The sequence below is a fragment of the Aethalodelphis obliquidens genome, unplaced genomic scaffold (genome assembly GCF_003676395.1).
Source record: "Aethalodelphis obliquidens isolate GAN/ISIS:26980383/991018 unplaced genomic scaffold, ASM367639v1 scaffold8, whole genome shotgun sequence".
Lineage (NCBI taxonomy): Eukaryota > Metazoa > Chordata > Mammalia > Artiodactyla > Delphinidae > Aethalodelphis > Aethalodelphis obliquidens.
Window position 1 is genome coordinate 13,285,059 of NW_020837952.1, and position 58,959 is coordinate 13,344,017.

The following is a 58,959-nucleotide window of genomic DNA, read 5'->3' on the forward strand; positions in this document are numbered from 1 at the left end:
ATGCTTTTTTTTTTTTTTTTTGGTAAAGTTTTGTTGGAACATAGCCATGCATATTCATTTGTGTTGTCTATGGCTACTTTTGTACTGACGCAGAATTAAGTAGCTGTGCTAGAGACATAGCCTGCAAACCTAAAATATTAACTATCCCTTTAAGTAAAAGTGTGTCAACTCCAGTGGGACTTACTTCTCATTTAGGGCAGTGGATCACATGACTGAACATCAAGGCAAGGCACCTTTGACGGTGAGCTTCGTTTATCTAATTTAAAGCTGGTCAAGGTAAGTTTTTTTTCCTCTCTGAACTATAAATGCATAAAGATTTATCAGTAAGGATTTTCTACATGGTGCTCATTCAGGGATACTGGGCAGCAGGGACCACACATATACACGAACGAGGTTTCCAGGTAGGGACTATGGTACCCAATGCAGAACAGTCCATCTCCAGTACTAGGTGAGTGATTAAAACATTAAACAGTATACAGCAAAGAAGATTTTGTTAAAATTACTACTTGTGGACTAAAACAAAGGACACATTCCCACTAGAACAGAAATAAATTTTAATTCATTGAAAAGTGCAGCAGTGAACAGGGTCCTTCAAAGGGCACTTCCTTAGTCAAATGACTGAGATGACACAGAGCCAGGGCAGAATAACTTCTAAGAACAGATGACGCAAACACATGAGTTCACAAATTCACTTGGACCTAAGCGGTGGTGAAACAAAAGACCCAAATATTCCCACCTAGTTCCACTGGTGGATCAGTTCAAATACCCTTTGCTTTCTCTTAATAAGGATCCTGGGACAATTTTATCTTCATTAAAACGCTAGTCCTTAGACACAAAAATATAACCTTCCATGGCTATCATTACTATGTTGTACAAAAACCCTACTGTTGTCAATTAAAATGTATTTTGCAACAGCACCATTGGTCAAATTCAAAGATACTGAAAAGGCATGCCCTACTTTGTAGTTGTAGGGAATGTAATTTTACTTGCGGGAGAGCTTTGTAATAGGAAATCTTGTAAGGCAAAATCTCTATTCTTCCCCAAGACCTCTGTTCGTTCCTAATGGTTACAGTTTTCTATTACCAATACATACGGACCTGGTCTTCTTAAAAGGGAAAATAATCAAAATTCAAATCAGTACAATTAAGAGAGAAACAAGGCAAGCCTCTTGCAGTGGGGCCCTTGTACATATCATTCTGAAAACTTCCAGTGCATTTTGTGGTCTGCTAGTCTAGAAACTGAGCTCTCTTTATGAGAGATGATTTTAGTGTAGATCCAGAATGCAACCAGTCCACGAGAAAAAGTCAAATTAGAGGCCATTCAAAAACCAGGGGTACAAAAATAAAAGGGCTTCACTGGCCCTGCCTGCCCCCCAGACAAAAGTCTGATGCATGTAAGAGCAGTGGGACAGGACTACTATCAGCGGCTGATTTGTGTCACTCTTACTACGTCATCTGCTTTCAGGAACGAGCATCACAAAACTGAATAATATGACATCACAGTAGAAGACCTGGTAAGAGTTGTTTTCTCTTTATTCAGGAATAACCATGGTCAACTTCCATTAAGGTGGAAGCTGACTGATGAATGTGAGGACTCAAAAGTGCAGAATAAAGCCAATGCCCATACTCAACATTGTAGTTTGCTTTTAGTTACAAAATTGTTAGAATTTCTTTTCCTAAAATGGTCACAGCAGAGGTATTCGTTTCACTTGCCCATTTCACCTCTAAATACCACCACAGTTACTGGGATTGTATGAGGTAAAGGAATAAACCCAATGGCTGTTAACCCAACACGGCTATCTGGAATTGTGATAGAAAAGTTACTTATGGCCACGTCTTACAAAGTGCTTAAAGCTCAACCTAGGACCTTACATAAAGCTAAAACCACCACTGCCTGAGTTGAACAGGTTATAAACCACGGTTCCTCTTCCTCCCCTGCTGCCACATCACCAATTAACCTTCTTGTGAAGAAAACACAAGAAATGGGATTGGTCTTCGAGCCAAGAGACAGAAATGCAGGTGTTCTAAACAGTGAGGAAATCTCAAGAAGATCGGGTTTCGACGGAGGAATAGTGAATTAGGCCCAAGTTACACAAGACTCCAAAAACTCAAGAAGAAGTTTTGCTGAAAGGGAAGAAGGTAAGTAGTTGGTACTCTGCATCAACTCTAAGGAATTCTTGCATCTTATAACAAATGAACAGAATGTCAGCAATAGGCAGAGGGAGTCTCACAACTTCACACATGGGACTAGAACCCAGGCTCCCTGCCGGACAGGCACTTATTACACCCTGATTTATAGCCCTTCAACCTGTTAACCAGAGAGCCCTACCTACAGAAGGCCCTCAGAAAACACAACCTTCACCAACCCTTGGAAGTTCTTCTCTGCTGAAATACTTAACCCACCTTATATTTCAGATCTGAGAAAGGGAAGTACCAAGAGGAGAGACATTCCCCAGACACCCCTGGTGTTCACTGGCACTCCATGTGATTAGCAGCCACTGGAAAGTAGATGTCCATCACCTTCGGTAACTACCTGCAATTAGCCTTTACCAAAAGCTTGCTACTGTTCTATTTCAATGTAGCACCAGCCCAGAACTGCCAAAAAATGAACAGAGCTTCACTGGTGCGTTTTGAATTTGTGATCCATTGTGATGGACGTTATAAACAGTGTATTTCTACTGATCTAAAAACAATGGTATTGGTTCTTAATCAGAGGGTTCAGCTCTGATGGTTATGCTTCAAGCCATGTGATGTTAGTATTTTTGATAGTGACGTGTTCAATCTCGAATGCTATGCAGGTCCTCTGATTTTAGGTCAAGCTGTATACCAAAAACCTTGCCCCCCTAAAGCATTGCCATTTATCTGAATGGATTTACAAATCTAGACTTTGACCACATGGGGAATAATCAAGAACTGTGGCCCCAGGACAGAAAGGGTTTGGTGAGAACAAAGACCTCAGGCGTATCATCATCAGTTGAATAAAGGGACCAGGGACAGCCACTCCTGACACACAGGCAGAGTTCACAGTTTAACACACTGCACAAGGAAGTCAGCTGATTGGGTTGCTTTTTCAAACAGGACTTAAAGCCAGTCCAGAAACCCTTCCAGGCATGGTCTTGAAGACTAGCTACAGACACACCTACTACAATCACTTCATCAGAAAGAGGCGTGCAAGGGATCCAACCGCAGAGGCGCTACAGATGTTTTGAAAACCTTCGAGTCCTGACACTGCCATGATTGTTGAACATGAGACGAGGGTCAAACCTATATCTGGGCAGAGAAAAAGAAAGAAACAATGTCACATTAACTACAATTAGCCATTGAGTACTTCATTCAGAATATTAACTGGAAAGAATGGCAGGAAGGGATACAAAAGGAAAAATTAAGTCACCAGAAGGGGATCTAGTGGGAAAGTCTGTAGCACAAAGCAAGAGTACTTAGTAATTAAGAGCATTTCCATCGTAAGTCAGCAAGCACAAAATAATATAGTGGAAGTGGAGAGGAGAAACAGAAGTAAGGCTAATCCTGAAAGGGGTTAGGAGGAAAGGTTTGAGCTTACTTTTTTGGGGAGGGGGCGGGGGCGATCCCTCAACTATAAAGCAGCCTGGGGAAGAGTCTAGTCCTTCCTGAAAGCCCTTCCAACATTTTCAAAGCCATCTTCTTTCTCAGTTTAGATACACAGACTGTGGTGGGTAAGAACGCAGGTCTGCACCTGACGGGAGCTTGAATCTGGCTCATCATGAACTTAGGTAAGTCATCGTCTCCTCTGGCCACCAGCAAAACAGGAAGGCAACTCATGTAAAATATATGGCACATAAAATCACTTACTTCCCACCCGTGGGGAAGTAAGAATGAATGCCAATGGTAACTTGAGTTGAGACCTGGCAGACATGAAGAACACAGACTGGGGATTTCTCTGGTGGTCCAGTGGTTAAGACGCCGAGCTTCCACTGCAGGGGACACGGGTTCCATCCCTGGCTGAGGAACAAAGATCCCGTGTGCCTCAGGGCGTGGCCAAAAAAAACCCCCACAGGCTGGCTGGACTTTGTGTGATCTGGAAATAACACTGTATTTTACTTTGATCTGCTACCTTTGGTAACAGATACTAACTCTTAGTATTATTTTATAGCAGGGGTTGGCCAAGTTTCTCTGTAAAGGGCCAGATAATATTTTAGAGCTTGTGGGCCACACAGTCTCTGTCCCAACTACTCAACTTTGTTGCTGAAGTGCAAAAGCAGCCCCAGGCAATACATAAATATCTGTGTGCACTGTATTCCAACTGGTGGCGTCTGGAGTGGGCCTGTGATATCTAGTCTGCTGGCACCCACTCTAGAAGATTCTATTGGCCAGCATCTAGAATCTTAGTGATAAGCTTCCAGAATGTGTGCAAGACAGTTAGTTATGGTTAAAAAAACAAAGGAATTTCATGGAAGAAGTCTCGAAAGAGTAAGGTGTTGTTGAGACCATTTGGACTGGGTATGTGACTTAGCCCCATGAAAGCCTCTATATAAACCTCAAGATTCTGCCAGGTGGGTGCGGAGATGTACTCATCTTTCAGCTGCCCAAGACAAGCCTCTCATGCAAGGACACTGAGGCTTGTTCACTTAAGATAACGCACCAAAGATCAACAGCTGTTTTGAGGACGGAGCTAAGGTGGCGGAGAAGAGGGATGTGAGCTCACCTCTTCTCATGAAAACACCAAATTCACAACCAACTGCTGAGCAACCATCGACAAAAAAAACCCTGGAACTTACCAAAAAGATATCCTACATCCAAAAACAAAGAAGCCACAGTGAGACAACAGGAGGGGTGCAATCGCGATAAAATGAAACCCCATACCTGCTGGGTGGGTGACCCACAAACTGGAAAATAATTATATCTCAGAGGTTCTCCCACAGGAGTGAAAGTTATGAGCCTTGCATCAGGCTCCCCAGCCTGGGGATATGGCATCGGGAGGAGGAGCCCCCAGGGCATTTGGCTTTGAAGGCCAGCGGGGTTAGACTGGGGGCAAAGAGAAACTCCACTCTTGGAGGGTGCACACAAGGTCTCGTGCACACCAGGACCCAGGAGAAAAAGCAGTGACCTCACAAGAGTCTGGGCTTAACCCACCTGCTGGTATTGGAGGGTCTCCTCTGGAGGTGGGGGGAAGGGGGTGGCTGTGGCTCACTACAGGGACAAAGACACTGGTGGCGGTAGTTCTGGGTAGCTCACACTTATTGGTGTGAGCCCTTCAGGAGGCCGCCATTTTCTCACCAAGACCTGGCCTCACCCAACAGCCTATAGGCTCCAGTGCTGGGATGCCTCAGGCCAAACAACCAACTGGGTGGGAATACAACCCCTCCCCATCAGCAGACAGGCTGCCTAAAGTCTTCCTAAGCCCACAACTGCTGGCTAAACACACCCCTTGACATGGCCCTGCCCACCAGAGGGACAAGACCCAGCTCCACCCACTGGGCAGGCACCAGTCCCCACCCCCCACCCCTCCCAAACAGGAAGCCTGCACAAGCCTCTGAGACTGGCCTCATCCACCAGGGGGCAGCAGCAGAAGCAAGACAAACTACAACCCTGCAGCCTACAGAATGGAAACCACAACCACAAAAAGTTAGACAAAATGAGACAGCAGAGGGAATATGTCCTACATGAGGGAACAAGATAAAACCCCAGAAGAACTAAGTGAAATGGAGATAGGTGATCTACCCAAAAAACAATTCAGAGTAATGATAGTAAAGATGACCCAAGATCTTGGAAAAAGAATGGAGGCACAGATGGAGAAGGCAGAAGAAATGTTTAATAAAGAGCTAGAAGATCTAAAGAACAAACAGAGATGAAGAATACAAAAACTGAAATGAATAATACACTAGAAAGAATCAGTAACAGTAAATGAGGCAGAACAACAGATAAGTGAGCTGGAAGACAAAATGGTGTAAATCACTGCCACAGAACAGAAAAAAGAATGGAAAGAAATGAGGACAGTCTAAGAGACCTCTGGGACAACATTAAATGCACTGCATTATAGGGGTCCCAGAAGGAGAAGAGCGAAAGGGCCTGATAAAATATCTGAAGAGATACTAGCTGAAAACTTCCCTAAAATGAGAACGGAAACAATCACCCAAGTCCAGGGAGTGCAGAGAGTCCCAGGCAGGATAAACCCAAGGAGGAACACACCGAGACACATATTAGTCAAATTGACAAAAATTAAAGACAATGAAAAAATACTAAAAGCAGCAAGAGAAAAGCAACACAGAACATGCAACGGAATCCCCATAAGGTCATCAGCTGATTTCTCAGCAGAAACTCTGCAGGCCAGAAGGGAGTGGCACAATATATTAAAGTGATGAAAGGGAAGAACGTACGACCAAGATTACTCTACCCACCAAGGCTCTCATTCAGGGTTGACAGAGAAATCAAAAGCTTTACAGACAAGCAAAAGCTAAGAGAATTCAGCATCACCACACCAGCTTTGCAACCAATGTTAAAGGAACTTCTCTAGGCAGGGAAAAAAAAAAAGGCCACAACTAGAAAATTAAGAATGAGAAAGCTCACTGGTAAAGGCAAACATACAGTAAAGGCAGGAAATCATCCACACACAAATATGATATCAAAACCAGCAACTGTGAGAAGAAAAGAGTACAAATCCAGGATACTAGAAATGCATTTGAAATTAAAAGACCAGCAAATTAAAATAATCTTGTATATATATACAGACTGCTATATCAAAACCTCATGGTAAATACAGACTGAAAATCTATAGCAGATACACACACACAAAAAAGAAAAAGGAATCCAAACACAACAATAAAAAGTTGGGCATCAAATCAGAAGAGAACAAAAGAGGAAGGGGAGAGAAAAGACCTACAAAAGCAAATCCAAAACAATTAGGAAAATGGCAATAAGAACATACATATTGATAATTACCTGAAATGAAAACAAATTAAACGCTCCAACCAAAAGACGCAGAACGGCTGAATGGCTACGAAAACAAGACCCATATTATATGCTGTCTACAAAAGACCCACTTCAGACCTAGAGACACATACAGACAAAGTAAGGGGATGGGAAAAGGTATTCCATACAAATGGGAATCAGAAGAAAGCTGGAGTGGCAATACTCATATCAGACAAAACAGACTTTAAAATAACACCCCACTTTCATCAATGGACAGATCATCCAGACAGAAAAATCAATAAGGAAACACAGGCCTTAAATGACACATTAGACCAGATGCACTTAATTGATATTTATGGAGCATTCCATCCAAAAGCAGCACAATATACACTCTTTTCAAGTGCACATGGAACATTCTCCAGCACCTATCACATGCTGGGCCACAAAGAGAGCTTCAATAAATTTAAGAAAATTGAAATCATATCAAGCATCTTTTCCATCCACAACACTATGAGATTGGAAATCAACTACAAGAAAAAAACTGTAAAAAGCACGAACACGTGGAGGCTAAACAAAATGCTACTAAACATCCAATGGATCAGTGAAGAAATCAAAGAGGAAATCAAAAAATACCTAGAGACAAATGAAAACGAAAACACAACGATCCAAAACCTATGGCATGCAGCAGAAGGAGTTCTAAGAGGGAGTTCATAGCAATACAAGCTTACCTAAGGAAACAAGAAAAATCTCAAACATCTTAACCTTACACCTAAAGCAACTAGAGAAAGAAAAACAAACAAAACCCAAAGTTAGTAGAAAGAAATCACAAAGATCAGAGCAGAAATAAATGATACAGAGATGAAGAAAACAATAGAAAAGATCAATGAAACTAAAATCTGGTTCTTTGAAATGATAAACAAAACTGCTAAACCTATAGCCAGACTCATCAAGAAAAAAAGGGAGAGGGCTCCAATTAATAAAATTAGAAATGAAAAAGGAGAAGTTGCAACTGACACCACAGAAATACAAAGGATGATAGGAGACTACTACAAGCAACTATATGCCAATAAAATGAACAACCTGCAAGAAATGGACAAATTCTTAGAAAGGTACAATCTCCCAAGACTGAACCAGGAAGAAACAGAAAATATGAACAGACCAATCACAAGTACTGAAATTGAAAGTGTGATTAAAAAATTCCCAATGAACAAAAATGTCCAGGACTAGATTACTTCACAGGCAAATTCTATCAAATATTTAGAGAAGAGTTATCAGCTATCCTTCTGAAACTATTCCATTGAAACTATTCTCCAAAACTGCAGAGGAAGGAACACTCCCAAACTTAATCTATGAGGCCACCATTACCTTCATACAAAAATCAGACAAAGATACCACAAAAAATGAAAATTATAGGCCAATGTCAGTGATGAACACAGATGCAAAATCCTCAACAAAATACTAGCAAACCGAACCCAAAAATACATTAAAAGGATCATACACCATGATCAAGTAGGATTTATCTCAGGGATGCAAGGATTTTTCAATATCTGCAAATCAATCAGTGTGATGATACACCACATTAACAAATTGAAGAATAAAAATCATATTTTCATCTCAATAGATACAGAAAAGCTTCTGACAAAATTCAATACCCATTTATAATAAAAACTCTCCAGAAAGTGGGCCTAGAGGGAACCTACCTCAACAATGTAGGCATTGGCCTTTATTATGTTAGGCCTACACCTAACATCATACTCAATGGTGAAAAGCTGAAAGCATTTCCTCTAAGATCAGGAACAAGACAAGGATGTCCACTTTCTCAATTTTTATTCAACATAGTTTTGAAAGTCCTAGCCACAGCAATCAGAGAAGAAAAACAAAAGGAATCCAAATGGGAAAAGAAGAAATATGTCACTGTTTGCAGATGACATGACACTATACATAGAAAATCCTAGAGATGCTACCAGTAAATGACTAGAGCTCATCAATGAATTTGGTAAAGCTGCAAGATACAAAATTAATACGCAGAAATCTGTTGCATTTCTATACACTAACAATGAAAGATCACAAAGAGAAATTAAAGAAACAATCCCATTTACCATCACATCAAAAGGAATAAACCTACCTAAGGAGTCAAAAGACCTGTACTCTAAAAACTATAAGATGCTGATGAAAGAAATCAAAGATGACATAAACAGATGGAAAGATATACCATGTTCTTGGATTGGAAGAATCCATACTGTCAAATGACTATACTACCCAAAGCGATGTACAGATTCAATGCAATCCCTATCAAATTACCAATGGCATTTTTCACAGAACCAGAACAAAAAAAATTTTAATTTGTATGGAGACACAAAAGACCCTGAATAGCCAAAGCCATCCTGAGAAAGAAAAACAGAGCTGGAGGAATCAGGCTCCCTGACTTCAGACTATACTACAAAGCTGTCATCAAAACAATATGGTACTGGCACAAAAACAGAAATATAGACCAATGGAACAGGATAGAAAACCCAGAGATAAACCCACGCACATATGGTCACCTTATCTTTGATAAAGGAGGCAAAAATATACAATGGAGAAAAGACAGTCTCTTCAATAAGTGGTGCTGAGAAAACTGGACAGCTACATATAAAAGAATGAAATTAGAACACTCCCTAACACCATACACAAAAATAAACTCAAAATGGATTAAAGACCTAAATGTAAGGCCAGACACTATCAAACTCTTAGAGGAAAACATAGGCAGAACACTCTTTGACATAAATCACAGCAACATCTTTTTTGATCCATCTCCTAGAGTCATGGAAATAAAAACAAATGTGAACCAAGGAAACCATAAACAAAACGAAAAGATAACTCACAGAATGAGAGAAAATATTTGAAAAACAATGTGACTGACAAGGGATTAATCTCCAAAATTTACAAACAGCTCAAGCGGCTCAATATTAAAAAAACAACCCAATCCCAAAACGGGCAAATCTAAATAGACATTTCTCCAAAGAAGACATAAAGATGGCCAAAAAGCACATCAAAACATGCTCAACATCACTAATTATCAGAGAAATGCAAATCAAAACTAAAATGAGGTATCAACCTCACACCAGTCAGAATGGCCGTTATCAAAAAGTCTACAAACAATAAGTGCTTGGAGAGCCTGTGGAGAAAAGGGAACCCTCCTAAACTGTTGGTGAGAATGTAAATTGGTACAACCACTATGGGGAACAGTATGGAAGTTCCTTAAAAAACTAAAAATAGAGGTACCATATACTCCTGCAATCCCACTCCTGGGCATATATCTGAGAAAACCATAATTTGAAAAGATACATGCACCCCAATGTTCACTGCAGCACTACTTAACAATAGCCAAGACATGGAAGCAACCTAAGTGTGCATCAACAGATGAATGGATAAAGATGTGGTATATATGTGTGTGTGTGTGTGTGTGTACAATGGAATATTACTCAACCATGAAAAAGAATGAAATAATACCATCTGTAGCAACATGGATGGACCTGGAGATTATCATACTAAGTGAAGTAAGTCAGACAGAGAAAGACAAGTATCATGATATTGCTTATATATGTGGAATCTAAAATAAAAAAAGGTACAAGTGAACTTATTTACAAAACAGAAATAGACTCACAGACTTAGAAAACAAACTTATGGTTATCAAAGGGAAAGGTGGGGTGAGGGATAAATTGGGAGTTTGGGATTGACATATACACATTACTATATTTAAAATACATAACTAACAAGGACCTACTTACACAGGGAACTCTACTAAATATTCTGTACTAACCTAAATGGGAAAAGAATTCGAAAAAGACAGATATGTATATATAGCTGAGTCACTTTGCTGTACACCTGAAACTAACAAAACACTGTAAGTCAGCTATACTCCAATATAAAATAAAAATTAAAAACAAAAAACAAAAAAACCAAACCTTGCCTGGAAGTCAAGAGATCTTGCTAAATCAGTTCCGAACGGTTGACCTTGGGGCAAATCACAAGTCCAAGCACTATTTCCTCATGTGAAATTTACCTGTTTGGGCTCTAAGGGCTACAGGGGAATTCTATGGTTGAGTCCTTCTAACACTTAACGGGGCTGCTGCATCTGACCTTCTGTGGCCCAACATTACAGTCCAAGATGTCCAAGTCTCATGACCCTCTATGCAAGATTTAGTTAGACGCTGCCTTTAAATTCCTAGAGTCAGTCAGCGACTGCTATAGACATCTAACTATTTAGTTTGGTAAAACATTCTGAGCAAAGTAGCTGTTAGAAACTGCAAGATCAGCATGTGTCAGTTAGAAGTCTAGTGCTTCTATCTTAGAGAATGAACTTCCTATTTCAAGGAACTGCCACCAAATGAGGATCCATTTCACTAACTTGGAGGAAAGATTAAAGCTGGGTGGTCAGAATGCTTGGTCAGTTACTAATTACACATTAACAAGAGTATCCATGTAAAAGTTAATTAGCTTAAATGATATAAAATTATGATAAGTACTACATTTCTTTAGTAAATAGTCTGCAATCCCCTTTCTCTCCTCATTCACATACATTCCTCACTGATTGGGACTGAAGATACCACTTCACGTGAAGGTCGCTAAATAATGTACTAGTTTCCCTCGGCTTAGGACGTCATTCTTCCCTCTCTCCTACAATCAGAGTATAAGAACTGAAATAATCCTTTCCCAATGAAAGTCTGATTTTGAATTTTATAATCTTCAAGCAAAAAATGACAGGCTTCTTGCCACACACAGCTCAAATGCATGGTGTGCTGACAGCCATGTTACTGATGAAAAGTTACTGGTTAAGAGGAATGAGAGTAGGAGGAACAGAGCTGACTTAGTAGGTGAGCGTTAAATATCTTTCCAACCCTCACGTGTTACAGCGGGCTTATTTATTTCGACACTTGAGAGTTCATACTTTCTATTTCATTGTGTGTATTTAATATATTAAATTTACTGGCAAGTATTCAAGTTTCTGTAATTGGGGCTTCTGAGAAAGGACATGAAAGCATGTGCTCTCAGAAGCACTAGGGAACAGGGTAGCCCTGGGTCAGCTTACACTAAAGCAACCCCACATGTCACCAGTGCAGTCAAGTGGTACCATGACAAGAATCGCAGGGAGGAAGAAGAGCCCCGCGTGGTACGGGCAGGGCTGCGCCTCTACCTATAGCACCAACTGGCTGTGGAGAGCAGCTCGTTTCCCCAGCACAACTGGCTGCTGCGCTGGGACGCAGTATTCCCCTTGTAATGCAGAACAGAGAGAAACAGCTCAGCTCGGAGCAAGGAGGACCCATCAGGCTCCCTGTGCCTTTAAGAATGGCAGGACTGCTGGAGACCACGGAACAGTTTCTGAGGACGATGCAAACTTACCCGGGGTCAAAGATCCCTGGAGTGCGGCAGGTTGGTCCAGAACAGGACTGTAACATCATTAGCCGATAGTTCATCTTTCCTAAAAGCTCTGGGTCTATACTTTTAGCAATGTTATTGATTTGGTGTGGGTCTGCAGTCAGGTTATAGACTTCTACAAACACCTACAGGAAATGCAAAGATGGAGGCAAGAAAAAAGCAAGGGTTACATTTGAAGAAATACTCCTGTGAGTTACTTCTAAATGGGAATGAAGGAGGCAGATTAAAGACCAAGGCCCAGGAGAATATCATCCGGTCTCAAGGTTCTCAAAAAGCCCAACGGTATAGAGGAGACAATGGAGCATCTGTTCTGAGGGTTGAACTGCTTTGGGTCTGTGGACCACATGCTGGAAAGGGGCCTCCAGGATCCCTGTGCCTTCAGGCAGTCAGGAGGGGAAAGAGGAAGAAGCTTATTACCTTCTGTAATTAAAGGAGAGAACCGAAGGCAGGACCCTCAAATGGCAAGGGCTCAGAAACTATACTTAGTAATGAGGTTACTGAGTGAGAGCTGACATTTGAAGTTTATCTTTGCCTTACAATTGTGAAGATTCAAATGAGAACAGATACGAAAGTCCTCTTAAGTTTTCCTATTTTAAAAAGCAGTTTTGGATAAATAACACCAATTGAGGAAAGATACAATATTATTTCTAAAATCAGACACGTCTAATATCACTATTTCCCCCTAATCTGTACTTTGTTCTCCAAACTGGAGTTAGTGATAGGCTAAGAAGATGTACTGTAGATAAATTTTGCCTATAAAGGCTTCAAGTAGCTGCCCTCGGACTATCACTTTTAAAGCAGAAGGAACCGAGTTTGAGGGAAGCTCTCTTGCTTGTTGTCCGAAGTGCTCAGAAGCTACAAATAGTGAGCGAGTCAATTTCTGAGAAACACGATGAGCACCGGCTCCATATGGCAAGATGTGGGCTGCCAGATGGGGTAGGTGCGCACTCGCTGATAAACAGTAAGAAACCACACGGGACGGCAGTCAGTGTGATCCTTCAGATAATCCAGGCTGATCCCGGCTGGCTAAAAGCCACCTTCCTCCAAGGATGCTGCCTTTAACCTGCTAATCTATTTGATCAGCACTGGACTACACTGTGGTGGTGACAGAAGGGTCTGAACCAAGCTGGCTGCCAAGAAACTTTCTAAGAGAGGCCCCAACTCCTTTCATCTCCATAGAAGTTGAGGCATCTTACCTTCACCCCAAACTATCAGGGAAGCAAACAGACCAGGCATGTGGCATCCTAAAAAAGTGAACTGCGTGCATTTAAAGCGTACGTGTGGGTGACGGTGGGAGTGGAGAAAACCCCACCCAGCAAGGTGAGTTAGAGAAGTCAAGTACGGCCTTGTGCAATCCTATTTCCTTAACTGATGGGAACCCAAGGTCAAGTACAGATAAGAAACCCATCCTCCCCAGGAAGCATCCTTGGAATTGTTCTTCTGCCACGAAGTTCAGCCAACAGAGCCCTGGCAGTAGACACAAGGGGTCGGGGAGGCAGCAGGCCCTCTTACCTCCTGGTCATCGAACTCGCAATACTGTAAATTCCACATTTCTGACATGGTCCTCACACAGGCATACGTGTTGTTATATGCATCTTCACACACACAGTCTGGGAAACATTGCTGTAGGGACATTTAAAAAGTTAACTGAAGAGCATTCACCTATAGTAATGAATGCGACTTGCTTTACCACGGGGCCCGGATGGCTCAAGCCAGACATACAACTGGACAGAAATGAGGAAACCTTTCACAGAGAAGTAAATCAAAAGTAGATATGAGGCTTTGTTCCTTACTGAGGGCTGACTGGATTAAGGAACATGGGGTGTGGCTGTTTTGTTTGTAGACTGTTGCCATCCCTGCCTGCTATTCTCCTGACAAGAATTAGCTGTAATGAACACCTGTAAAACGTATGGGTTGGTAAGGAGAAGAAATCAATACACGGATGAGTCAGTACGAAGGTACATTAGGATCTTTCATCCTAAAGGGTTGGAGAAAAAGGCTAAAATGAGCTTTGTGGAAAGATCTGTAAGTAAGTTGTTTATCTTATCACCAAATAGGACTTAGCCTTGTTTTTTTTTGTTTTTTTTTTTTGCAGTACTCGGGCCTCTCACTGTTGTGGCCTCTCCCGTTGCGGAGCACAGGCTCCGGACACACAGGCTCAGCGGCCATGGCTCACGAGCCTAGCCGCTCCGCGGCATGTGGGATCTTCCCAGACCGGGGCACGAACCCGTGTCCCCTGCATCGGCAGGCGGACCCTCAACCACTGCGCCACCAGGGAAGCCCTAGGACTTAGCTCTTATTCCATCCTATCTTCCACACTATCTTTTGGTTGGTTCTTCACTATATTGTAACACTCTGGTGTTCGGCTTCCATTTGGAGTTGACTCTCCTGTTTCCCATTCTCTAAGGAGGGGCTAATGTCACCGTTACCACCTGAGCGACCAGCCTGGCTGCCGCCAAATCAAGACGCTTGCCGTGGCCTGGTTACAGGTGGGAACCCCGTCTCTCTGGTGGATGCACTGATAACATCCCCAAGGAAACATGGGACCGTGACTGGGAAGGGAGGAAAAAGAGGAGGGGGTACTGATAAGGTAAGAAGATAAGCAGATATGTGAACTTGTTCCGAAAACTGGAAGAATTCGAAGTGCGCCTTCTGACAACAGGCGGGAAGCATCATTTTTCAGGATTATTTTTACCTCTATCTCCTGATCTCCCAGAGTCAAGTAACAAAGTGACAGGAGGAGGACTCAGATGAAGAGTTTCAGCACTTGGCACATCTAAACCAATGCCATACTGTGCTGTCAGTGAGAAAGCTTCTAAGCCAACCCGGGCTACACTCACGGACACTCCAGGACTCAGGGAAGGACACGTTGGGTCAGTGACGTTACGGCCTTCTCCTTGATATTCCACCAGGACATCCGATCGCCAAGTCAGATTACTAGCTCCTTTCTAGAAGGAAGAGCAAAAGTGGTTTCTGTGAGGCATGTAGACTGTGATAAAGATGTCATTCATTAATAATGTTATTCATTCTACTGCTACAGGGGACTTGGGAGTCAAAACAGATTGGACTGTTCGTTCAGTAACTGAAGGGAATGACTAAAACAGAGACATTTGAAGGCTACCGAATATCATGTTTGGTATTTATAGAGTCCTCACAAGTGATGTGAATTGCTTTGAGCATTTAATAGTTATCTCCCAAGACTACTTCTGTGAAGCAGGTCAGGAGCTAAACAAGAATCAAAGTCACAGGGCAAGGTGCTGAAGGTTCAGATCAGAATAAACAATACTGTCTGCAAACCCTGTAAGAGCTCTTCTAAGCTCATACTGAGAAATTCAACAGGGATGGTGTGCTAAGGACTGTATTAGGGTTGAAGTACTTCTTGATGGTCAGAATGAAGATACCATACATGTATAAACTCATTTACTTTTTGCTGCACGTCAGTGGAGCAGAAGGAAAGAAGCAGCAGCATTTGCAATGGGAAGGTTTAAGACAGGTACACAGATGGTGAAAGGAGGAAGGATCTAGGAGTAAGGGAGTTTGGGATCAAAAGAACAACGTGAGCACAGGATGGAAGCAGAACACCTGGTGGTACGGGTTCCTGATATCCAGCTTTCAGACAAGGAAGCAGGTGGAGAGGCAGGCTGGTACCAAACAGAAAAAGGTCCTGATAGCAGGCTGCCCACTTGTTCTACAAAGAACAGCAGGTGACGGGAAGCTACGGGAAGGAGGGGTGGGGAAGGGGGTTTGAGCAGGAAGTAACACAGTTAAGGCTGTGCTTTATAAAAGTCAGCCCAGCAGCTGCAGAATCTGGAGATGGAGGGAAGACAGGCATGGGGAGGCCAGGTTAGAAGGGGCTCTTAAAATGGTCTACAGCCTTAGTAGTCAAAGTCTGGTTTGTGGTGTATCAGCAACACCTGGGGGCTTGTTAGAAATGCACCATCTTAGGCCCTACTTTAGCCTTAAGGAGCCAGTCTGCATTTTAATAAAATCCTCTGGTGACTCACATGCACTGTGAAATTCGAGAAGCACTGCTCCAAAACAACGGTGCTCAAAATGTGCCCCCAGCAGGATCAGCGTCTGCTGGGAATGTGTTACAAACACAAATTCTTAATTGCCCCTGGGGGTGGGGAGTAATCTGCGTTTGAACCAGCCCCACAGGCACTGCTGATGAATGCCAGTTTGAGCACCACTGTTCTAAGGACCCGAGTGGACCTATTTAGCCTGGTGACCACAGTGGGGAATGGGTGATGGCCCGCACAAGGCCGTAGAAGAACCTATTTCCTAATCACTATTCTACGATGAAACCCGAGTAATCCTGTGCCGATGAAGGTCTCAGAAACCGTAAGTCACAGGAGGCTTCAGAGGCTGCCACTCCCCTGTAAGGAACCATTCTGCCAACCCCGAGCCACAGAAGCTGGGAGTCAAGGGAAAAGCTTATCTGTCAGATCTGAGTGGACCTCAAAACCCCACACTTAAATGTCAAAGTATGTAGGGGTAAAAAGAGTGCCTGGGAGGTCTAGAGCAGAGGCCTCTAACTGGGCTGCAAATTAAAACCACTGGGGGAGACGTGAAAATCCCAAGGGCCAGGTCACATCTTGGGCCAATTAATCAAGCTCACTGGGGCTGGGACCCAGGTGTTAGTATTTTAGTTTCCCAGGTGACACTAATGTGCCGCCAAGTTTAAGACTGATGGTCAGGAGGGGTCAGGTCTGTGGCTTTATAGTCTCTGTTGCAACTATTCAATTCCACTGTTGTAGCAGGAAAGTAGGCCAATCAATACATACATGGAGGAGCATGGCTGTGTTCTGATACACCTTCATCTACAAAAACTGGGGGTGGGCTCGACTTGGCCCACAGGGGTTTGCCAATCCCCTGGTCTATAGCAGCCCTATCCAGCAGAACTTTCTGACTGAAATGTTCTATAACTGTCGCCCAATACAATGGCTTCTGAGCAACTGATACATGGTTAGTGCCACTGAGCAACTGAAGTTTTCATTTTATTCTAGTTAATTTAAATAGTCTCACGTGGCTAGTAGCTGCCGTATTAGGGCAGAGCTAGAGGTATAACAGCCACAAACTGCTCTGCAGTCCTAATACATCAGAGGTTTCACTGGACCAACGTCCAAAACAAAACAAGGCAAAGAGCCATTTCCAAAACTTTGCAGAGAAATTAACTATGAAATAACATAATGATTTCAGCCCTGTAGTGAAGGCTTTTTTTTCCTAATTAGAAATAAATAAGGTATACAGGTTAAGATTTGTATGGGAAGAGTTAAGAAATGTAAATTTCCCTCTATCTGATCTATAGATTCATTGTAATTCCAGCCGAAGCCCAAAATGATTTTCTAGGCCATCTGAAAAGCTGTTTTTTTTTTTTTTTTTTTTTTTTTGAAAAGCTGTTTTTAAAGTTTATAGGGAAGAGAGGGAACCGCCTCTTAGGATACCCCTGAGAACAATGAGACAGGTGTGCCCACGCAAAGATTTAATTATACAGCTTTATAACAAGATAAAAAGATACTGGTTCAGGGAGAGACAGATCTGTAGAATAGAAAAGACAGCTGAGTATTTACAGAGAAAAAAATGAAACTGGATCCCTGACTCCTACCACGGAAGAAAACCAATTCTAGATACATCAAGGACTTGAATGTAGAGGCAGAACTACAAACCTTTCAGAAGAGAATTTGGGAGCATTGTTTTCTGACCTCAAGGTTCAGAAGCATTTTTATAAACAAGACACAAAGAACACTAACCATAAACTGAGATGATTTACACATTCAACTCCTGTGTTCTCATACCTTAATGTAGGGAAAAGACAACAACAGCAAGAATATAATGGGCAAAAAGAGGCATTTCACAAGGAAAGAAACACAAAAGGCATAATGAAAGATGATTCACTGATCAAAAACCCAATTTCAAAAAATGGGTAAAGGATGTGAATAGACCTGTCTCCAAAGAAGACATACAAATGTCCAATAAACATATGACAAGATATTCCACATGATTAGTCATTAGGGAAATGTAAATCAGAACCACAGTGAGTACCACTCACACCCACTAAGACATAATAGAAAGACTGGAACAGCAAGTGCTGGCAAGGACGTGGAGAAACTGGAACCCTTTTACACTGCTGGTGGGAATATATAAAACGGTGCAATCACTTTAGAAACAAGCCTGGCAGTTCCTCCAAAGGTTAAACACAAAATCATCACGTGACCTAGCAATCCTACTCTAGGGATACACTCAGGAGAATGGAAAACATTCGTTTGCCCCCAAATTTATACACAAATGTTCACAGCAGTATTATTCATTATAGTCAAAAACGGGAAACAACCCAAATGTCTGTCAACTGATGGGTGGATAAATGTGACACATCCACACAATGGAATATTATTCAGTAATAAAAAGAAAAGTACTGATACATGTTACAATGGGGATGATCCTTTTCAGCCAATCACAAGAGACCACATACTGTGTGATTCTATTTCTAGAAAATGTCCACAATAGACAAATCTATAGAGACAGAAAGTAGATTAGTGCCTGCCCGGTGCTGGGGGAGGGAGCAATGGGGGAGTGACTGCTAATGTATTTGGGGGTTTCTTTTTGGGGTGATGAAAATGTTCTAAAATTAAGATTATGGTGTGGCTGTACAACTCTGAATAACTGTAAATTTTAAACTTCTGAATTGTATAGTAAGTGAATTAAGCTGTTAAAAAAATGATTCACCTCATTAATAAAGAAATGCACAGTAGAACCAAATATAATTTTGATCTTTTTCACCCCCTAGATTGGCAAAAATTAAGTAGTTGGACAGTTTCATATAGAGCAAAGGGAATTCTCATAAGTTACTGGTGGGAATGTAAACTGATAACGATTTTGTACAATAACTCGGTAATATTTGTAGGAATGAACGTGTGAGGTTCCTGTAACCTTGGTGCATATACACATGCTCACTGGGAAACATGTATGAGAATGCTATAGAAGCAATGTTCCTAGAACAAAACTGGGAACATCACAAATGTACACTGACAAAAAAACATGATTAAGTAGTGATGCATTCCTTCTCACAATGGAATATTAGGCATCTGTGAACAATATGGATCAATTTGCAAACAATGATGAATTGAAAAAAGTCCTGATTACAACTGGTAGAGTATCACTTTTACAGTGCAAAACAAGACAGGTATTTTTCCCCCCAAGACAGGTATGTTGTTTAGGGACACATCCACGATAATTACTAAAAAATAAAAGCCAGAGATTAACAACCATAAAATTCAGAAAAGCGCTCATTTGTATGGGCAGGTAAGGGGTGGAATGGGGAGGAGCCCATAGGAAGATGCATCAGTATGGGGAATATTTCAGTTCTTAAATGGGGTGATGGGTTCATGGGTATTTCTTGTGTTTCATAACTTATGTGAGTTATGGGTATTCTCTTGTATGAATCATATATTACCTAATAATAAATTGTGATAGACTCAGACAAATCAATGAGGAAGAGTCATCTATAATGAGTATTGATCCTTCAAACTTCTCTATGCTTAAACATATTTACCTACATATTTAATGAGAAAGATGCTGTTTTGAAACTTTTTCTCCCTATAGAATGTGGTGGGCATCTTTCCAAGTCAATGTATACATACCTACATCATTTAGTGTTGGTTTAATAGTCTATTGTTTAATTGTGCCACAATTTGATCAATTCCCTACTGTATATTTAGGTTTTCAATATTCTTCTATTAATACATGTAATTTTTTTTTTTTGCGGTACACGGGCCTGTCACTGTTGTGGCCTCTCCCGTTGCGGAGCACAGGCTCCGGACGCACAGGCTCAGCGGCCATGGCTCACGGGCCCAGCCGCTCCGCGGCATGTGGGATCTTCCCAGACCGGGGCACAAACCCGTGTCCCCTGCATCGGCAGGCGGACTCTCAACCACTGCGCCACCAGGGAAGCCCCAATACATGTAATTTTTATACTTAGCTCTGGGCAGTGCTAGGCACTACATACTCAAATATTTCCTTTTTTAAAATTTCTTTTTATTTATTTTTGGCTGCATTGGGTCTTCGTTGCTGCACACAGGCTTTCTCTAGTTGCAGCAAGCAAGGGCTACTCTTCATGGTGGTGCACGGGTTTCTCATTGCATTGGCTTCTCTTGCTGCAGAGCATGGGCTCTAGGCACATGGGCTCAGTAGTTGTGGCTCATGGGCTCTAGAGTGCAGGCTCAGTAGCTGTGGTGCATGGGCTTAGTTGCTCCGTGGCATGTGGGATCTTCCTGGACTAGGGCTTGAACCCGTGTCCCCTGCACTGGCAGGCGGATTCTTAACCACTAAGCCACCAGGGAAGCCCCCTCAAATATTTCTTGAATGAATTTTGTTTTCTTAAAATAAATTCTCAGATGGGACTGCTTGACGTGTATTTTGCAGTGATGGGTCTTGTTAAATTAGCCTACTGATAGCTTATACTGATTACACTTCAATGAACAGAGTCTGAGTAGCTTTCATTTTCTCAAACTTCTGTAAATACAGGGTATTAATCTTTTTAATCTTTGCCAGTTCTACAGGAGATAGAGGCCTCCTTTAGTTAAGCATTTCTTTGATCAGCACTGAAGCAATTTTTTGTCACTGACTTTGGCCATTTTTAATTCCTCTGGGAGTTGACTATTCACTTCTTTTGCCCATTTTTATACTGGGATATTAATCTTTGCTTTTAAGAACTCATCTATTAAAACTAATTACCCTTTTTCACATATGTTGCAAATATTTTCCCAATTTGTCACCTGTTTTAATTTTATGATGGGGCTTTTGGGGGAGAAGGGAAAAAGGGAGGATATAGAACTCTGTTCATGTGTGTCCCGTCTTTTTTTAAGAAAACTCCTTCCCACTACAGATAAGAGAAAAAGTCTATCCTCTGCTCCCCTAATTTAACAGCTTTAAGATGTAAATTTTAAGTCTACTTATATAACCTGGAATTTATTTCAGAATCTTGGCTCAGGCCTGATTTAGGGCTTTATACTCACCAAAATGGGCAAGAAAGACATCCCATCCATCTGTGTCTTATTCAGATTGTAGCCAGCGATGTCCAAAATAGTAGGACCCAAGTCAATGTTGGCAACGAGCAGCTATGAGAAAAAGGAAGAAACAGTCAGTTGATCTAGAACACAGTTTGTCCCATTTTCCTTTTCTATCTATAATAGAGTTCTCTTCCCCGCAACCCACCTGTGAGACAAACAGCACTTACTATTATCTTTTGTACAACCCATACTTCCTCTTGCATATATTCAAATATAACTGTAATAATTTAAAATACAAAACATAAAGCCTTATAAAGTTTATAATACATGCTCCTGGGAAGTTAATGTTTATTCTACCCATACTGTTACCATCGATAAAAACATTTTTCAAGATTCCTTTAGGATTGCCTTGAGTCTGTTATGAACGCTGAGAAAAATGTCGGGCTATTTTATACAAAGTGTTTTCCAACTTGATTATTCTTATTAGTTCACTAAACTTGACTTCAAATTGACTCCTGACGTTTTTTAAAGGCTCAAAGGTTGAATGCTTGTCACCAATGAGGATGTTAGCCTTTTTTTTGAAGTGACAACACTGGTAAGGAATGTTTGCAGTAGTTTTTGAAGACTGCAGGAAACTCATCCCAACAATGCATCAGTAAGTTTCCTTAAAGAGCACAAAACTTGGATGTTTTTATTTTTTTAATTTATTTTCCTTTTTTCTTTCTTTTTTTTTTGCGGTACACAGGCCTCTCACTGTTGTGGCCTCTCCCGTTGCGGAGCACAGGCTCCGGACGCGCAGGCTCAGCGGCCATGGCTCACGGTCCCAGCCTCTCTGCAGCATGTGGGATCTTCCCGGACCGGGGCACAAACCCGTGTTCCCTGCATCAGCAGGCGGACTCTCAACCACTGCGCCACCAGGGAAGCCATTATTTTCCTTTTTTTAAAATAAATTTATTTTATTTATTTATTTTTGGCTGCGTTGGATCTTCGTTGCTACACATGGGCTTTTCTCTAGTTGCGGAGGGGGCTACTCTTTGTTGCAATGCACAGGCTTCTCATTGTGGTGGCTTCTCTTGTTGCAGAGCATGGGCTCTAGGCGCACGGGCTTCAGTAATTGTGGCACACGGGCTTCAGTAGTTGTGGCTCACGGGCTCTAGAGCACAGGCTCAGTAGTTGTTGCACATGGGCTTAGTTGCTCCGCGGCATGTGGGATCTTCCTGGACCAGGGCTTGAACCTGTGTCCCCTGCATTGGCAGGCGGATTCTTAACTACTGCACCACCAGGGAAGTCCCAAAACTTGGATGTTTTTAAACAAAGGTTCTAGAAATTAAAGACACTGTCCAGCATTTATACCTTGCCATATCTCCTTGATTTATTGGACTATTTTTCTTCTGTATACAATACCGCTACCAGGCCTAAACCAGCATAGTCCAAAGTCCAATAGGGATAGAACAGGAGTCATACGTGTAATTTAAAATTGTCTAGTGACCACATTAAAGTAAAAAAAAAAAAAAAAAAGAGGTGAAATTCACTGTAAATATTTAAATATTACTATTTCAACATGTAAGCAATACAAAAAAGTGATGAGATTTTACTTTAAAAAAATTTTTGAACCAAGTGTTTGAAATCTGGTATTTTACAATTATAACATCTCAATCTGGACTATCCCATATATGTTCTGGCTCAAGAACCACATGAACTTTTGTAGCAGAGTCTAGAAGTCACGTGGTCACAGGCTAGAAAAAGCCTTGGAGTGATGGAGACAATCCACCAGGGAAACGAAGGGAACTAGTGTTCACTGAGCACCTATTCTGGGCCAGTGCTTAATGCTTATCCTCATTTAATCCTCCCCACAGTCCTAGAAAGCAGTATTTTCCGCATTTTACAGATGAGGAAATGAAAGAGAAGTAACTGACACAAAGTCAGCAGGCTGTAACTGGAAAAGCTGTTGTTTACTGGAAATAAATAACAGTCTTCAAAACGGTTGAGAGGGACTCCGCTGGTGGTGCAGCGGTTAAGAATCCACCTGCCAATGTAGAGGACACGGGTTCAAGCCCCAGTCCGGGAAGATCCCACATGCGATGGAGCAACTAAGCCCGTGGGCCACAACTACTGAAGCCTGCTTGCCTAGAACCCATGCTCCGCAACAAAGATAAGCCACCACAATGAGAAGCATGCACACCACAACGAAGACCCAATGCAGCCAAAAAAAAAAAAACAAAAACTGTTGAGAAAACTCAGATCATCTCAGGAGAAGCCAAATGGGGATTAGAAAAAAAAATCTAATCCTATTACTTTTAATTTAAAAACAAAACCAAAGTACAGACATGAAAGGCAAGAAGCACTGTTCAGAGCACTGTTCAGTAGCAGCCAGGTTTCCTGGACGGCTCCTGGAGGGCAGAGTGATACACATATCCTGGCTCTGAACCAATCAGTGTAACTCTGCAGCTGTTGGAAATTACCCTTCAGTGGCAGGCAACTCACGGGAAAAGCAATCCATATGTTGCTGAGGATAAAAAACACAAAAACTATGTCTCTAGGGATTACACAAGACCCGGTGTTAGAGATACCTTTCCCGGTTCCAAGTACCCCAGGCAGACTCTCGAGCGGCTTAGAATACAGCAAACAAGAGTGAGTATGAATACAGAAGAGACCATAGCAGGAAAGGAGAGACAAGCAGAGACACCACCTCCAGAATCAGATAAAGGCAACAAGACTCCAAAATGTGACTGACAGATCTCCAGTGATGTCCAGAACATGAATGAAGTCAAGTCAGTCCCACAGGTATTATTAACATGTCCAAGGCACCAAAATAATAAAACCCACAGAGATAAAACAGTGACTGCCAGTCTCAGCAGGAATTGCCTCGAGCCATCAGCAATGGGTGGGAGCGCCCTCTAGTGGCAGTTTGCTCTGTGGGGGGAGGGGAGGAGAAAGGTCTGCAAGATTCAGGACAAGTCAAGTCGCTAGTTCGGCACAAGTACCATAAACGCCACCACCAGGACTCTTTCTTCCCAGGTATCTACAATGATCACATCCTCCCTAAAAATGATGGACAAATTCTCTCCCTACTGGGTTTTGTTTGACTAAGACGTAGAGTCTCAAAATTAGCATACAATGTCAGGAGATGGGAGACTTCTAGTAGATACCAAGTATGAGTGAAGAATTCAAGAGAGAATTATACCTCTCTCTGGTTTTTATACAGCCAAGGATTAGAATGGATACTATGAGCCCATCGCCCTAATGACATCTAGAAACATTAGCATTTCGAGTTCCTAAAATGGTATTATTGCTTTTATCACTGACTATAAAGATGCATTTAAGGACTGGAACAGAAAACGCTCTGACAAGACCAAGTAAATTATTTCATGAATCACAGCCTCACCGTTTGTTTGGGAATATTCTTAGGATTAAAGTATATATACATTTTGATCAAATATAAGGCCCTAAAAAACTCTGTGGGGCATGAGATCGAGGGATATCATGCCTTGAACCTGCTTATTTTTTTAGCTCTGGAAGAAGGACAGTACTGCAGAATTACCCAAAAGAATAAGGGCTCCCAGCAGGGTATATCAGGTTTTCAAACAGACTTTTAAGCCCTGATGTTAAAGAATTCACGTAAGGCTTTCAAAAAAAAGACTCAAAGCACACCAGAGAGCACCCCAAATCCATCTATTGAAGAGATATGGAGATAAGTGTATATGTATAACTGATTCACTTTGTTATAAAGCAGAAACTAACACACCACTGTAAAGCAATTATACTCCAATAAAGATGTTTAAAAAAAAAGAAAAGCACTGAAAGCAGAGAACTCTACACATCTTGGGCTGCTTCATCTGGATTTGCCCCTCATGCCCCACTTCCCTAACAAGGAGTAAGCCAGGGCATCACCTAGTTACACTTGAGAATTTGCCCTTAGCATCCTCCCAGTTTCACATGGGGAAACCAAGGCTTAGTCTGTCCAAAGTCTTAAAAGCCAGTAGGTGGTCTTCCTGACTCCCAGTTCGGTTTTATTTCCCCTGGATCATGCTATGTCATTTCCATTTTCGTACTAACCTTTTCCTTCCTTAAAGCCCGTTTGAAGAAATTCTACCACCAAATCTAAAGCTAGATTAATTTATAGCCAGAGGAGAAGACCTCAGCAGCCAATGTTTGGCATCGACCCATACCACCTGCCCCTGGCTCAACCCAGTAGCCAACACAAAGCCAGATCCACTGGTCAAACATGTCCTATTTTGGCTACTAGGCTGTTGCCAGCACAGCTCATTATGCTCAACTCACCACCCTGTGGCCCTCACACAGAACCTGCACCAAGAAAAGTCTGCTGCCAGCACACGATGAATCACCCACCAGCTCTGACACACTGTGTTAGATGGAAGCAGGGCACTTCATACTTCTCAAACCACGTATGTCAGCACAGAGTGTCAAACACCATGGTTGTTTGTTGTTTTTTTTTTTGGCCACGCCGCTGTGGGATCTTAGTTCCCCAACTAGGGATTGAACCCAGGCCCTCAGCAGTGAGAGTGCAGAGTCCTAACCACTGGACCACCAGGGAATTCCCAAAAAAACATGGATTTTGAGAATAGACGGTTAATTTTCAGACCTGGTTTTGCCACTTACTGTGTGACCTTGGTAATATATCCATTCACACAACTTGGATGTCACCCATTGTATGTTAAGGGCTGGGTATTCTTTTTTTTTTTAAATTACAGTTGATTTACAATGTGTTAATTTCTGCTGTAGAGCAAAGTGATTCAGTTATACACATATAGAGATACATTCTTTTTTTTAAATATGCTTTTCCATTATGGTTTATCATAGGATATTGAGTATAGTTCCCTAGGCTATATAATAGGACCTTTAAAAAAATTTTTCTTTTATATTGGAGCATAGTTGATTAACAATGTTGTGTTAGTTTCAGGTGTACAGCAAAGTGATTCAGTTATATGTGTATCTATTCTTTTTCAAATTATTTTCCCATTTAGGTTATTACAGAATACTGAGCAGAGTTCCCTGTGCTATACAGTAAAAGGAACTTGTTGTTTATCCATTGTATATATAATAGCTTTACATGTGCTAACTCCAAACTCCCACTAAAAGCTGGGTATTCTAAGTTCAGGTAATACCTCTCAACTAAGGACTCCTAGAGTTAAAAAGACAAACTCAGTCGGGTGTGGTAAGTGTGAGGCCAGCTGGGAAAGGCACCCACTCCATGTGGGGCAGGGGTCTACAGTGACGTTCATTTAGGGGAGCCCTAAACTGAAGCCCCGAAGGACAATGAACTTAGCCAGGGGAAAGGGGCATGAGGTGGGCATTCCCACAGAAGGCGCAGCCAGCTGTACAAAGGCAAGGAGGTGAGAGAGATGATCCAAGTAGGAAGTAGAAGTAGTTCAGGACAACTGCCACCTTCTGTCCCTTGAACAGGCCAAGCTCATTCTCCTATCTGTGCCCTTCACATGCACTGTTCTGCCGCTCAGGATACCCTCCCACAGATCTTTGCACGACTCAATCCTTCTTGACACCCGGGTCTCTGCCCAAATGCCTCAGAGACTTTCACTGACAACGGAAGCTCAGGTATCTGGCTCCCCCAACACAGGGAGTTAAGAACTGATCTCTGACTGCTCTTGCTGTGGCCCCAAGGCTCCTGGTATACTGCGCTGGCACAGGAAGATACTTAAGAAATACTGTTGTCTGAGCTGTAGTGTAATGGTTGAGTGTACAGGCTCTGGTGTATAGCAGCCAGACTGCCCGAGTTCAAGTGCAGGGCTCTGATATTCTTTGGCTACATCATCTTGGGTAAATCGCTGAACTTGTATACCTCAGTTTCCTCATCTGTAAAATGGGGATAACAGTATTCATATCTCATAAGGCTGTGAAGGTTAACTGAGTTGATACAGGTAATACACTTGGAACAGCACCTGTCACATCCTAAGCATTCAGTAACGGTTATTATTGTTGAAATGGCTTCCTAGGACCTGGTTTCACTTAGATGGCTTAGAGAAAGTGAAGTTTCTGATTGTAACATTTAGTGCCACTGTTAACTTGAAGGAAAAAGGAACAGTCTGTTCCATGGGCAGCTGGCTGACACGTCATTCTGTTCTCATCAGCCGCCTTCCCCACACCGGTTAGACGTGGCCCTGCTCTTCAGAAATGCACACAGGTGCAGACGTGCTCTCCTCAACCAGCTCCCAACACCAAGATCAAGAAAACACTTTTAAGACTGAATGGTCTTCCAAACTTGCCTACCTCCGTTGACAGAAGAGGCCTGTTTAGAGGGTAATGAATTTGTAGTGGAAGGTGACTGCCTTTAGGAATGTGGGTCTTAAAAGAAAAAGAAAATTCAAAAGGCACTTATGAAGGCCCTTTTAAGTTTCCGAGAGAATTTCAACAGAATTCCATCAAGAGCATTGTGAAAGGAAATAAGTGAATGACAGACGTTTAAACAGAGTAAACATTACACCCCCAAGTTAAACTCAAGCACGCACCAGTATACCCAGAAATTCTAACCTATTTTTCCAATTTTAGCTTAAAGAATCCATTTGCTGGGCTTCCCAGGTGGCACAGTGGTTGAGAGTCCGCCTGCCGATGCAGGGGACATGGGTTCGTGCTCCGGTCCGGGAAGATCCCACATGCCGCGGAGTGGCTGGGCCCGTGAGCCATGGCCGTTGAGCCTGCGCGTCTGGAGCCTGCGCTCCGCGACGGGAGAGGCCACAACAGTGAGAGGCCCGCGTACCACAAAAAAAAAAAAAAAAAAAAAAGAATCCATTTGCTCATTTTCTTTTGTCTCACAGAGCTGGGACTGAAACTGTGGTATTAGGGAAGAGAAAACAACTGGTAGAGCCTATCAATTCTTATCTCCCAACATTGGACCAGTGTTTTGGATCAAGGTGCCCATGAACTCTAGGAACAAAGTACCTCAGTATTAGGAACTCAGTTTGAAACCAAATGGAAATGGTAACAAAAGAACGTGGTACTTTATGACAGTACTAGGAGACAGAATCAGTAAAGTAGAAAGGCATTAGTGAGGAAGAGTCCCACAGGGAGGGGGACTAAATTCTCAGACAACACCCTTTCTGTAGCCTTATACTCAGAGGGAGGTCAGACCGGCAGCAGACATCACCTGGGAACACCTGGGAGCAGGCTGGAATGCAGAATCAGAATCTGCATTTCAACAAGGCCCCCAGGGGATGTGCACACACAACAAAGCCTGAAGAGCTTTGCTCTCCCGGGCTATGGGCCCCAAACTGGGCTGCCTCTCAGAATCATTGTGAACTTAAGAAAAAAAGCAGAGGCAGGGATTCTATTCCAGTTCAAGTGAGTCAATCTCAACCTTTCTAGATGTTGAGCCTTTCAGTTTCAGAAGGTAGTTTTGATGAGCACCCTGGTGGAGAGTCACGGCTCGAGGACCAAGTAAAAATCTAGTCTCAAAACACAAGCAAAAGCTCTTCGTGCTAATACGATACATATACATCTAGCAGTGGGTGGCCAGCAGTTTACTGGTGTTATGCTAAGTGAAACATGTCAGACAGAGAAAGACAAATACTGTATGATATCACTTATATGCGGACTCTAACAAACACAACAAACTACTGAATATAACAAAATATAGAGAACAGACACAGAGAATTAGTGGTTACCAGTGGGGAGATGGGATGGGAGAGGAACAATACAGGAGTAGGGGATTAAGAGCATTAGGTATAAAATAAGCTACAAGGTTATGTTGTACAACACCGGGAATACAGCCAATATTTTAAAATAACTAAATGGAGTATAACCTTTAAAGACTGTGAATCACTATATTGTACCCCTGTAGCTTATAGAATATTGTACATCAACTATACTTCAATCAAAAAAGAAGAAAGAAAAAAGAATCACTGTTCGCAAGGCTTACAAATACACTTGCAAAAAATCTTAAGCCAATCAGCCTTCATCCTCAAAGGAGGAGAAATTGAATCAGCCTCCTCTTCGGAGGAAAAGCTTTCTTTCCTCAGGCAAATGCTACATCACCTTGTCAGCAACCTACCTTGCTTGTCTGATTTGGTTTGATCCCAGGCCCTCGAACCAACAGTGGAACTTTGATATCAAACTCATACAGCTGTCTTTTGTCTATTGGCAAAGAAAACTGTCCTGAAAAAAAAAAATGCATAGGGTAAAGATGGAGCCGAGATAGAAATGTCACTCATGCATGCATTCATTCAATAAACAGTAAAAATCAAAAACAGCCTTGTTCTACTAATTATGGGGTTTTAATGGAAAGCTTAAATTTGCCTGGGTCTCTTATTACTACAAGGCAGGAAACAATGAGCTCATCTTTAAAAAAAAAAATGCCTAGAGGGACACCTTGGTCTCAAATAGGCAAATTCAGCAAAAAGAATGACTAGAAAGTATTGAAGCAAAGATACGCTATTTATGTATGATACTCGACCTGATCACAATGGAATGAAGTTACTCTAAAAGCTGCTAAATAAAGGGAGAAAACCATTTATCCAGCCTTTCCTGAATAAACTCTATTTCAAGATAACCAAACAGCTGGCGAGGGGAATTTCCTGAGGAATTCCAGCCAGTAAATTCAGAAGGAAGGGCAGAGTTATGAAGCCAAACTTCGCAATTTCTGAGGGAACAGATTTAAGCAACAATCATCAATGGACGTTTTAGCCACAAAAGGTTCATAGGATGGGCTCAGGTTGATACCACATGAGCCATCAAACAGTAACAGCATCCCTAAAGTGAGGCAACCAGACACCCCAGCGGCATGATGTGAATGAAGCAATAAGAAGTACATGACAGCATCAACTAGAAAGCATTCTTGTTGAAAACGTGAACTTCTATTAAGACTCTAGATCTAACTACCAATCTATAGAAAATGCTGAGCACAGATAAATGAGTTAAGGCATTATATGAGCAATTAGCTACATCTGGAATGTGAGATATTCTAAAGGACAGAAGACGAGTTTTCCCAATAAATCGGTGGCAAAGGACAGCCTTAAGACACATAAAAACTAAAGGGAGCGTGTGGACTTCGTGTAGGTTCTGATAGCTAATCACCTAGTCAGGTGCACAATCGAGTGTTGACATATGGAATCACAACATCTGGAGTTTCTTCAAAAACTTCTAGCTAAAACAGAAACATGAAGAAGGTATGAGGAATTCAAAAGACTGGTCTCGTGCCGCTGGAAACGAAAGCTGGACAGTGGGAGTTATTTTACTAGTCTCTACTGTGCGTGCTTAGAAATATTCATAACACCGCAGGAAACGCCTCATCTATCTGCTTCCATGCAAACAAACCTCAGGTTAATTCCCTTCCAGTTCAGGAAATTTAAAAGAGTGGAGAGAGAAAAAAGTACTGATTTTTAACTAGAAAAGGTCCAAGAAGAAAGGATGAAAGTCAAGGACACGGGGGTGACTCATACTGCAGTTGTGAAAAGAAACACAAAGCAAAACTCACACACACCAAAACATCTCATTTCACAAGAAAGTTTTTCCCCAGGACAACCCTCTCGTGGTCTTCCTGTGTCAAATGTCATACCCCTATTCCCTGAGATCCACTGTCCTTAAAATCTAGCTCAATTTCTCACCTACTTCATAAAGCCTGCCTCTAACCCATCAAGCTCACTCTCTGCTCAGACTCCTAGAACACCATGTAATTCAGCCTGTGAAATAGCAAATAATGAAACCTGGTCTCTCACCAGGGGAGATGAGTTGGCCCTCTAACCAGAGGGGCCCTGAGGGCAAGACCCTCCCTCTGGCCTGTCCACTGCTGCAAAAGGACAGGAGCTCCCTGCCAGTGCTACGGATTGAGCGAGAAAGGAAAGGCACCTCGCCAAGGTCATGGTGCCCCTTACCTGTGTGATAGCCATTGTCTGAGGTGTAAAAGATGTAGGTGTCATTGAGCTCCCTGCTGAACTCCAATCGCTTGACCAGCTTCTCCACCAGGTCATCGACTGACAGCAGAGTCTGCCACCTGGATGTGAACAGAGGGCAGCAATGGGACTTCAGAGACAATGCTGAGGTACTGCCATCTTGCCAAAAAAGCGAAGTCCAAAAAACACCCCAAAACCAAATCGAAACAAAAAAACTCCCAACCTCCTTCCCAAAAAAAACCCCTCAGAGCCACTCTCCCCAAAAGCTCAAATCCCCTATTTCCTTTCCTTCCATTCACTGCAAAGCACAGATTAGAAAACTCCAGAACACAATTAGTTGATTCCAAATTTAACCGATTCTACAGAAATAAATGAGGCTTTTTATAACCATTTAGCTTTTTATTTATCGTGGCTGGTGATGAGAATAAAAGACTATTGGAAGGGAAAGCTGTCAACTCAGCACTGACTGATAGAGATGAATTCAGATAGACCTGGCTACAACAATGTTTAATGGTCAAACTAGGCGTCAGCAAACGATAGCCATGGGCCAAAGCTTGACCACTGTCTGTGTTTTTGTTTTTAACTGTGGTACAAAACACGTAACATAAAATTTACTGTTTTAACAATTTTTAAGGGTACAGGTCAGTAGCGTTAAGTATATTCACGTAGTGGAACAGATCTCCAGAACCTTTTCACCTTGCAAATCTGAAACTCTACACCCATGAAACAACAACTTGCCGTTTGCTTTATGTATAAAGTTTTACTGTAGCACAGCCAATGCTCATTCATTATGGTCTTGTCCAGGACTGCTCTGCGCTCCAACAGCAGAGCTGAGCAACAGGGACACAGACTATACTGCCGACAAGCCTGTAATATTTACTATCTGGCCCTTCACAGAAAGTTTGCCAACCCCTGGTCTAAAACTAAATGCACCTTAAGAGAAAGTAAGAATTTCCTGAAAACTAAAAACTGCAAAGGCAAGTATTCTGCTCTAGCCTAAGCCTTTGGGTCTCAGGCAAATATTGGGGCTAATCTCTCACAAAGCGACCTTTTTTTATTATTATTTTTTACATCTTTATTGGAGTATAATTGCTTTACAATGGTGTGCTAGTTTCTGCTTTATAACAAAGTGAATCAGTTATACATATACATATGTTCCCATATCTCTTCCCTCTTGCGTCTCCCTCCCTCCCTCCCTCCCTATCCCACCCCTCTAGGTGGTCACAAAGCACCGAGTTGATCTCCCTGTGCTATGCAGCTGCTTCCCACTAGCTATCTACCTTACATTTGGTAGTGTATATATGTCCATGCCTCTCTCTCGCTTTGTCACAGCTTACCCTTTCCCCTCCCCATATCCTCAAGTCCATGCTCTAGTAGGTCTGTGTCTTTATTCCTGTCTCACCCCTAGGTTCTTCATGACATTTTTTTTTCCTCTTAAATTCCATATATATGTGTTAGCATACGGTATTTGTCTTTCTCTTTCTGACTTACTTCACTCTGTATGACAGACTCTAGGTCTATCCACCTCATTACAAATAGCTCAATTTCGTTTCTTTTTATGGCTGAGTAATATTCCATTGTATATATGTGCCACATCTTCTTTATCCATTCATCCGATGATGGACACTTAGGTTGTTTCCAACCTTTTCTTTAGATATAGAAAATTGTTAAAAAAAACAAATGGCTCCAATTTGCAATGTTTTAACAAGTCATAAAAACGGACTGTTTAATTAGACCTGAGGTCCAAAGACCACCTTGTAGCTAAATGTAAAGACCTCCCATCAGAGTCTCTCCCAACATCTTGCTACCCTCTGATTTTTTCTCAGAAATAACCATGTGGTGCAGTTCCCTGTTCATGGGCTGCTTCTGAGGGTCCTCAAAGACCACCTAGACTGGAAAGGAGCAGCTCTTACCTTTTCCTAAATGCATTATCTAAAAACTGTATTGAAGAATTAGTCATTGGGGTCTTGGCTTGCCTAATTAACCAGTGCTTGTTCTAAAATTTAAAAGAAAAACACAAGTTAACACCAAGTCACCACAGTCAAACTACTAGAATAGATAATGAAAAAGATCATTTACTCGAGCAAAAAAGGAACTAACTGGAGCCTGTTTAAGCAACTTCAGATTTTCCCTCCACCACCCACCCCTACTCCCCTCCCCTGTGTTGGTAAAAAAAACTCTCTGCAAATTATCACTCATTCTTTAGCTTCTTCTCATCACCTCCTTAATGGCAGAAGGCCTGGGCTCCTTTGTTAGCAGCTTTAATAAGAGATTTCGTGAAAGATACTGGAAACTACTAACCAGAAGATTAAATTTATAACTTGGGTCTACCACCCAAACTATAAAAGGATAAAGATCCACTTTACCTTCCTCTAAGCTTTGCCTAATAAGTCATCATTCCATGGCCCTCTATCTTTCCTACCTAAGATAGCGATCATCCTTGGACCTTGGAAAAAATTTCATCATAGCAATTTCCTAAAACTTCAAGTCCAAATCTAGAGGATTCTTCTCATATAAATAAAAGAGTCATAGTTAAAAAAAAAAAAAACCACACAAAACATTGCCAAATACCATTTATTCTCTCCTCCCCATTCATAAAACCCTAAGCTGCCATCTCGCAAACTGTGATCCTCAAAGCCTTCTTTAGTTAGCATGCTTGACAAATGCCACAGAGCATCTCTTCCTGCTGCAAATTCATGTCAGAACACGGATAACTCTGAGAAATCCTGTAGCAGAGTGACTTATTTAACCTGAAGTTTCTAACCTTACTTAGTCATGGGAACTTCTATGAACTTCCTTTGGAACACAGAGAGAATGGCACCCAGGTTTCAAACTCGGTTCACTCCTCTTTAATGTCATCCATGGCAAGCACATGCCTACAATGTGCCAGGCAACATGCTAGATGCTTCTGTGTATTTTAATCCATACAAGAGTTGCAGGAGAGGTCAGGATCCCCGACTTTAGAGAGAAAAATGCAAGTTAAGCATCTTGCTCATGGTCAGGTCACTGAGCTAGAAAGCGGTAATACGGACTCTAACTCCAAGACTCATTCTTTCTACCACCTCACAAGCAACTAAGATTTCTGGGTAACAGGCATGAGGCAGTAGAAGCTTTCCGCCTTTGAACTAGCAAACTGCCCATCTCCTGTGCCACAGGAAGGGTAAGTGGTATATGAAGTGAACAGTATTTAGGTCATGGCCTGCTCTGGCTCATTTCTCCATTCACCTTCCCTTCCCAATCACGTTGCACTGTGTCATCCCCCCTCTTCTTCCTACGCCTCGGGCCTGGTGAGGGCCACCCAAAGGAGACTGCTGCAGGCCCAGCTCAGCCCCAAGGGACATGTCTCAGCCACTGCCGGGCAGGAGGAGTGCCAGCACAGAGGTTATCAAAAGAGCCTGTAGTCAGGAAAGATGGCGTTTGTTTACCATTGTCCGCCGACTCTCCAGCTGCCCACTGGGTGTGTGGCACGAACCTTATCTGACTTCTGAAGCAAGTGTATACTACCTAGTATGTTAGTGACAGGTGCAACTACCTTTAAAAGATTTAGAAGGAAGACCAACTATATGATTCAAAGGCTCCCTGACAAGTATGTTACACAATTAATCACATCGAGCATGGCTTAATGCAAGGGTTAGGGGAAGCTACCGTTCCATGGATGTTGAAGTTCTTGTTTCTTGGTGCAAAGACGTTCTGGAAGGTGTTCTGGTACTGAGGTGCAGCTGTCCAAGGCGAATGAGGTGCCGGAGTGGAGATCATCATGAAGAATGGCTCAGAGTTGGACTTGTAGTCCAGGAAGTCCAAGGAGACATTGGCCTGACATATACAAAGATTTGTCATTGCTTACCCTACTTCACAGTTGAGGACCTGACAGATACCTGTTCTCTGGTGAACAGGGCCCTATTAGCTTTCCACCAATCTTAGCATACAATCTATGTCACAGTCACTTGCAAGCGTGTTGCTGGAACAGATCGTTTGGCTTTCAGGCAAACACAATAAAAAATTGAAAAGCACACCATCGAAGAAAGCAATTAGGGTTTTGATGATTTTACATGACCTTAAAATTGTTATGCCTCCCAAAAGGAAAAAAAATAGTAATTTGGCCATTTTAGTATTAACATATTAATATAGCTTAGAGTATATACATTTATGCAGCTTAGAGTATACACATTTGATGCTTTAAAGAACATAAAAAGAGAGCCAACCTAATTCACAACAGTGGGAAAAGTGAATTAAGTTACTGTAATTTTACAAAAATATGTAGAGAGTAGATATCCTAAGTTGTGCCAGCTGAAGTAGCTAAACTAAGTGAACAATATTAAGTCTAAATACACCACACCAGGGTTTTAATTTATATGGACTTAAATTTTTCATTTGCTTCTCTGGAGATACTTTATGAAAATGAAAGCTTCCCACACACATGCTGTGTTTTTAATTTCCTAGTTGATTTACATCTTCATTTATTCCCAACACTAAACTCAAAAGATACTATCAATTTCTTATCACCATCCCATCCCCCTACTTTACTCCAGCCCTGTCAAGAAACCCTGTGGTTTCTCCAACCTGCCACGCACACTCCCTTTCTGTTCCCTTTGCCTGTGGCACTCTTTCCCCTGACCTGTATAGCTCACTCTCATCCCCTTTAGGATTTTGCCTAAATGTTATCTATGTAACTCCCATCCCCTGCCTTATTTCTCTAACTAATCGCCATCTAACAAGACAACACACATATGGGTAAATAAAATCCTCCACTAAAAGGTTACCGTCCACAGGATCAAAGACTCTGTTTCATTTACTGCTGAACACCTGCTATAATGGGTGCTGAAGTACTTGGTGAATGAATGCCCTATGGGGGGGCTGTCATTAGATACATCTTAGACAGGAAAGGACAGTCCCAAATTCCTGTCCCAATTTCAGTATTTTTTATATATGATATACAATGCCTGAAGAACTTCCCTATCCCTATCCCGCCACCCTCATGATGAAGATGCCATCTTGTAGCTTGTGAGTAAAACTGGGATCAAGAGTAGGAACCCCTACAAAGTAAAACCTCTTCGAAGTAATCTCTATAGTCTTAGAGATTAGCCTTTGGAAAAGGGATTTTCTGCTGGAATTTCAAGAACATTAGATCTGAGCCTGGCTTAATTACAAAGAAAAACACCCTCAGGAGTTTTTAATCAGTTGGAAATATTATTTGGCGTTTAGACCAAGTTATTATTCACGTTACCCAACATTAACAAATACAAGTAAAGATTTTCTAGGCAGAGAGTTTAATTAAACATGAGCTAAAGTGCAAGGACAGAGCTTCAGTAACTCACCAAAACATCTGTCAGGTAGTCCACACTGTAGTTTTCACCATGCTTCCGTGCCTTCCCATTGATAGAGAGGGTATAATTATAGTATTTAGAATTCTTTTCCTATTAAAGAGAGGAAAGTAAGATTTTTTACGAGGTCAGCACACAAAATGAAAGTTGGAAACCATGCTGGGCTAAACTATACTCTGTTTAAAGAGTGATAAGACAAAAAAGAAAAGGTAATTGCTCAAGTCAATACTGAATTGGACTTTATGACTAGGGTTTTATTAACTGCTAGCACAGTTTCAATAATATGTCCTAGTTTAAAAAGCCAGAAATGGATCCGGTAGAACAGCAAAACATGTTGCTAAACCTTGTGGAATGCAAGAAAAGTATCCCACAAACAGAGTGACTCACAACTCAACAGACTTTCTTTTAAGGAGACAAAATGGTCAATCATAAAAGCAAACCAAATAATGTCAACATCAGAGCTACAGCAGAAAGTAAACAGCATCTGCAGGGTTGTGCGGAATTGCCACCGACTTCATTAATCACTCACCAAGGCATACCAGTAACTCCAGCCCAGAGGAACGTGTGCTAGTCCACCTGCATCTGGGGCTCCATACTGCAAAGCAAGACAAGCAGCGCATTAGAAGTCCTTAGGACGTGACCAGACCAGACGGAAACAGGCAACTTTCAGAATCTTTTTAGATCAGTGCCTGAAACATGGTAGGTGCTCAATTTCCTCAAACACATAACAGTCAAAAAGTAAAGAACACTATCGTCCTAGGAACTTCTGAAGCAGGAGTTGGCAAACGATGGCTGGCGGGCCAAATCTAGCCTGCCTACTGTTCTGTGGGGCCAGCCAGCTAAGAATTTTCTTCCACACATTAAAAAATATAAACACCAATCAAAATCAACCATACTTGAATAAAAAAAAAAAACAATCAGGGCTTCCCTGGTGGCACAGTGGTTGAGAGTCCGCCTGCTGATGCAGGGGACACGGGTTTGTGCCCTGGTCTGGGAAGATCCCACATGCCGTGGAGCAGCTGTGCCCGTGAGCCATGGCCGCTGAGCCTGCGCGTCCGGAGCCTGTGCTCCGCAACGGGAGAGGCCACAACAGTGAGAGGCCCGCGTACCGAAGGAAAAAAAAAAAAAAAAAAAAATCAAAAGAGGAATATTTTTGTGACAAGTTGCATAAGATTGAAATTTCAGTCGCGGTGAAGTTTTACTGGAACACAGGCACACTCATTGGTTTATGTAAGTCTGTGGCTGCTTTCCTGCTACAACAGCAGAACTGTAGAGTCACTATAGAGACATATGGCCTGCAAAGCCTGAAATATTTACTTCTGGCCCTTTACAGGGAAAGGCCACATAGCTTAGGCCACATGGCTCATTTGCTGAGCTACTGATGGCCTAGACTGAATGGTCCAGCCAACCTTGTGGCTAACAGCCCAAATCATCAGACTACAAGACACCGGCCTATCACTTCAGCTGTCCTGCTGGTGAAGTCTACTTTTGGACTCAATTTATCTGATGAGATGAATTAAGTGAAGAGACCACAGAATCATCCCATTTTATCTCGACAAGGCTTAATACTGCCCATTTAAGGCAGTGCCTCTAAGAACTAAATCTTTATTATTATTATTATTTTTTTTGGCTGTGTCTACGACACGTGGGATCTTAGTTCCCCAACCAGGGATCGAACCCGTGACCCCTGCATTGGAACCACAGAATTTTAACCACTGGACCACCAGAGAAGTCCCCTAAGTCTTTGTATTTTGAAGAATTTCTAATTTTGTATACGTTAGATGATCTTCAACATGCAAAGTAGTGTAAGGTCTCTTTATGACCTATAGCTTTAACCCATCACAGTGCTCATAATTCTTTTCAAACGGACTCATTTTTCATCAAATCCACAAGGCTGCAAATCCCCCAACTGTTGCGGGGAGGGGGAGAATTAACAAAATTCAGATCAGATATTAAGATCTCTAGCAACCACAGATGAAGCACATAAGAAAACGTGCATCTTCTCTTTGTCCTGAATCCCCAGCCCAAACACTCTCAAACACATTATTTCTTTTAAGCCTGAACTTCGACTAAATGCTAAGGCCAATGTGGTGGACTCGAGGCCCTGAAATCTGGCCTTGGCAGGTCACAGTGAGGCCTCCCTCCATCCAGGCCCTCAAGGCCAGCACACTAACCACTCAGCCACATGCTTCAATGGTCTGAATGTCTCAGGCTCTGCGTGCTTTTCCTTCATCACTGATCTCTCCACAATCTGCTCCCAGTTTTCAGAAAGTGGGTTAACCATTAAGCTGCTATAATTCAGGAAAAGATGCCCAGAGGAAAAAATTCTTCACTCCACTCCTGATAAAGGGGGAAATGGAAACAAAGATACCATGACAGCCAAAGGACAAGCAGAATTCTTGAGGAAAAGGGGGAATATGCATCAGACCACAGCAGTCCTAAGACAATTTTTAAACAAATGCTCAGAGACTATTTAAAGAAAGAATAACCACAGTGCCCAAATCATGTAAATACGTTCATGTAAGTTCTGGTTTAACAGGCAGATTAAGAGAAAACAACATATACCAAAAACCGTTTAACATGACTTGAACGGATGCTAATTAAAAAACAATTAACATGAATCATACTAATTCACATTCAAGAAGCTGTTTTTTAAAAAGAAAGAACGGGAATAATTAGATCATTCAACATACCTCATTTAAGTATTTCCCTGCAAAAAACGTTTGATAACCACACATTGATCTGAGAATTGCTGGGAAAGTATCTGGTTCTTGGATCTTCTGCCAAGACTTACTACTGCAGTTTCCCTCCAAAGTGTTGTTAACGACGTGATGGTTATGTGGGTACTTCCCTGTCAGGATACTGGCTCGGCTCGGACAGCAAAGAGCACTTGGCACATACTACAAACAGAAGAGAAGCAAAAAAAGCAAAGTTACATAAGACAGACGGATTTCTCATCATTTCTAAACAGAAAGCAAGCTGCTCAATGCCCCAAAGTCAAATTTCTAGTTTCCCATGGAATAGAGGTTTTCTTTATACATGACACATTTCAGAGCTGCTTTAAGTCCCCTAGTGGAGACAGTAAAGCAGATAGAACCCAGAAAACAGATTTCTTTTTCAGCTGGTTTCTTCCTACAGAATAACCTAAAGTTGTTCTAATTTCATCTGCCAAAGAAATATTTACATGCAAGGAATACAGCATGGTGGGAGCTAGGTCTTGAACAAAGATAAAGAATATTACTTGAATCTAATGTGGCAGAGAAGTAGAGGTTCATTTTCAGGCTGATCTGTGGCTTTATACATTTCTTGCATCACTTTATACACTGGACACAAATTTTTTTCCTACTCTAATTATGCTTCTATTAGCTCCTGTGATCAACGGAATTATCCTATTCAACCCAATGTTTGTCTAGGTCTTAATACTCATCACGGATGCACTTTACAGAAGGGTAACAGTAGCTTATACTCGCACCAGCGGGGAGGGAATGCTCATTTGAGCACGCCCTTGCCTGAATTACATATTATCCCTTTGAAATACTTAGCGTTTCTTTGGCCTTTCAAACTGGATTTGGCATTTTTAAATACCGGTGAGGATGAACATTCTCCTCATGCATACTGACCAACTGTGTTCACGTGAATGGTTTGTTCATGTGCTTTGCACATTTTCCCCTCTTGTGACATAAAATTTAGTTAAGGAAGGATTCAATCATGTTACAAATACTTCCCATTTTTTACTTTTGCTTTTTGAGTTTGTTACATGTTTGACTTTTATAATTTTCACATTGGCAACTCTTTTAATTCTCTCCCTTTTATATTTCCTGACCTATTTTTTGGCCAATGCCACACTGCTCACCGGATCTTACATTTAGTGTCCAGTAGGGAAATCTCTTCCTTTAAACATTTTACCTTGATTATTCTAACCTACTTATTATTCCAGATAACTTCTGAATCACTTAATTCAGCCTAAAAAAAATCTTGCTGGGATTCTGATTAGAATAAGCATTTTATAATCTTGCGTCTTTCCACACAAAATGATGTGCATATCTATGTATGAAGTATTGGGTTGGCCAAAAAGTTGGTTCGGGTTTTTCCGTAACATCGTCTGTAATGAACTTTTTGGCCAACCCAATACTTTATCACTCACCAAATTTTGTAACTACATTTATAGGTCTTAACCATTACTGGCCACCACCAGCTATTCCTAGAGTCTATATTTTCCTGCTGTATAAGTGGGATCTTCTCTTCCCCATGTTTTTCTAACTAGTTATATGGAAGAAAGTTACTTCTATTTTTTCATTTCTACCTTACTAAATTCTATTAATTTAAAAAGTTTTCCAACAACTCTGTTTTCTAGGCAGAAAATCCAGACAAGTGGAAATAACAATTTTTGTCTTTTTCCAGTACTTTTATTCCACAAGTACTGAATTCCACAAATACTCTGAATTCCACAAGACTTATGCCAATGACTAGACAGTTCAGAAGAACATTAAGTGAGAGATATTGGGCCCTTGTCTCTTCCCTAACAGCAGTGCTCTGAGACTTTAACCTTAACCGTAAGTTGTGCTATTTGTTTGAAACATTCGTCACAGTACGGATGTAACAGTTTAATAAGTTACAAGGAAAGGATGCCAACATTTCAGAGGACTTTCAAGCATCCATTGAGATGAGTATCTAATTTTCCTCCTTTTAACCACTGATATGCTGGTAAACAATATAATAACCACCATTATGCAGTGGTACTTACTCTACGTTAGGCACTGATATAAATGCTTCCTTTACATGTAACAATCCATTTAACCTCCAAGACAGGTTTTAGTATCCCTATTCACAAATGGGGAAACCAAAGGCCAAAAAGGTTAATAAGCTGCCCAAGGTCGCACAGCTAGGAGAGAGGCAGAGACAACGTTCAAAACAGGGTGATCTGGTTCCAGAGCCTGCTCTTAACCAACACTAGCTGCTGTTCAGTGGATTTCCTGATATTAAGCTGGGCTACCACTGACTCGGTTATGAGCATGGTTCCTGAATTTGACTTGTCAGTATTTTACTTTGGATCTTTGTATTTATGTTTACACGTGTATAGATACACATATATTTGTATTTACATATATGTACACACAGTTGTTGTTGGGTTTCTTTCATTTTGCTGCTATTATCTTCGTTAGGTTTGGCTATCAGGGTTAATTGGGTTTTGCAGAGTAGCCTGCCAGCTTTTACCATGGAACTAAATTTACACAGTATAAATGTTAACCGTTTCTTACAATCCATTTTCAAACCTCAAACAGTGAAGTTTTAAATAAACTTCTCTAGTTCTGAGTTGTAGATGAGAATGGCTTACAAAATACCTGTAATTAATCTTCAAGTGTTAAGAAGTGATATTTCAACTAAACAAATCTATATTACATTAAATAGACTCCTTCCCTCAGATCAGGCATTTAATTAGAAAAAAACCACAGAAATTACAGTAGACGACCCAAAAGAAAGTGTTTCTTCTTAGAACATAAACACAAAGTGTAACAAAATTAAATCAGCTTCAAAACTTACAGCACTGGAGAAAGTCATCCCCATCCCTCCAATGAGAGCCTTGGTTTTCTTTAGTGGTGTCTGTAAAGTAAACAGTTATCTGTTGAACAATTTCTTCCAATAAACTAAAACACACAGAACAAAATTCATATTTTTTTGTATCTTACTCTCAACCTTTTATTCCCAAATGATCAGCTCTATCTGACACTAAGGAACAGCCAAGTGTCCCATGTGATTCTGGAGATGAACCAAACAAGTCTGGTTACAGTCAGTTATGTCCTGTGCAAAAGTTCAGAGAGTTGTAATGCTTGCAGGAAGGGAAAGTTCACAGCTGATGGCATTATTCTAGCAATGTTGATTTCAATGTAATGAAATTTTGGTGCCCTTCTCTTATTTGTCACCAGCTGCCTTACAAACAGGTGGGGCAGATCTACCTCTATTAATTCATCTTTAGAAGCAGGATATGAAAAATGATATGAAAGGAGTCTTCCATCCTTTAAAACAGAAATAAAACAACACTTAGGTTCTGAAAGCCAGACAAGGCCCCGACACTAACTCAAATATCAGGCGCTCGGTGGTGAAGCCCAGATGCACGCTTTTTGACTATAAGCTCATGGGCCTCTGCACTAGACCAACCACCACCTCAGGCAAAGACTTGAACTAAGTGGCAAACACATATACAGAAAACCTTGTCAAGCAAAAGACTAGTCAGAAAATTATTTCGTTTATATCCTTGCTTTTCATCTTTTGCTCAAAACTTAACATCCTGACAAGTAGAGAGAACAACTAGTTTCAAATCCTACAGCAAGGATAAAAAGTATGAAGATGGTCACTTAGATATAAATAATAACAATAAAAAATACTAACGATCTTTATCGAGATTCCAGACAGCAAGAAAGGATGATGTGAAGAAACTTATTTCAGTTGTATTATGAGTCAGTTCATAACGATTCTGAAGTTCCTGTGAAAGCTGAGACCATGCTGAACACAGTTTTAAGTGTATTTTGTTGTGTAATAACTTCTTAAAGACTAATAACCCAAATACATAACCATGTTAATAAGAGGATCATTTTCAATACTGTAAAAAAGTTATCCCCATTGTTTTATACAGATGATAGAAAACCTAAGTAATCCATTAGCTAGAGAATTCTAACTTATTCAGGAATTTTGAAAACTCACGTGACAAAATTCAACATCCATTTATGATAAAAACTCTCAAAGTGGATATAGAGGGAATGTGCCTCAACATAATAAAGGCCAGATATAACAAGTCCACAGCTAATATCCTACTCAACAGTGAAAAAATGAAAGTTTTTCCTCTAGAATCAGGAATAAGACAAGGATGCCCACTCTTGCTATTTTTATTCAACGTAGCATTGGAAGTCCTAGCCACAGCAATTAGACAAGAAAAAGAAAAGGAATCCAAATTGCAAAGGAAGAAGTAAAACTATCACTGTCTGCAGATAATGTAATACTATACATAGAAAATCCTAAAGACACCACCAAAAAACTAGAGCTCATCAATGAATCTGGTAGGGTTGCTCGATACAAAGTTGATATACAGTTAATGTTAATAAAATTAATATAGTGTTGCACTTCTATACAGTAACCGTGAACTATCAGAAAGAGAAATTAAGGAAACAATCCCATTTACAATCACATCAAAAAGAATAAAATACCTAGAAATAAACCTACCTAACGAAGTAAAAGACCTGTACTCAGAAAACTATAAGGGACTGATGAAAGAAATTGGAGATTACACAAATAGATGGCAAGATATACCATGTTCATGGATTGGAAGAATTAATAGTTAAACTGACCATACTACCGAAGGCAATCTGCACATTCAATGCAATCCCTATCAAAATATCAATGGCATTTTTCACAGTACTAGAACAAATAATTTTAAAATTTGTATGGAAACACAAAGCACCCTGAATAGCTAGAATAACCTTGAGAAAGAAGAACAAAGCTGGAGGTATCATGCTCCCTGACTCCAGACTATACTAAAAGCTACAGTAATCAAAGCAGTATGGTGGGACTTCCCTGGTGGTGCAGTGGTTAAGAATCTGCCTGCCAATGCATGGGACACAGGTTTGATCCCTGGTCCGGGAAGATCCCACATGCTGTGGAGCAACTAAGCCCATGTACCACAACTACGGAGCCTTTACTCTAGAGCCTGAGAGCCACAACTACTGAGCCTGTGTGTCTCAAGCCTGTGCTCCACAACAAGAGAAGCCACTGCAAGATGCAACTAGAGAAAGCCAGTGCACAGCAACAAAGACCCAATGCAGCCAAAAAAAAAAAAAAAAAAAAAAGCAGTATGGTACTGGCACAAAAACAAACACGTAGATCAATGGAACAGAATAGAGCCCAGAAATAAACCCACACACTTATGGTCAATTAATTTACAACAAAGGAGGCAAGAATATACAATGGAAAAAAGACAGTCTCTTCACTAAGTGGTGCTGCCAAAACTGGACAGCTTCATGTAAAAGAATGAAATTAGAAAATTTTCTCACACCATATACAAAAATAAACTCAAAATGGCTTAAAGACTTAAATATAAAACATGACAACATAAAACTCCTAGAAGAAAACACAGGCAAAACATTCTCTGACATAAACTGTAGCAATATTTGCTTAGATCAGTCTCCCAAGGCAAAAGAAATAAAAGCAAAAATAAACAAATGGGACCTAATCAAACTTATAAGCTTTGTACAGCAAAGGAAACCATAAACAAAACAAAAAGACAACAGGCAGGGAGAAAATATTTGCAAACGCTGCAACCAACAAGGGGTTAATTTCCAAAATATACAAACAGCTTATGTATGTCAATATCAAAAAAAAAAACCAAAACCAAAACAAAACCCAAAGAACCCAATCAAAAAATGGGCAGAAGACCTAAATAGACATTTTTCCAAAGAAGACATACAGATGGCCAGCAGGCACATGAAAACATGCTCAACATCATTAATGATTAGAGAAATATAAATCAAAACTACAATGTGGTATTACTGTATTACCTCACACCAGTCAGAATGGCCATCGTCAAAAAGCCTACAATAACAAATGCTGGAAAGGGTGTGGAGAAAAGGGAACCTTCCTACACTGTTGGTGAGAATATAAATTGGTGCAGCCACTACAGAAAACAGTATGGAGGTTCCTTAAAAAACTATAAGTATAGTTATGATATGATCCAGCAATCTCACTCCTCAGCCTGTATTTGGAAAAGACAAAAACTCTAATTGGGAAAGATACATGCACCCCAATGTACACAGCGGCACTATTTACAACAGCCAAGACATGGAAGCAACCTAAATGTCCATCAACAGATGAACAGATAAAGAAGATGTGGTATACATATATATACAGTGGAATATTACTCAGCTATAAAAAGAATGGAATTTTGCCATTTGCAGCAACATGGATGGACCTAAAGATTATCATACTAAGTTAAGTAAGTCAGACAGAGAAAAACATATAATATTATATGGTATCACTTTTATGTGGAATCTAAAAAAATAGTACAAATGAACTCATTTACAAAACAGAAACAGACTCAGACATAGAAAACAAACTTATGGTTAGCAAAGTGGGGGTGAGTGAAGAGATAAATTAGGAGTATGGGAATATATATAAAAACAGATTAAAAAACAAGGATTTACTGTATAGCACAAGGAACTATACTCAATTATCTTGTAATAACCTATAATGGAAAAGAATCTGAAAAAGAATACATATGTATTTATGACTAAATCACTTTGCTGTACACCTGAAACACAACATTGTAAATCAACTCTAGCTCAATTAAAGAATAAATAAAAAGCTTCTGCAGAGCCAAGAAAACCATTAACAAAATGAAAAGGCAACTTATACTGAATGGGAGAAAATATTTGCAAGTCATATATTTGATAAAGGGTTAATATGCAAAATATATAAAAAACTCATACAATAGCAAAAAAACAGCCAATTAAAAAATGGGGAGAGGGGACGTCCCTGGTGGTCCAGTAGTAAAGAATCTGCCTTATAATGCAGGGGACGCAGGTTTGATCCCTGGTCAGGGAGCTAAGATCCCACATGCCACGGGGCAACTAAGCCTGAGTACCACAACTACTGAGCTCACGCACCTCAACTAGAGACCCTGCGTGCCACAAACTACAGAGCCCATGCACTCTAGAGCACGCACACCGCAACTACAAAGCCCATGCGCCCTGGAGCCTGTGGACCACAAATAGAGAAGAGAAAACCCAAACGCTACAACTAGAGAAGCCCGTGCACTGCAACGAAAGATCCCTCATGCCTCAATGAACGTGCCGTGTGCTGCAACTAAGACTGGACGCAGCCATAAATAAATAAGTAAGTAAGTCTTAAAACAAAACAAACAAAAAATGGACAGAGGATCTGAAAAGACCTTTTTCCAAAAAAGACATACAAATGGCCAACAGGTAAATGAAAAGATGTTTAACATCACTAATTGTTAGGGAAATGCAAATCAAAACCACAATGAGATAGCACCTCACATCTGTTAGAAAGGCTATCATCAAAAAGACAAGAGATAAAAAGTGTTGGTAAGGATGTAGACAATAGGGAACCCTTGTGCAATTGTTGGTGGGAATGTAAACTGGTTCAGCCAGTATGAAAAATCATGTGGAGGTTACTCAAAAATTTAACAATAGAACTACCATGTGGTCCAGCAAATCCACTTCTGAGTATTTATCTGAAGAAAATGAAAACAGTAACTCGAAGATATATATACCCCCATGTTCACTGTAGCATTATTTACAATAGCCAAGACAATGGAAACAACCTAAATGTCCATCAATGGATGAATGGAAAGGAAGATGTGGTATATATATACAATGGAATATTACTCAGTCATAAAAAAGAATGAAATATTGCCATTTTGATAACATGGGTAGACTCTGAGGGCATTATGCTAAGTGAATTAAGTCAGAGAAAGACAAATACTGTATAACCTCACTTGTATGTGGAATCTAAAAAAACAAGAAAACCCAAGTTCAGATACAGAGATCGGACTAGTGGTTTCCAGAGACAGGAAGTGAGGGGTGAGGGTGGGTGCAGTGAAATGGGTGAAGGGTGTCCAAAGGTAAAAACTTATAGTTATAAAATAAAGAAGTCATGGGGATGTCATGCACAGCATGGCAACTACAGCTAATAATATTGTATTGCACGTTTGAGAGTGGCTAAGAGAGTAGATCTTAAAAGTTCTCATCACAAAAAAAATTCTGTAACTATACATTATGATGAATGTTCACTATATTTATTGCTGTGATCATTTTGCAATATATACAAATATCACCATGTTGTACACCTGAAACTAACATAATGTTTTATGTCAATTACACCTCAATAAAAGAAATAAATTTAAAGAAAAAAAGGTCTTTGATGATTTTCAGTAGATCCACAATAGGTTGCCAGGGGATGCTAGAGATACATAAGGTCTTTGCTAACCTTCAGAAGGAATGTCACCAGCCATGATTTCCCACAAAACATCACTGGGTGCTATCCTCAAGTGAAAAACACTGGGCTGAATGAAACATTGGTTTGATGAAGAATCTGAGTTACAGTGAGTACACAGGCAGGGGAAACAGGAATGCAAAGTATAAATAGTAAAAGGACTATGTGAGCTGATTACAGGGAACAATGGTCAAATTGTCTGGTATTTATGCAAAGCTACCGAAGAATATCTGATTTATAGTAAGACTAAATTTTGTGATTATAACACATTTACTAAACACTTAATGTGTGCCAGGCGTTGATCTAGGCAATGGTGGACAAAAGATAGAAGGTCCCTGCCCTCATGATCTTTGTACTCAAACAACAGGTAAACAAACAATTATTTCAGGCAGTGAAGAGTAATATAAACCAGGACCATGTGCTTGCAGGTGATGAGAGCAAAGGGGAAAACTACTTTCAAGAGGTGGTCAGGAAAGGCCTCCTTCACGATGTAACTTCAGGACTGAGTCACATGATGAGTCAGCCAGGCAAAGCCCCAGAAGAAGATGCTTTCAGGTTGAGTGAACAAGTAATATGCTGCCAGAAAAGGAAAGCAACACATGTGAGGGCAGAACAAAGGCCAGCGTGCTAGAAGCAGCACAGTAAGTAAAGGGAAGAACGGGGTAATAAGACAAGGTCACAGAGGTAGGCAGGAGTCACACGATGATGCAGGGCTGCACGGGAATTCAGATTTTAGTTTAAGTAAGAAAGGTATATTAATAACCATAACCTTTACAATGCTAATGGTAGTACAAGTGATAACCATACTCTGTGCTTAATCAAACAAGTCCCAAACAGGAAACCGCAATGTACCAAAAAACGTGTGTGCGCGTCCATGCTAACCTGAATGATAAAGTGGATCCTTAAGATCTAAGCAAAGATAGTGGCTGGTCACGTTAAGGCCAAACTACATTCTTTAAGAAACAGACAATCTTACACTTGCATATGACTAATGTGCTACTTTACTCATCTGAAGCAAAAAAACCCCCTAAGGAGTCATCTGCTTTCCTGGGCCCCATATACAGCTGCTCTGAAATAAAGTTTTGACAATTCGGATAATTCTATGGCTAACTTTTAACAATGAAAGATCACTTTGCCTTAAGCAAAGACATGATGTATTCATTCTTCCCCTACATCTCCTTCCCTCACTTCCTTGAGGTTTTGACCAAGTGTCAGTTTTTCTAGAGAATGATTTTAAAAATACTAACCTGTGCGTCAGTGAAGAATAGTGTGTCCATCACCCCATAACAACATTCAAGTAAAATCAAGAAATGGATGAACGGTTCCCTGGGCAAAAACTAAAAATGGGGGCTTCCCTGGTGGCGCAGTGGTTGAGAGTCTGCTTGCTGATGCAGGGAATATGGGTTCGTGCCCCGGTCCGGGAAGATCCCACATGCCGTGGAGCGGCTAGGCCCATGAGCCATGGCCGCCGAGCCTGCGCGTCCGGAGCCTGTGCTCCGCAACGGGAGAGGCCACAGCAGTGAGAGGCCTGCGTACCGCAAAAAAAAAAAAAAAAAAAAACCTAAAAATGGAGTCCCACAGATGAAAGCTACAACAAATACAATGAACTGTTAAAGATGATGCTACCACATAAAAGACTACTTCAAAGATGATCGCAAGATTCCACATCAAACCACAATCATACAAGTGCTATAATCCTTTGACCTGAGTTAGTCTGGGGGGCTGATACTTGTTTATTTGCCAACTATGGCAGCAATTCATGATCTTTTTTTGGGTCAGAGACCTCCCTCTCTCCATAAAAATGAAAATAATACACACGAAGTATTATGTGTAAATTAAGGAGTTCCGCCACTGTGGAGAACAGTATGGAGGTTCCTTAGAAAACTACAAATAGAACTACCATATGACCCAGCAATACCACTACTGGGCATATACCCTGAGAAAACCATAATTCAGAAAGAGTCATGTACCAAAATGTTCATTGCAGCTCTATTTACAATAGCCCAGAGACGGAAACAACCTAAGTGTCCATCATCGGATGAATGGATAAAGAAGATGTGGCACATATATACAATGGAATATTACTCAGCCATAAAAAGAAACGAAACTGAGCTATTTGTAATGAGGTGGATGGACCTAGAGTCTGTCATACAGAGTGAAGTAAGTCAGAGAAAGACAAATACCGTATGCTAACACATATATATGGAATTTAAGGAAAAAAATGTCATGAAGAACCTAGAGGTAAGACAGGAATAAAGACACAGACCTACTAGAGAATGGACTTGAGGATATGGGGAGGGGGAAGGGTAAGCTGTGACAAAGCGAGAGAGAGGCATGGACACATATACACTACCAAACGTAAGGTAGATAGCTAGTGGGAAGCAGCCGCATAGCACAGGGAGATCAGCTCGGTGCTTTGTGACTGCCTGGAGGGGTGGGATAGGGAGGGTGGGAGGGAGGGAGACGCAATAGGGAAGAGATATGGGAACATATGTATATGTATAACTGATTCACTTTGTTATAAAGCAGAAACTAACACACCATTGTAAAGCAATTATACTCCAATAAAGATGTAAAAAAAAAAAATTAAGGAGTTCCATGTCACCTGAAGAAATCTCTGATCTATGGTGTGACTATGCTGATGTGGGTATGTGAAATGACATCTGGTAAATCAGTATTACCATAGTATTCTAGAATAGGAGAAAAAGCATATAATCTCAGGGCTCTTACACTATAAGACACTGGGCTTTGCCCCTTATTATAGCTATATGAACCTTGGCCAAGTTACTTAACCCCTTCTAAGTTTTAGTTTCTCATTTTTTAAGATAAGGACAATACCTACAGCAGAGGATTCCTGTGATAACTGAAGCACTGTATAAAACACTTCACACTCTGACTAGCTCCAAGTAGGTTCTCAAATGCTGTTATTTCTTAGTTCTTCCCCTTCAAGTCCTGTTTGACAATTAATGGTGTTTAGAGTAGTCTGTAAAAGGTTACAGGAGATGACAGAATTCTCCAGAGAACTGGGAGTATTAAATTTGACTTTTTCCCTCCACTTAATTTTGGCTCTTCTCTCCAGCACAAACATCCGTATAAAAGAATCTGCTACTGGTTTAAAGGAGCACATAGGATTAACAGGCTAAAGGGAAGAAACCTCAAATATACACAGACCACACTGGTGGTCTACGAGAACTGAAGAAACTGAATTCTGAATACTTTATATTTAAGTGATGGATTTTGTTTTCAACAGAGCCGTGAAAGCTGGGTGTCTTTTTTTTTTTTTTTTTTTTTTTTTTGCGGTACGCGGGCCTCTCACTGTTGTGGCCTCTCCCGTTGCGGAACACAGGCTCCGGACGCGCAGGCTCAGTGGCCATGGCTCACGGGCCCAGCCGCTCCGCGGCATGTGGGATCTTCCCGGACCAGGGCACGAACCCGAGTCCCCTGCATCGGCAGGCGGACTCCCAACCACTGCGCCACCAGAGAAGCCCTGGGTCTTTTAATTAAATCACTAAATCATTATTAAGTTTTGATAGAGATGGCTTGCTTTTTCTGGACAAAACACTTCAAAAGCACACACAAAAATCTGTTTTAAAAAGGAGTTTTGTGTGGAGGATAAGTGTAGCAGTTGGAATGGTGGAAAAAACAAAGTAAAATCCAGGAGGCCCATTAAGTCAACACTCTTCATTGTCAGTGGGGCTGGGTAGAAACTAAAAGGCAATGAGGCACACGTGGCAGGAACCAGCAGGGAGTCAAAACGCAAGCATCCTAAATATCATTTAGAAAAGACTCTCATACCACTGAACACAGCCCTGAGGAAGAAATACATTTTAATGCACAACTAAGACACATCTATATATGGATACGCTTACCTTGACCTCATGTATCACACAGACATTTTCTATTCTACTCTATTCCACAGGGAAGTCAAAATGCTGGTAGCTACTCACTAAACTGATTTCACAACTCACTTATGGGTTGAAATCAGCAGTTTGAAAGACACTCAGCTAGGGTGTTCCCACACAGTAAAAGTTAGGAACCTCGTGCCAAAAGTGCTTTCATAGCATTTAGCTGAAAGCAAAAAGGGAACTGAAAGGAAGAAAGCAATAAAGTACTTGTTTTTAAAAAGGTAGGAGTAATGCCATACCCAGGATGAGCGCCCTAGTCAGGATTTTGTCTGGACTGCCACAACTACTCATGAGCCTGGGGCAAGCCACTTTCTAGGCCTCCGTGAGTAGGGGGTTGGGTAGATGTTCTTGAAGGTCACAAATTCGAGAATTCTAAGATCCAGAAGCAAAATTCACTCTGGGAAAAAATTAAGTCTCAGAACACCACCCACCACCCATCTGATATAAAACGGAACGCTGACAGTATCTAATGCATCAGCCAGGTGTCCAATTAGGCTAATTGAATTTTCTTGATTCTTGTGAGGCAAAGGACACCCTGAAGAGTTCTACAACCTACCTACCAGAATAGTTCGTATCAGCACTTATTTTATAAATATCAGGCACAGACACTGCACACAGGGTCAAAGGCAGAAGTGGCCTAGGCTCCTCAAAGAGGGGCTGGATTTGTCCTCTAACCTGAAAGAATCAAGGCTGGCGTGCTCTTAGCCAGCACCTGCTCCTCATTGGTTCATCCCATCCCTAACAGGCGTCCACGTGTTTGTCTTGAGACATGAAGCAAACTCCTCAGCAGTAAGGTCCAGACTAGAAGCTCTGTGTGGACCCAGGTGAGACTCGAAGGAAAGAGGAAATAGAGTCCCGCAGCTCCATAAGCCTGCGCAAAGGGCCTGGCGCGGCAAAAGCAAACCTACCCAGGGTCGAAGCAGCTAGTTAGAAATGGGGAACGAGGGCCAGAAACCAGGGAGTCAGCCCGGGAGATGGAGGGGCGGGGCAGAAACAGAAAGAAGAGTTACCATGCCGCCGAGCACTTCGTCCTGGTCGTCGGCGAGAAGCAGCACCACATTGGGCCTCCGAGAGCCCGCCGCCGCCCCGGAGACCCCCAGGCAGCCTCCCAGCAGCAGCAGCAGCAGCGGCGCTGAGCTGCAGTAGGGCAGGTGGCGAGGGCTGCCCCGCTGGGGCACACCCAGGGCTAGAGGCAGGAGCCGCATGGCGGTCAGGGCTCCGGGGGGGGGACCCCGGGCGGACGGGAAAGACGTGCAGAAGGCTAGAGAGCGAGAAAGCCACGAGCAGCTGGAAAAAAAAGACTGCACTGTGAAGGCCGGCGTCTGTGGTCGGGCGTTTTCTACCGGGCGCGATCACGTGAACCGGGGGCAGGAGGCGGAGCACGCCGTGCGGTCACGTGACGGGTGGAGGGGCGGGCTCCGGACCGAAAGGAAGAGGGGAGACAGCAGCAGGGAGGGAAACCCGGAAGTGGGCGGAAAGAGGGAAAAAGCCATGGGGGAGCAGTACCCGAGCTTGCTCCCGACTCAGGCAGGGGTTGGGTTTTGGTAGGACACCTTTGTTCAGGGATTAAAATGGGAGGGGGGACGATCAGATAAGAGGGGAAGGGAATCAGCCAATAGGAAGCAGTTAAGAGAAAGGAGGAATGTGCCTACGAGATAGTAAGATCAGCTGGTGGGCAAAGTCTGGGCCGTAACCTATTTAATCCCCGAGTCAACAACACTTATTGAGTGCCCTTATATTTAATCGCTTTTAATTTTCCCTACAACTCAGTTTAAGTCCAAGCCTGGTTATGCTGTTCCTCAGCTGATATCGTGGTTTCAAACAAACGATTTAGGGATATTCTGACAGCCTAATATTCCTTGATGAATTTTGGAATATTTACTCTAATATTAAATTGGTGATTTTTTAAAAAAAATTTTATTTATTTATTTTTGGCTGCGTTGGGTCTTCGTTGCTGCTCACTGGCTTTCTCTAGTTTCAGCGAGTGGGGGCTACTCTTCGTTGCGGTGCGCGGGCTTCTCATTGCGGTGGCTTCTCTTGTTGCGGAGTACGGGCTCTAGGAGTGCAGGCTTCAGTAGTTGTAGCACGCATGCTTAGTTGCTCCGCGGAATGTGGGATCTTCCTGGACCAGGGCGTGAACCTGTGTCCCCTGCATTGGCAGGCGGATTGTTAAAAATTGGTGACTTTTTGAAAGACCTTTTAGATGATGTTGGAGGATGTGCACATTGAACAAAAACCAAAACACTGCGACATGGTCACCCAACCAAGTTATTAAGTAATGTTTAGGGATAAAAATTCCATGACACTAGGGCTCCAAATATTTTTGTGGTAGCTGTAGAACAGCTCTACCCTGCCCCTCTGCCCAAGTCTAGGAAAACAGAAGTATCGCTGGCCTTGGAGGGTATTATGCTTAGTGAAATAAGTCAGACAGAGAAAGATAAATACTGTATGATATCACTTATATGTGGAGTCTAAAAAATAAAAGAAACTGGTGAATGTAACAATAACAAAGGAAATATCCCTGGCAAGGTGAACCACCAAGCCTTATTCCCAACTGAGAGCAACAGGCTGTACCTCCTGGTTCCTAACAAATAAGGTGTATTTTCTCTAAGCTGAACCCTCCAACTGGAAGTCTTCAAATCGGTGAAAGCACTGTAGTATAAGGTAAAAATAACTATGGAAGTGCTTGGGAATGTCATACGCACAACTCTCAGGCTTATGCAAAAGGAAACATCCTTAGTTTTATTACTTTTTAAAAAGTAAGTCTACAGAAGACAAGAGAATTTTAAAAAATGAAGTAGAATATATAAAATAGAAAATTGGTAAGGACCTACTGTATAGCACAGGGAACTCTTTTCAATACTCTTTAATGACCTATATGGGAAAAGAATCTAAAAAAGAGTGGATATATGTATTAATGTATGTATAACTGATTCACTTTGCTGTACAGCAGAAACTAACACAACACTTCAAATCAACTATACTCCAATAAAAATTATAAGAAAAAAAAGCACAGTGAAAAATAAGAATGAGGTAGATTTCTACTGCAACAAAGGATTGTGCTGGGAATCTGGTCAGAGCACTTCCCAGATGGCCAGTGTACTATGTTACAGCCTCAGGCTAGGCTAATTTTGCACACTGATGGAATAACCACCCCCCATGTATTCAGATTTCAAGACTTCCAGTAGGACTTTCTGCACACAAAAATAATCTATTCCATCTGCACTGATGCTCCAGATTGTTAAATTTTCTCACTGTTTCTGTTTCAAAACTAGATTGTAAATTATTTGGGGCCAGAGATTGTATAATTAGGTACCAACTTTGTTCCAGATGCTAGGCTAGTGCTGAGGAGACACAGTCCCTCTTTCATGGAATTTGCAATCTAGTGGCAGAGAAATATACAACCTAATAATGGCAGAAGTGTATAATTACAAATAGGGAGACATACTATGAAGGAAAAGCAAAGAGTGTGATGAACATTTAAGGGCGTAGGGGGCTGATCTAGTCTAAGATACCCTGAGGAAATAACCTTGAATGACAGTCTGAAGTTTAAAGGAGATAATTTGTTAATGGAATAGGTGGGTGGTAGAATGTCTCCTAGGCACAGAGTACAGCATGTGCAAAAGTCCTAAGGAGGTGCAGTCAAATAACTAAAAGAAGCCACCATGACTGCAGCTGAGAGAGAGAAGGAAGGGGATAAGTAGGCAGGGCCCAGACCCTATGTTAAGGATTTTGGTCTTTATCCTAAGGCTAATGGGAAATCGCTGGAAGAGTAGAGGAGAAATATAATCATACATGAATTTTTATAAGATCCTTTTGGCTGTGGCACGGTGTACAGACTAGAAGAGGACAGGAGTGGATGAAGGTAGGTCAGTTAGGTGGAGAGATGATGATAACAGTGGCAAATCCAGATTTTGTGTGGCCTGAAGCTTATATACGATTTCGGGGGCTCCTTAAGAAAAAGAATAGCAATTATAAATACAAAACTAGATACAAAAGCGTATATTTATTTAGACTGAGAAAAGAAATCACAATATTATAAACTATTAAAAGTTGAGAAATATTACAAATAATGCAAAATGTAAAAATAACAAAATATTTTTATTAATAAACTGTCAGGCATGCCTCTCCAAACTTTTTTCCCAAATTTTATGGCTATGTACTCTTTAATCGACTCTTCATATGACCATGGTTTGTAATATTTTCTATAGAGAGAATATGAAGATAATTTACTTTTTCTCTAGCATGGTTGATCAGTATTTGTTTTTTTATTATTAATAGCTCAGAAAAATTTTTTTCATCCTTGTAGTTCATTATTTGTGTGTGTGTGTGTGTGTGTGTGCGTGTGTGAAATTTCAGGAGCTCTATCAAATATTTTTAGATGGGCATTTCAAATTATCTTGCACAGTTACTAATCTTAGATATTCCTTGAATTGAAGGCACTAATTTAGTCATCAGTGCACTCATTGTAATCACATATTATCAGTTTATATGAATTTCACTGATGTCAGTTTGCGGTCAAATCAGAAAAAAATTTAAATATTTTTAAATGAATTCGTATGATTCACTTCTCTTTACAAATTATCAAACGATTCAAGAGCCTATTTATTACTTTTATTTGCAATTTGTCTCTTCCTCTTAGTCTGCCCTTAAAGAGTACATGTGAAGGGAAACAAACAGTTGCCCCTACCTGGAGGCACATCCTAAACCAGGGAGCCAGAAAAAAGGTCCCACGCAGAACAAAACTGAGTTGAAGAGAGAAAGATTACAGTTAAGGGGGGCTGAAGTAGCTGGAACTTGTGGGGCAATGTTCCAAAGAGGAGGCTATGTAGGTGCAAAGCTTCATAAATCTGGGTAGATATCTTTGGGAGACATTGTTGAACACAAAGATGAACATGCCTAGGGTGAAGGCACCATAAGGTAATGCAATGAATGACCAAGGATATATAATAATTCCCAGAGGAGCTGGAAATGTTTGAGATCCAACCAGCCAGAAGGGAATGTCTTTCTTGATCACAAGGAGCATTCAGTAGAGAACCCAGAAAGGTTATACTTTTGTAGTAGAGCTAAACTATCATGCGTGAAAAGTACTGTATGCCTACAATGACAAAGTTTAAATACAAGTCTCAAAGTGTCAAGCTGATCTGCTAGAAACTTAACTGCCAAAATAAGGCCCCATACTCTTTAAGGGAAGACTACAAAATCTAGATACTGGACAACATGAAATTTACAATGGCCTGGATCCAACTAAAAAAAAAATTACTGGAAAAAAAAAAAAGAAAAAAAAAAAAAATTACTGGGCTTCCCTGGTGGCGCAGTGGTTGAGAATCGCCTGCCAATGCAGGGGACACGGGTTCGAGCCCTGGTCTGGGAAGATCCCACATGCTGCGGAGCAACTAAGCCCGTGCGCCACAACTACTGAAGCCCATGAGCCCAGAGCCCATGCTCCACAACAAGAGAAGCCACCGCAATGAGAAGCCAGTGCACCACAACAAAGAGCCCCCGCGCTCTGCAACTAGAGAAAGCCCGGGTGCAGCAACGAAGACTCAACGCAGCCAAAAATAAGTAAAAAAGTTACTACACAGGCCCCCAAACAGGAAAATGTGACCCATAACCAAAAGAAAAACCAGGCAGCAAAAACAGATAATAAATGACGAGATGAAGGAATTAGCAGATCAGTGTGTTAAAACACCTATTATAACCATATGTCGTAATGGAGTTTAAACAGATCTGGACATCCTGCAGAACATCATATCCATCCATTACATTGATGACATCATGCTGATCAGGCAGGATGAACGAGAGGCATCTAACATGCTGGAATCTTTCATATGACACGTGCTCCAGAGGGTAGGAGAGAGACCCTATAAAAATTCAGGGACTTGGCACTTCAGTAGAGGATCTTAGGGGTCCAGTGTTATGTCAGGACATTGCCTCCAAAGTGAAAACAAATCGCTGCTTCTTGCATTTCTTATTGCAGAAACGGAGGCACAGTGCTTGGTAGACCTTTCGGTATTCATAAGCAACCCATTCTACCTAGGAGTATTGCTCCAGCCCATATACTGAGTGACAGGAAAGGATACCAGATTTGAGTGGAGCCTGGAGCAGAAAAGCACTCTGTAGCAGACAGGCCTGGTTACATAATCTGTAGGGCCCTGTGTGAAATAAAAATGTGGGGCCCTTTGTTAAAAAAGCAGGAAAAAAGTGCCACTGAAAGTGGTAAAATATAAAGTTTTTCATTAAAAAATATTGAATTACTTACAAAATGCAATGGGTGTTATAGGGATACATGAATAACACTGTAATCTTACAAACTGCAGAGAAACTTTTGGTGTTATAATTTATGTAATACAATAAATAATGATTATTAATGTGATATCTTGATTGATTATATGATTTTTCTGGCTTGCTTTCCTATTAATTCATTTTGTAGGCCTATAAATTCACAATTTCCTACAAATTCATTTCAAAATCAGAATGTGTATTTTTAGCAACTTCATTTTCAATTGATATAACTAAAAGTGATCTCGTGACTCTCAGCAAATGCCTGATTGCAAATAATTTTTGATAATTTTTAATTTTGAGGAGGATCTTCTGATATAACTGTTACTGGAGCTGTTAAGAGTATTTTATAGGGTGTATAACAATGTGGGATAAACTTTTGACAGATTATTTCAAAATACAAATTTTAGCCCAGGTAGAGCTGATGATTGTGGAACAATTTTTCTAAAAACATTTAAATCTCTCTACAGTTTTATTTAGATATGAATTTAATTTCAATGTAAATCATAAATTATTATAATTTTGCAATTGTAAAATTGTAACTGGTGTAATAGTTACATTGTAATATTTCCTCCAACATTTCCTGTAACTTCTGAAGGGCCTACAAGAAGCTTCAGACGGCTTCAAGTTTTTATATAATTCGGAGTGCCTGTTTTTGCATTCTAACACTGCATCTTCAATTATAAGAAAAAGTTAAAATTTTAAGTTGTTTTCATCATTACTAATTGGTTTATCTGGAGCTACATTTAAAAATAGTGTTCTTTTCCATCAAATGCATTGATCTTTAATTTCTTTCTAAGACTGTGGAAATTTGATTTGCCGCATTGCAGAAGTTTTCAAAACCAGAGACTCAACTCAGTGAAGAATTCTAATAATTTTCTGATACGCTTTATTTCAATATCCATATGTGTGCTTATATTTTATAATAATTTACTGACAAAATGTAATGCCTGAAAACTGGCAGTTCCTGTCCCAGATCTCAAAGATTTGTGCAAATGTCACAAAGATGGCATTCAGGAAACAGATGGGCAAGCTGGATCCCCACAGCAGGTCCCAGCACCAGTTTTAAATAGAAAACCTTTCTTTCTTACTGCTGTTGGCCACCACTGCTGCTTTTCCACTATTCTCTCTACAGTTGCTGCCACCAAGCTGGGTTCTGGTCTCTGCCTGCCCACCTGGGGGCCCTGAGGCTCCCTGGACTGCCTGGAGGTACGTACATGTGACAATTTCTTAGTGCTTGGCTGCTGCCTGCTCTACCCCCCAGTCCTGGCTCATCTCTACTG

General features: G+C 41.2%; 1 protein-coding gene, 1 long non-coding RNA gene and 1 other non-coding gene across 3 annotated transcripts; 1 reads left to right on the top strand and 2 right to left on the bottom strand.

The window, feature by feature from the left end:
* Positions 1-537: 537 nt before the first annotated feature.
* Positions 538-52,770, bottom strand: GNS (glucosamine (N-acetyl)-6-sulfatase). The gene is made up of 14 exons (XM_027106915.1): positions 52,405-52,770; positions 42,030-42,089; positions 39,182-39,388; positions 37,018-37,083; positions 36,483-36,581; positions 34,813-34,980; positions 33,081-33,163; positions 31,150-31,268; positions 29,331-29,434; positions 21,314-21,415; positions 15,143-15,250; positions 13,815-13,925; positions 12,267-12,427; positions 538-3,269 (listed from the first exon to the last, which is right to left on the bottom strand). The coding sequence occupies exons 1-14, from the start codon at positions 52,597-52,599 to the stop codon at positions 3,194-3,196; spliced, it is 1,659 nt and encodes a 552-aa protein (XP_026962716.1). The 5' UTR covers positions 52,600-52,770; the 3' UTR covers positions 538-3,193.
* On the top strand, positions 2,411-14,445 carry LOC113620693 (uncharacterized). Its single transcript, XR_003432875.1, has 3 exons — positions 2,411-2,524; positions 3,669-3,748; positions 14,398-14,445. It is a non-coding gene; the product is annotated as an uncharacterized LOC113620693 (long non-coding RNA).
* Positions 25,790-25,862, bottom strand: TRNAE-CUC (transfer RNA glutamic acid (anticodon CUC)). The gene has a single exon. It is a non-coding gene; the product is annotated as a tRNA-Glu (tRNA).
* Positions 52,771-58,959: the final 6,189 nt, after the last annotated feature.

Bases quoted from the DNA above. Each gene is read 5' to 3' on its own strand.
- GNS (XM_027106915.1), bottom strand. From the start codon at position 52,599: ATGCGGCTCCTGCCTCTAGCCCTGGGTGTGCCCCAGCGGGGCAGCCCT. The intron at 29,435-31,149 runs GTAAGGGGCACC...TTTTTTTTTCAG, and splicing joins AGACAATGGCTATCACACAG to GACAGTTTTCTTTGCCAATA. The intron at 3,270-12,266 runs GTAAGTTTGCAT...TTCTCTGCCCAG, and splicing joins CCAGGGATCTTTGACCCCGG to ATATAGGTTTGACCCTCGTC.